We start from the raw sequence: 67,589 nt of genomic DNA, 5'->3' as shown, positions 1-67,589 counted from the left end.
TAGGCGTACTACGGCGTGTACCGGACAGCGTTGGCGTGCCGCTCTGCTAGCAGCGGAGAGCCAGATGACATGCCCGTGGTAAGTACTCGTTCTGCCTCCGGCTGAACGGAAAGATTCTCATGTTGAGGGTTCCTGGGCTTGTCTGTGTGATTAGCATTACTTTTTTTTTTTTTTTTTTTTTTTTTTTAATATGAAACAGGGTCAGATAAGTGTTGATGAGTGGACTTTGCGTACTCCTTTAGGTAGTTTTTCGTACTGAACCTTAGATCGGTTACAAAACTTAATCTTTGTGCAGTTTACACGTTTTGTAGCAACTACAAAGACATTTATCCTGTAGGTAAGCTGAAAATAAAAATGCGGTTTCTCACCTGATTTTTCTTTCGGAGGAACGCTCGCCCCCAGCGGCTGGTTTTTTTTGCTAGTGTTGTCGGGGGGAAGGAACGGCGGCGCTTGCCTGGTTTTCTTCCCCTAGCCAGGGACCTGAAACTTTGTTTTCCTCAGCTGTTTCACTAGAAATTTACAAGTGTCGTGGTCAACAGTGGCAGAGAATTGGGTGGCGTTTTCAATTTCAAAGGGAAGGAACGTGTTGATGTTAATTCTGTTACCAAAAGCGAAGTACCAGCTGCTTCCTCTTTCTAGATCTTCTCTCCTTTCGCCGTCCTCCCCGAGGGGTAACGTGGCCACGCCGTATACCTTTTCTGCTCTGGTACCGTTCGTTTGGTACGCAGGAGCGCTGTGAAATAAATAGAAGGGCTACGGACAGACATCTGCCATCGTTGCGGCTGCCTTAAATCGTGTATTTGTCCCTTTAGCCCGTCATTTCCTTTCCGCTCAGTTGAGTTACGTGCAGCGTTAGGTTCCAGTCGAGAGCGGTGCCGCCGAACAACGCTCTCGGAGCGTGCGCGAGGAGGGCGGCCGAGATGGCGAGAGGTCTCCGAGGCGAGACTTAGGGGGAGCGGCTGAGGTCACTTGGTTTGTTCAGCTTGGAGAAGGGAAGGCCGAGGGGTGACCTCATCGCAGTCTACACCTTCCTCGAGGGGGACGGCGGAGGGGGAGGCGCTGACCTCCGCTCTCTCCGGTGACCGGCACTAGGACCCGAGAAACGGGACGAAGCTGCGTCAGGAAGTTCAGACCGGACGTTGGGAAAAGGCTTTTCACTGAGAGGGCGGTCGGTCAGTCACGGAACAGGCTCCCCAGGGAAGCGGTCGCAGCCACCGAGCCTGTCAGGAGTTCAAGGAGCGTCTGAACGATGCTCTTAGTCGCACGGTTTAGTTTTAGGTAGTCCCGCGTGGAGCGGGGGCTTGGTCTCGGCGATCCGTATGGGTCCCTTCCAACTTGAGATACTCTATGATTCTGTGAAATCTTCTGGGTTAGAAACGACCTTATTGTAATAGAGAATTCGCTGAACGTGGCTTTGTGCAAGGACTGTCGTCTTAGAATATCTTTTTTTTTTTCCCCCCCCCCCCCCCCCCCCCCCCGATATGAGAAAAGCTCTGTCCAGAGATATGGAGACGAAATCAGTTGTACCTCACCCTGTGACACCGGAAGACATTGAGTAACTGTAAGCTGTGATGCTCAGTGAAATTACTAAGAGCGTGAAGTTTCCCGTGCCTTTGCTTTCACTCTCCCATTCTCTTGTCTTGCGGCACGTCGCATTTTTTGAGGCCGTGGAAGCGACACCGGGAGCGATGGGTTGTCAGAACCAGGTCCTCCTGCCTGTCGCTGGTTTTGCTTACCTTCGCCGTCTCTGTGTACCAGCCTGCATCTCTCTCTCTGTTCCTCAATCCCTGTCCTCTCTTCTCTGTTCTGCTTTGTTTCACTGCGTATGTCCCGTTCCCTGTCCCACCTTTATGCTTCCTTCCTTCTTCCTCGCCTTTTTCTTGTCCTTTTGTCCTGCTCCCCGACCCTGTTTCTCGCTCCATCTGACCGTCCTTTTCCTGGCACCTTTGTGTCTCTGCTCCTTGCCCCCGTCTTTCTCTCCCCTCTGCCCAGGTCCTCGTCTCCCTCTTTTGTCTCTCTGTCCCTCTGTCCTCCTTCTGCCTCTGCCCCTCTGTCCTGCTCCCTGCCCCTCTTTTTCTCACTCTGCCCCAGCGTCCCGCTCCCCGGTCCTCTTCCCCTCTGTTGCTCTCTCCTTTTATCTCTCCTTCTCCCTGCTCCCCAGCCCGGTTCTCTCACGCTCCCGCTTCCTTTTTTTATTCTCTGTTGCTCTGTCCTGCTCCCCGTGCCGCTGTCCCTCGCCGTACCTCTCGGTCCGGCTCCCTGCCCTTATTCTCTTTTCCTCCCTCGCCGTGGCGCTGCCCGCCCAGGGTCGTTTCTGCCTCTCTGTCCCGCTCCCCGTCCTGGTTTGTCAGTCGCCGTCCCGCTGCCTCTCTTCCTGCCGCTTCTTCCTGCCTCTCTGTCAGGCTCCCTGTCCCCGTCCTTCACTCGCCGTCCCTTTCCTTGCCTCGTGCTTTCTCGCTCGCCGCCGCCGCCGCCCCCCCATCCAGCTGGCTGCCCCTTTTCTCCTCTCTTCTAGCGTCCTGCAGCCGGCTCCTCGGTTTTGGCGGCAGCCTGCACGTAGCAGCCCAGCTCTCCAGCAGCCTGACGGACCGACCGTGTGTCTGTTCCACGCCGGACTGGCGAGCGTGGCTCTGGGTAGGACAGCCGAGGTGCCCCAGGGCCGGGCCCCGAGCCCCGGTGCGGAGTCTCTCCCGGAACCGGCTCTGTGTGTGACTGAATAAACGCTTGCGGTCTCTTTTTGCCGTGCCGGCTGCGTTGGCGCTTCCTTTGCGGGGGGGGGGGGCGAGGGGCCGTGATGGAGGGCAGGGGAGGAGGTGTGTGTGGGGGTATTAACGTATTCAACAAGGTCACATTGCTCGCATCCTCGGGATCCAAAAGTGATGCTTCTTGGCTCCGCCCCTGACCCACGCCAAACGCCGCCCCTGACCCACGCCAAACGCCGCCCCCCACGCCAAACGCCGCCCCCCACGCCAAACGCCGCCCCCCACGCAAACTCCGCCCCCCACGCAAACTCCGCCCCCGACCCACGCCAAAACGCACGCCAAGCCCTGCCCCCATGCAAACTCCGCCCCCGACCCACGCCAAACCCCGCCCCCGACCCACGCCAAACGCCGCCCCCGACCCACGCCAAACGCCGCCCCCCACCCACGCCAAACGCCGCCCCCCGACGCAAACTCCGCCCCTCATGCAAAATCCGCCCCCGATGCATGCCAAACCCCGCCCCTCACGCAAACTCCGCCCCCATGCAAACTCCGCCCCCGATGCAAGCCAAGCCCCGCCCCTCACGCAAACTCCGCCCCCCACGCAAACTCCGCCCCGATGCAAAATCCGCCCCGATGCATGCCAAGCCCCGCCCCTCACGCAAACTCCGCCCTGACGCACGCCATGCCCCCCTCATGCAAACTCCGCCCCTCACGCAAACTCCGCCCCCCGACGCACGCCAAGCCCCGCCCCGCCCCTCACGCAAACTCCGCCCCCCACGCAAGCCAAGCCCCGCCCCTCACGCAAGCTCCGCCCCTCACGGAAACTCCGCCCCTCACGCAAACTCCGCCCCCCCACTCACGCCAAGCCCCGCCCCCCACGCAAACTCCGCCCCTCACACAAACTCCGCCCCCGACGCACGCCAAGCCCCGCCCCTGACGCAAACTCCGCCCCCGAGGCAAACTCCGCCCGCGACGCACGCCAAGCCCCGCCCCTCACGCAAACTCCGCCCGCGACGCACGCCAAGCCCCGCCCCTCACGCAGCGCACAGCGCATGCTCGCTCGGTGCTGCCGCCTAGCGACCAAATTTCGGTACTGCGGCGGCAGCGCCGCGCATGCGCAGTGCAGCGCCACGCCCCCTCCCCGGAACCGGCTGCCGGCAGCCGGTGTGCAGGGGCTGCTGTGAGCCGAGGGAGGAGCGGAGGCGTCGCCGGGCTGCGGCTGCACGGAGGGAGAAGGTGAGCGGGGCAGCGGGACGGACCGGCGGGTCCCGGGGAAAGCCCCGAGGAGGGCGGCGGCAGCGGTGCCGCCTCCGAGGAGAGGCGGGGGGGCGGCGGGGCGGCGGGGTCCGTGTCACAGAGGGGAGGGGGGCTGCCCGGAGCCGTGCGGCGGGTGGGGGGGGTGCGCGCCGTGTCGGAACCGGGCGGGGAGACCGTCCGGAGCCGCGCGGCGGGGGCTGCCCGGAGCCGGCGGGCGTCCGCGCCTTTCGGAGGTGGCTGAGGGGAGGCGGGGGGGGGGGGGCGCCAGCCCGGAGCCGCGCTGCGGAGCTCGGGGCTGCCGTCGCGGCTCGGCGGGGCTTTCGGGTGAGTCGGCTTTGGGGTGAGGGCACGGGACGGTGTCCCCGCAGGGTCAGGAAGCGTGGAAGGCTGCCTCCCGCGGCACGCCGGGAGTTGCAGTCTTGGGGCACGCGGCTGCTGGTCGGCCATATTGGCTCCCCGGAGCACGCCGGGAAGTGTAGTCTTACGGCACTCTAATGGCTGCCACGCGGCGCTTGCCAGTGCGTGCCGGGAGGCGTGGTTTTCGCGGACGTGGCTGCCGGACAGCCCGACTTGCTCTCGCAGGAGCGCGAGGTTGGGGTTTTTTTGCCGGTTTCGAGTGGTTTTCTGCAGGCTTCCAGCCACTCCCGAGCAGCGGTGCGGCCGTGCTACGAGAGCGCGCGCGCGCGGTGAGGCGTTGCCCGGTGTCCCGAGACGAGCGCTACCGGTCGGACTCTCCGGAAGCCTGTCCGGCAGCCCCAGGCCGCCCCCGAGCCCTGGCGTGAAGGCGGCAAGCTGGCCCTCGCCTGTGCCGCTTTCTTCCTGAACGGGGGTGCTGGCGGCGGCGGCAGCGGCAGCAGCGCAGGGAAAGAGCGGCGTCTCCGGAAGCCCCTGCAGAAGGAGGAGGGTCTCCGGCCAGGGCCGACCTCCGGTAGTAACGGCCACTGCTTTTTCTTTCCCTCTCCCAGGCCGCGCTGAGGACGTGGTTGCCCGTCCCTCCCTTGGGGATGCCGTCGACTGCACCCGCCTCGCCTGTGCCTGGCCTGGCTCGCCTCGTGGCGTGGGGGCGAAAAGGGACAGGCGGCGGAGCGCTTACCGGCCGTGGACAGGAGCTGCCCTAAGGGAAGCTGGAATGGCCAGAGAAAGGTGAAGAAGAAGAAGAAGAAGAAGAGATGGAAGGCTCTCCGGCCGGCAGCTGCCTCCCGCTGCAGGCAAGAGAGCGCCTGCCTCGCCGCGTGAGGAAAGATCCCTCGTTGCGCTCCGCGGCAGGTCAGGCTGCCGACGGGCACCGCAGGGTCGCCACGCGTAATCCAAAGCACGGTGCGGCCGCGTACCGAGGGAGGGAGGCAGGGAGGCAGGCTACTCATCTAGGCAGACTCGTCTCCTCGGAGCTGTAAGACACCCGTGTATTCTCTTAGGCGGAGGACAGCCGAGCGACCGGAGTGACAGCAAAGGAAAGGCGGAGAGCAGGAGAAAGAAGCGTCTGCGCTGGCAAGCTCTCCCGGCAGCGCCGAGAGCCAGAGCTGCGGTGAGTCCTGGGCCCGCGGGGCCCCATCGCCTCTCCTCTGCGTCGCGGGCCCTCCTCTGCCCCCCTCGCTTTCCCACCCCGCTGTGGGGTTTTTTGGTTTGCTTTCTGCTCCCCGCTATGTTCTTTTTCCATCTCGCTCTGACGGGCTGCCTGTCCCCACCTTTTTTAGGTCCTCGCTCTCTCTGCCCCGTAGCCCGTGGCTATTGTTTCCTTCTCTCTCTCCCTGTCTCTCTGTCCGGCCCCCAGCCACTGTTTCTGCATTCCTCCCCCTCGGTCCTGTAGCCCGTCGGTATTTCTGCCGTCTCTGGCTCTCTCTGTGCGGCTCCTCGTTCCTGTTGTTCGAGGTCTTCCTTCTCGGCTCCGTAGCGAGTCGTCGTGAGTCTCTCTCTTTCTCCGTCCCTCTTGAGCCTCTTCCCTGCCCCTCGTTTTGAAGGCCCGCCTCTCTGTCCCGGCACCCGTCGCTACGGTTCCTTTTTTCGGTCTGGCTCCGTCTCGCTCCCCGTCCCTGTTTTTCTAAAGTCTCCCCTCTCTGCCTCCTAGCCCGTCGGTACCTTTTTCTTTCCCCGTCGCGGTTCGTCTGGCTCCCTGTCCCTCTTTCTTTCTTCCTTCCTTCCTCCCTGTCTGCCCCGCAGCCCGTCCCTTCGTTCCTTTCTCCTTCCCTCTCTGTCCCTCTCCCGGTCCCCGGCATTAAACTCTGCTTCTCTGCCCGGTAGCTCGCCACCGTCTTACCTTTCCCCGTCTCTCTCTCTGTCCAGCTCCCTCTCTCGAATCTTCAATTCCTCCCTGTCGCTGCAGCAGCCTGTCGGGACTTTTTCCCCTGCCCGGCTTGCCTCTCCCTGTCTCGCGATTCCTCCCTCTCTGCCCTCTTAGCCGCGACCGTTTTTATATTCTCCGTCTCTCCCTCGGTCCGCCTCGAGATCCCGATTGTTTTTTAAAGCGACCGAATCGTCGAGGTTGGCAGAGACCTTTACGATTATCGGGTGGAACCGCAAACCTGGCGCTGGCAAGTCCCCCTCTGCCCCGCAGCCCGTCCCTTCCCTTCCGACGGCCTCTTTCTCCACCTCCCTCTGTCCGGCTCCCGGCCCCTCTTTTCCACTTCCGCCCTCTGTACCCTGTGGCTTTCCCCCTCTTCTTTCTCTCTCTGTCTCTGTTTGAGGAGGAGCAGCTGCCGCCCCAGCGTTCGCACCCCGTTCACGGTGTCGCGCGCACGCTTCTTCTCGGGCGCGCTTCCTCCTCCTCCTCCTCCTCCGGGCTCGACCCGAGGCTTCCGGCAGCAGTCTCCGGGTGTCGGATTTTGTAAAATAATTAACGTAACTGAAAGGTGCAGCAGCGGGATCGGCCCGGGCGGGGCGCCTCCAGAGAGAGGGACCCCGAACAAAGAAATCCCGGGGCCGTTCCACGCTTGGGTCCCGGACACCCGCCCCTCGCGCGCTGTCCGCGCGTCCCTTAGTCCCGCGGTGACTTTTGGTCTGGGGTCTTCTACCGTCGTCTCGGATTCTTCTTCTGTATAGCTGTGGGCGGTGCGTTATTCCACAGGTGCTGCTGCGCCGATGCTCCGTACGTTCGCAGTAACGGGTAGAGCGGAAGGCTCCGTGGCCAGGGAAGAGCGGCACGGACACGTTCCTGCTCGCTCCGTTGCACCGGAATTTCGACGGCTGGGTTCGGCCGCTAAATTGATGGCGCTACCGGAAGAAATTTCAGAAAAGTGAGTACTGTGCTTGTCTTTAATCTTTTAAAGTAATTTTTCTACGGGCGCCCGGTCCGTGGCTTAGATATTTGGTTTGCGGCGAAACAGACCCGGAACGTGGCTCCAAGTAGCGTTCCGATTCGCTGAAATTCCCCGTAGTCAGAGAGCAAGAATCGTGAATGTTGCTTGGCGGTTTGAAATCTCAGGCTTTCTCTGAAAGCTGACCTGCCAGAATGAGCCGAAAGCAGACCGAACGCCAATAGGGATGCCGCAGAAAAGGTCCTCCTCTTGACAGGAGAAGAGCTTGGCGAAACGTCAGCGCCGTTTCCCGTAGGGCCTCCGACGTACCGGTTCGGCAAGCGTGGGCTTTGTGCGATTCCCTCGGGGACGATGGCGAACAAACGTTGTACGGCAGAGAGTATCTTAGCTTACTTTCCATCTCCTGCTCGGTTACTTGCAGAATATTTAATTTGGCGTCGCACGGACCCAGAGGGACGGGTCCCCAACTCATGCTGGTAGGGCAACCCCAGTACCAGCCGGTAAAATCGGAAAAGAGTACGACGTTTTGAAACGTTTGCCTTGCGAGGAGAAGGGCCGTCTCTCGTTAGGCAACTGAATTCTGCGACCGATTTCCACGCCTCACGCGCGTGCGTGCGCGCACACGCGCCCCCCCCACCCCCCCCCCCCCACAGGCAGGCTTTGAAGGAGGCAGTCCCTAAGGCAACGCGATCTAAAACGTGGAAGTTTTTTTTTCTATTTTTAATAGTTTCTTACGGATAGGAGGCTCGTGTGAGCATTTAGCCTGTCCTGTCCTTAATTCTGAACCCACTGGCTGGTGCAGAAGGACGGTCGTGTGACAAAAACAGCATGAAATTTGTCCCTGTGCCGGCTGCGTCCCGTGGTAAAGGAGTACATCTGTTATTCCTGCGTGAAAGATGTTTGATGAGCGTACCGCATCGTCAGAGCTGCTCTTGGTCTGCCTGCAAGTCGTGGGTTATGATTTAGAAATACGTTCGCCTACCGTTCCTTAACTGTGTGGTTTTGGTTTTTATTTTTTCAAAGAAAGGGTGGCTTTTTCGTCGATCTCTTTGTGAGAGTATCAAATCAGGCGGCGGTAAATACGTAGAAGCAACTAGGCGTACTACGGCGTGTACCGGACAGCGTTGGCGTGCCGCTCTGCTAGCAGCGGAGAGCCAGATGAGGATGCCCGTGGTAAGTACTCGTTCTGCCTCCGGCTGAACGGAAAGATCCTCATGTTGAGGGTTCCTGGGCTTGTCTGTGTGATTAGCATTACTTTTTTTTTTTTTTTTTTTTTTTTATATGAAACAGGGTCAGATAAGTGTTGATGAGTGGGACTTTGCGTACTCCTTTAGGTAGTTTTTCGTACTGAACCTTAGATCGGTTACAAAACTTAATCTTTGTGCAGTTTACACGTTTTGTAGCAACTACAAAGACATTTATCCTGTAGGTAAGCTGAAAATAAAAATGCGGTTTCTCACCTGATTTTTCTTTCGGAGGAACGCTCGCCCCCAGCGGCTGGTTTTTTTTGCTAGTGTTGTCGGGGGGAAGGAACGGCGGCGCTTGCCTGGTTTCTTCCCCTAGCCAGGGACCTGAAACTTTGTTTTCCTCAGCTGTTTCACTAGAAATTTACAAGTGTCGGTGGTCAACAGTGGCAGAGAATTGGGTGGCGTTTTCAATTTCAAAGGGAAGGAACGTGTTGATGTTAATTCTGTTACCAAAAGCGAAGTACCAGCTGCTTCCTCTTTCTAGATCTTCTCTCCTTTCGCCGTCCTCCCCGAGGGGTAACGTGGCCACGCCGTATACCTTTTCTGCTCTGGTACCGTTCGTTTGGTACGCAGGAGCGCTGTGAAATAAATAGAAGGGCTACGGACAGACATCTGCCATCGTTGCGGCTGCCTTAAATCGTGTATTTGTCCCTTTAGCCCGTCATTTCCTTTCCGCTCAGTTGAGTTACGTGCAGCGTTAGGTTCCAGTCGAGAGCGGTGCCGCCGAACAACGCTCTCGGAGCGTGCGCGGAGGAGGGCGGCCGAGATGGCGAGAGGTCTCCGAGGCGAGACTTAGGGGGAGCGGCTGAGGTCACTTGGTTTGTTCAGCTTGGAGAAGGGAAGGCCGAGGGGTGACCTCATCGCAGTCTACACCTTCCTCGAGGGGGACGGCGGAGGGGGAGGCGCTGACCTCCGCTCTCTCCGGTGACCGGCACTAGGACCCGAGGAAACGGGACGAAGCTGCGTCAGGGCAAGTTCAGACCGGACGTTGGGAAAAGGCTTTTCACTGAGAGGGCGGTCGCTCAGTCACGGAACAGGCTCCCCAGGGAAGCGGTCGCAGCCACCGAGCCTGTCAGGAGTTCAAGGAGCGTCTGAACGATGCTCTTAGTCGCACGGTTTAGTTTTAGGTAGTCCCGCGTGGAGCGGGGGCTTGGTCTCGGCGATCCGTATGGGTCCCTTCCAACTTGAGATACTCTATGATTCTGTGAAATCTTCTGGGTTAGAAACGACCTTATTGTAATAGAGAATTCGCTGAACGTGGCTTTGTGCAAGGACTGTCGTCTTAGAATATCTTTTTTTTTTTTATTCCCCCCCCCCCCCCCCCCGATATGAGAAAAGCTCTGTCCAGAGATATGGAGACGAAATCAGTTGTACCTCACCCTGTGACACCGGAAGACATTGAGTAACTGTAAGCTGTGATGCTCAGTGAAATTACTAAGAGCGTGAAGTTTCCCGTGCCTTTGCTTTCACTCTCCCATTCTCTTGTCTTGCGGCACGTCGCATTTTTTGAGGCCGTGGAAGCGACACCGGGAGCGATGGGTTGTCAGAACCAGGTCCTCCTGCCTGTCGCTGGTTTTGCTTACCTTCGCCGTCTCTGTGTACCAGCCTGCATCTCTCTCTCTGTTCCTCAATCCCTGTCCTCTCTTCTCTGTTCTGCTTTGTTTCGCTGCGTATGTCCCGTTCCCTGTCCCACCTTTATGCTTCCTTCCTTCTTCCTCGCCTTTTTCTTTGTCCTTTTGTCCTGCTCCCCGACCCTGTTTCTCGCTCCATCTGACCGTCCTTTTCCTGGCACCTTTGTGTCTCTGCTCCTTGCCCCCGTCTTTCTCTCCCCTCTGCCCAGTCCTCGTCTCCCTCTTTTGTCTCTCTGTCCCTCTGTCCTCCTTCTGCCTCTGCCCCTCTGTCCTGCTCCCTGCCCCTCTTTTTCTCACTCTGCCCCAGCGTCCCGCTCCCCGGTCCTCTTCCCCTCTGTTGCTCTCTCCTTTTATCTCTCCTTCTCCCTGCTCCCCAGCCCGGTTCTCTCACGCTCCCGCTTCCTTTTTTTATTCTCTGTTGCTCTGTCCTGCTCCCCGTGCCGCTGTCCCTCGCCGTACCTCTCGGTCCGGCTCCCTGCCCTTATTCTCTTTTCCTCCCTCGCCGTGGCGCTGCCCGCCCAGGGTCGTTTCTGCCTCTCTGTCCCGCTCCCCGTCCTGGTTTGTCGGTCGCCGTCCCGCTGCCTCTCTTCCTGCCGCTTCTTCCTGCCTCTCTGTCAGGCTCCCTGTCCCCGTCCTTCACTCGCCGTCCCTTTCCTTGCCTCGTGCTTTCTCGCTCGCCGCCGCCGCCGCCCCCCCCCATCCAGCTGGCTGCCCCTTTTCTCCTCTCTTCTAGCGTCCTGCAGCCGGCTCCTCGGTTTTGGCGGCAGCCTGCACGTAGCAGCCCAGCTCTCCAGCAGCCTGACGGACCGACCGTGTGTCTGTTCCACGCCGGACTGGCGAGCGTGGCTCTGGGTAGGACAGCCGAGGTGCCCCAGGGCCGGGCCCCGAGCCCCGGTGCGGAGTCTCTCCCGGAACCGGCTCTGTGTGTGACTGAATAAACGCTTGCGGTCTCTTTTGCCGTGCCGGCTGCGTTGGCGCTTCCTTTGCGGGGGGGGGGGCGAGGGGCCGTGATGGAGGGCAGGGGAGGAGGTGTGTGTGGGGGTATTAACGTATTCAACAAGGTCACATTGCTCGCATCCTCGGGATCCAAAAGTGATGCTTCTTGGCTCCGCCCCTGACCCACGCCAAACGCCGCCCCTGACCCACGCCAAACGCCGCCCCTGACCCACGCCAAACGCCGCCCCTGACCCACGCCAAACGCCGCCCCCCACGCCAAACGCCGCCCCCCACGCAAACTCCGCCCCCCACGCAAACTCCGCCCCCACACGCAAACTCCGCCCCCACGCCAAACTCCGCCCCTCACGCAAACTCCGCCCCCGACGCAAACTCCGCCCCTCATGCAAACTCCGCCCTGATGCAAGCCAAGCCCCGCCCCTCACGCAAACTCCGCCCCTCACGCCAAGCCCCGCCCCAATGCAAACTCCGCCCCTCACGCAAACTCCGCCCCCGATGCACGCCAAACCCCGCCCCTCACGCAAACTCCGCCCCCGGTGCAAACTCCGCCCCGATGCACGCCAAACCCCGCCCCTCACGCAAACTCCGCCCCTCATGCAAACTCCGCCCCTGATGCAAACTCCGCCCCGATGCATGCCAAGCCCCGCCCCTCACGCAAACTCCGCCCTGATGCAAACTCCGCCCCTCACGCAAACTCCGCCCATCACGCAAACTCCGCCCCCGACGCACGCCAAGCCCTGCCCCTCACGCAAACTCCGCCCCCGACGCTAAGCCCGACCCTCACGCAAACTCCGCCCCCGACGCACGCCAAGCCCCGCCCCCGACGCAAACCCCGCCCCTCACGCAAACTCCGCCCCGACGCAAGCCAAGCCCCGCCCCTGACGCAAACTCCGCCCCACACGCAAACTCCGCCCCCGACGCAAGCCAAGCCCCGCCCCTGACGCAAACTCCGCCCCCCGACGCAAACTCCGCCCCTCACGCAAACTCCGCCCCCGACGCACGCCAAGCCCCGCCCCTGACGCAAACTCCGCCCCCGACGCAAACTCCGCCCGCGACGCACGCCAAGCCCCGCCCCTCACGCAAACTCCGCCCCCGACGCACGCCAAGCCCCGCCCCTCACGCAGCGCACAGCGCATGCTCGCTCGGTGCTGCCGCCTAGCGACCAAATTTCGGTACTGCGGCGGCAGCGCCGCGCATGCGCAGTGCAGCGCCACGCCCCCTCCCCGGAACCGGCTGCCGGCAGCCGGTGTGCAGGGGCTGCTGTGAGCCGAGGGAGGAGCGGAGGCGTCGCCGGGCTGCGGCTGCACGGAGGGAGAAGGTGAGCGGGGCAGCGGGACGGACCGGCGGGTCCCGGGGAAAGCCCCGAGGAGGGCGGCGGCAGCGGTGCCGCCTCCGAGGAGAGGCGGGGGGGCGGGGGGGCGGCGGGGTCCGTGTCACAGAGGGGAGGGGGGCTGCCCGGAGCCGTGCGGCGGGTGGGGGGGGGTGCGCGCCGTGTCGGAACCGGGCGGGGAGACCGTCCGGAGCCGCGCGGCGGGGGCTGCCCGGAGCCGGCGGGCGTCCGCGCCTTTCGGAGGTGGCTGAGGGGAGGCGGCGGGGGGGGCGCCAGCCCGGAGCCGCGCTGCGGAGCTCGGGGCTGCCGTCGCGGCTCGGCGGGGCTTTCGGGTGAGTCGGCTTTGGGGTGAGGGCACGGGACGGTGTCCCCGCAGGGTCAGGAAGCGTGGAAGGCTGCCTCCCGCGGCACGCCGGGAGTTGCAGTCTTGGGGCACGCGGCTGCTGGTCGGCCATATTGGCTCCCCGGAGCACGCCGGGAAGTGTAGTCTTACGGCACTCTAATGGCTGCCACGCGGCGCTTGCCAGTGCGTGCCGGGAGGCGTGGTTTTCGCGGACGTGGCTGCCGGACAGCCCGACTTGCTCTCGCAGGAGCGCGAGGTTGGGGTTTTTTTGCCGGTTTCGAGTGGTTTTCTGCAGGCTTCCAGCCACTCCCGAGCAGCGGTGCGGCCGTGCTACGAGAGCGCGCGCGCGGTGAGGCGTTGCCCGGTGTCCCGAGACGAGCGCTACCGGTCGGACTCTCCGGAAGCCTGTCCGGCAGCCCCAGGCCGCCCCCGAGCCCTGGCGTGAAGGCGGCAAGCTGGCCCTCGCCTGTGCCGCTTTCTTCCTGAACGGGGGTGCTGGCGGCGGCGGCAGCGGCAGCAGCGCAGGGAAAGAGCGGCGTCTCCGGAAGCCCCTGCAGAAGGAGGAGGGTCTCCGGCCAGGGCCGACCTCCGGTAGTAACGGCCACTGCTTTTTCTTTCCCTCTCCCAGGCCGCGCTGAGGACGTGGTTGCCCGTCCCTCCCTTGGGGATGCCGTCGACTGCACCCGCCTCGCCTGTGCCTGGCCTGGCTCGCCTCGTGGCGTGGGGGCGAAAAGGGACAGGTGGCGGAGCGCTTACCGGCCGTGGACAGGAGCTGCCCTAAGGGAAGCTGGAATGGCCAGAGAAAGGTGAAGAAGAAGAAGAAGAAGAAGAGATGGAAGGCTCTCCGGCCGGCAGCTGCCTCCCGCTGCAGGCAAGAGAGCGCCTGCCTCGCCGCGTGAGGAAAGATCCCTCGTTGCGCTCCGCGGCAGGTCAGGCTGCCGACGGGCACCGCAGGGTCGCCACGCGTAATCCAAAGCACGGTGCGGCCGCGTACCGAGGGAGGGAGGCAGGGAGGCAGGCTACTCATCTAGGCAGACTCGTCTCCTCGGAGCTGTAAGACACCCGTGTATTCTCTTAGGCGGAGGACAGCCGAGCGACCGGAGTGACAGCAAAGGAAAGGCGGAGAGCAGGAGAAAGAAGCGTCTGCGCTGGCAAGCTCTCCCGGCAGCGCCGAGAGCCAGAGCTGCGGTGAGTCCTGGGCCCGCGGGGCCCCATCGCCTCTCCTCTGCGTCGCGGGCCCTCCTCTGCCCCCCTCGCTTTCCCACCCCGCTGTGGGGTTTTTTGGTTTGCTTTCTGCTCCCCGCTATGTTCTTTTTCCATCTCGCTCTGACGGGCTGCCTGTCCCCACCTTTTTTAGGTCCTCGCTCTCTCTGCCCCGTAGCCCGTGGCTATTGTTTCCTTCTCTCTCTCCCTGTCTCTCTGTCCGGCCCCCAGCCACTGTTTCTGCATTCCTCCCCCTCGGTCCTGTAGCCCGTCGGTATTTCTGCCGTCTCTGGCTCTCTCTGTGCGGCTCCTCGTTCCTGTTGTTCGAGGTCTTCCTTCTCGGCTCCGTAGCGAGTCGTCGTGAGTCTCTCTCTTTCTCCGTCCCTCTTGAGCCTCTTCCCTGCCCCTCGTTTTGAAGGCCCGCCTCTCTGTCCCAGCACCCGTCGCTACGGTTCCTTTTTTCGGTCTCGCTCCCCGTCCCTGTTTTTCTAAAGTCTCCCCTCTCTGCCTCCTAGCCCGTCGGTACCTTTTTCTTTCCCCGTCGCGGTTCGTCTGGCTCCCTGTCCCTCTTTCTTCCTTCCTTCCTTCCTCCCTGTCTGCCCCGCAGCCCGTCCCTTCGTTCCTTTCTCCTTCCCTCTCTGTCCCTCTCCCGGTCCCCGGCTTTAAACTCTGCTTCTCTGCCCGGTAGCTCGCCACCGTCTTACCTTTCCCCGTCTCTCTCTCTGTCCAGCTCCCTCTCTCGAATCTTCAATTCCTCCCTGTCGCTGCAGAAGCCTGTCGGGACTTTTTCCCCTGCCCGGCTTGCCTCTCCCTGTCTCGCGATTCCTCCCTCTCTGCCCTCTTAGCCGCGACCGTTTTTATATTCTCCGTCTCTCCCTCGGTCCGCCTCGAGATCCCGATTGTTTTTTAAAGCGACCGAATCGTCGAGGTTGGCAGAGACCTTTACGATTATCGGGTGGAACCGCGAACCTGGCGCTGGCAAGTCCCCCTCTGCCCCGCAGCCCGTCCCTTCCCTTCCGACGGCCTCTTTCTCCACCTCCCTCTGTCCGGCTCCCGGCCCCTCTTTTCCACTTCCGCCCTCTGTACCCTGTGGCTTTCCCCCTCTTCTTTCTCTCTCTGTCTCTGTTTGAGGAGGAGCAGCTGCCGCCCCAGCGTTCGCACCCCGTTCACGGTGTCGCGCGCACGCTTCTTCTCGGGCGCGCTTCCTCCTCCTCCTCCTCCTCCGGGCTCGACCCGAGGCTTCCGGCAGCAGTCTCCGGGTGTCGGATTTTGTAAAATAATTAACGTAACTGAAAGGTGCAGCAGCGGGATCGGCCCGGGCGGGGCGCCTCCAGAGAGAGGGACCCCGAACAAAGAAATCCCGGGGCCGTTCCACGCTTGGGTCCCGGACACCCGCCCCTCGCGCGCTGTCCGCGCGTCCCTTAGTCCCGCGGTGACTTTTGGTCTGGGGTCTTCTACCGTCGTCTCGGGTTCTTCTTCTGTATAGCTGTGGGCGGTGCGTTATTCCACAGGTGCTGCTGCGCCGATGCTCCGTACGTTCGCAGTAACGGGTAGAGCGGAAGGCTCCGTGGCCAGGGAAGAGCGGCACGGAGACGTTCCTGCTCGCTCCGTTGCACCGGAATTTCGACGGCTGGGTTCGGCCGCTAAATTGATGGCGCTACCGGAAGAAATTTCAGAAAAGTGAGTACTGTGCTTGTCTTTAATCTTTTAAAGTAATTTTTCTACGGGCGCCCGGTCCGTGGCTTAGATATTTGGTTTGCGGCGAAACAGACCCGGAACGTGGCTCCAAGTAGCGTTCCGATTCGCTGAAATTCCCCGTAGTCAGAGAGCAAGAATCGTGAATGTTGCTTGGCGGTTTGAAATCTCAGGCTTTCTCTGAAAGCTGACCTGCCAGAATGAGCCGAAAGCAGACCGAACGCCAATAGGGATGCCGCAGAAAAGGTCCTCTTCTTGACAGGAGAAGAGCTTGGCGAAACGTCAGCGCCGTTTCCCGTAGGGCCTCCGACGTACCGGTTCGGCAAGCGTGGGCTTTGTGCGATTCCCTCGGGGACGATGGCGAACAAACGTTGTACGGCAGAGAGTATCTTAGCTTACTTTCCATCTCCTGCTCGGTTACTTGCAGAATATTTAATTTGGCGTCGCACGGACCCAGAGGGACGGGTCCCCAACTCATGCTGGTAGGGCAACCCCAGTACCAGCCGGTAAAATCGGAAAAGAGTACGACGTTTTGAAACGTTTGCCTTGCGAGGAGAAGGGCCGTCTCTCGTTAGGCAACTGAATTCTGCGACCGATTTCCACGCCTCACGCGCGTGCGTGCGCGCACACGCGCCCCCCCACCCCCCCCCCCAACAGGCAGGCTTTGAAGGAGGCAGTCCCTAAGGCAACGCGATCTAAAACGTGGAAGTTTTTTTTTCTATTTTTAATAGTTTCTTACGGATAGGAGGCTCGTGTGAGCATTTAGCCTGTCCTGTCCTTAATTCTGAACCCACTGGCTGGTGCAGAAGGACGGTCGTGTGACAAAAACAGCATGAAATTTGTCCCTGTGCCGGCTGCGTCCCGTGGTAAAGGAGTACATCTGTTATTCCTGCGTGAAAGATGTTTGATGAGCGTACCGCATCGTCAGAGCTGCTCTTGGTCTGCCTGCAAGTCGTGGGTTATGATTTAGAAATACGTTCGCCTACCGTTCCTTAACTGTGTGGTTTTGGTTTTTATTTTTTCAAAGAAAGGGTGGCTTTTTCGTCGATCTCTTTGTGAGAGTATCAAATCAGGCGGCGGTAAATACGTAGAAGCAACTAGGCGTACTACGGCGTGTACCGGACAGCGTTGGCGTGCCGCTCTGCTAGCAGCGGAGAGCCAGATGAGGATGCCCGTGGTAAGTACTCGTTCTGCCTCCGGCTGAACGGAAAGATTCTCATGTTGAGGGTTCCTGGGCTTGTCTGTGTGATTAGCATTACTTTTTTTTTTTTTTTTTTTTTTTTTATATGAAACAGGGTCAGATAAGTGTTGATGAGTGGGACTTTGCGTACTCCTTTAGGTAGTTTTTCGTACTGAACCTTAGATCGGTTACAAAACTTAATCTTTGTGCAGTTTACACGTTTTGTAGCAACTACAAAGACATTTATCCTGTAGGTAAGCTGAAAATAAAAATGCGGTTTCTCACCTGATTTTTCTTTCGGAGGAACGCTCGCCCCCAGCGGCTGGTTTTTTTTGCTAGTGTTGTCGGGGGGGAAGGAACGGCGGCGCTTGCCTGGTTTCTTCCCCTAGCCAGGGACCTGAAACTTTGTTTTCCTCAGCTGTTTCACTAGAAATTTACAAGTGTCGGTGGTCAACAGTGGCAGAGAATTGGGTGGCGTTTTCAATTTCAAAGGGAAGGAACGTGTTGATGTTAATTCTGTTACCAAAAGCGAAGTACCAGCTGCTTCCTCTTTCTAGATCTTCTCTCCTTTCGCCGTCCTCCCCGAGGGGTAACGTGGCCACGCCGTATACCTTTTCTGCTCTGGTACCGTTCGTTTGGTACGCAGGAGCGCTGTGAAATAAATAGAAGGGCTACGGACAGACATCTGCCATCGTTGCGGCTGCCTTAAATCGTGTATTTGTCCCTTTAGCCCGTCATTTCCTTTCCGCTCAGTTGAGTTACGTGCAGCGTTAGGTTCCAGTCGAGAGCGGTGCCGCCGAACAACGCTCTCGGAGCGTGCGCGGAGGAGGGCGGCCGAGATGGCGAGAGGTCTCCGAGGCGAGACTTAGGGGGAGCGGCTGAGGTCACTTGGTTTGTTCAGCTTGGAGAAGGGAAGGCCGAGGGGTGACCTCATCGCAGTCTACACCTTCCTCGAGGGGGACGGCGGAGGGGGAGGCGCTGACCTCCGCTCTCTCCGGTGACCGGCACTAGGACCCGAGGAAACGGGACGAAGCTGCGTCAGGGCAAGTTCAGACCGGACGTTGGGAAAAGGCTTTTCACTGAGAGGGCGGTCGCTCAGTCACGGAACAGGCTCCCCAGGGAAGCGGTCGCAGCCACCGAGCCTGTCAGGAGTTCAAGGAGCGTCTGAACGATGCTCTTAGTCGCACGGTTTAGTTTTAGGTAGTCCCGCGTGGAGCGGGGGCTTGGTCTCGGCGATCCGTATGGGTCCCTTCCAACTTGAGATACTCTATGATTCTGTGAAATCTTCTGGGTTAGAAACGACCTTATTGTAATAGAGAATTCGCTGAACGTGGCTTTGTGCAAGGACTGTCGTCTTAGAATATCTTTTTTTTTTTTCTTCCCCCCCCCACCCCCCCCCCCCCCCCAGATATGAGAAAAGCTCTGTCCAGAGATATGGAGACGAAATCAGTTGTACCTCACCCTGTGACACCGGAAGACATTGAGTAACTGTAAGCTGTGATGCTCAGTGAAATTACTAAGAGCGTGAAGTTTCCCGTGCCTTTGCTTTCACTCTCCCATTCTCTTGTCTTGCGGCACGTCGCATTTTTTGAGGCCGTGGAAGCGACACCGGGAGCGATGGGTTGTCAGAACCAGGTCCTCCTGCCTGTCGCTGGTTTTGCTTACCTTCGCCGTCTCTGTGTACCAGCCTGCATCTCTCTCTCTGTTCCTCAATCCCTGTCCTCTCTTCTCTGTTCTGCTTTGTTTCGCTGCGTATGTCCCGTTCCCTGTCCCACCTTTATCCTTCCTTCCTTCTTCCTCGCCTTTTTCTTTGTCCTTTTGTCCTGCTCCCCGACCCTGTTTCTCGCTCCATCTGACCGTCCTTTTCCTGGCACCTTTGTGTCTCTGCTCCTTGCCCCCGTCTTTCTCTCCCCTCTGCCCAGTCCTCGTCTCCCTCTTTTGTCTCTCTGTCCCTCTGTCCTCCTTCTGCCTCTGCCCCTCTGTCCTGCTCCCTGCCCCTCTTTTTCTCACTCTGCCCCAGCGTCCCGCTCCCCGGTCCTCTTCCCTCTGTTGCTCTCTCCTTTTATCTCTCCTTCTCCCTGCTCCCCAGCCCGGTTCTCTCACGCTCCCACTTCCTTTTTTTATTCTCTGTTGCTCTGTCCTGCTCCCCGTGCCGCTGTCCCTCGCCGTACCTCTCGGTCCGGCTCCCTGCCCTTATTCTCTTTTCCTCCCTCGCCGTGGCGCTGCCCGCCCAGGGTCGTTTCTGCCTCTCTGTCCCGCTCCCCGTCCTGGTTTGTCGGTCGCCGTCCCGCTGCCTCTCTTCCTGCCGCTTCTTCCTGCCTCTCTGTCAGGCTCCCTGTCCCCGTCCTTCACTCGCCGTCCCTTTCCTTGCCTCGTGCTTTCTCGCTCGCCGCCGCCGCCGCCCCCCCCCATCCAGCTGGCTGCCCCTTTTCTCCTCTCTTCTAGCGTCCTGCAGCCGGCTCCTCGGTTTTGGCGGCAGCCTGCACGTAGCAGCCCAGCTCTCCAGCAGCCTGACGGACCGACCGTGTGTCTGTTCCACGCCGGACTGGCGAGCGTGGCTCTGGGTAGGACAGCCGAGGTGCCCCAGGGCCGGGCCCCGAGCCCCGGTGCGGAGTCTCTCCCGGAACCGGCTCTGTGTGTGACTGAATAAACGCTTGCGGTCTCTTTTGCCGTGCCGGCTGCGTTGGCGCTTCCTTTGCGGGGGGGGGGCGAGGGGCCGTGATGGAGGGCAGGGGAGGAGGTGTGTGTGGGGGTATTAACGTATTCAACAAGGTCACATTGCTCGCATCCTCGGGATCCAAAAGTGATGCTTCTTGGCTCCGCCCCTGACCCACGCCAAACGCCGCCCCCCACGCCAAACGCCGCCCCCCACGCCAAACGCCGCCCCCCACGCCAAACGCCGCCCCCCACGCAAACGCCGCCCCCCACGCAAACGCCGCCCCCCACGCAAACTCCGCCCATGACTCACACCAAGCCCTGCCCCCATGCTAACTCCACCCCCACTCATGCCAAGCCCCGCCCCTCACGGAAACTCCGCCCCTCACGCAAACTCCGCCCCCCACTCACGCCAAGCCCCGCCCCCGGTGCAAACTCCGCCCCTCATGCAAACTCCGCCCCCGATGCACGCCAAACCCCGCCCGTGACGCAAACTCCGCCCCCGGTGCAAACTCCGCCCCGATGCAAGCCAAGCCCCGCCCCTCACGCAAACTCCGCCCCGATGCAAACTCCGCCCCGATGCAAAATCCGCCCCGATGCATGCCAAGCCCCACCCCTCACGCAAACTCCGCCCCGACGCAAACTCCGCCCCTCACGCAAACTCCGCCCATCACGCAAACTCCGCCCGCGACGCAAGCCAAGCCCCGCCCCTCACGCAAACTCCGCCCCGACGCAAGCCAAGCCCCGCCCCTGACGCAAACTCCGCCCCTCACGCAAACTCCGCCCCTCACGCAAACTCCGCCCCCGACGCAAGCCAAGCCCCGCCCCTGACGCAAACTCCGCCCCCGACGCAAACTCCGCCCCTCACGCAAACTCCGCCCCTCACGCAAACTCCGCCCCCGACGCACGCCAAGCCCCGCCCCTGACGCAAACTCCGCCCCCGACGCAAACTCCGCCCGCGACGCACGCCAAGCCCCGCCCCTCACGCAAACTCCGCCCCCGACGCACGCCAAGCCCCGCCCCTCACGCAGCGCACAGCGCATGCTCGCTCGGTGCTGCCGCCTAGCGACCAAATTTCGGTACTGCGGCGGCAGCGCCGCGCATGCCCAGTGCAGCGCCACGCCCCCTCCCCGGAACCGGCTGCCGGCAGCCGGTGTGCAGGGGCTGCTGTGAGCCGAGGGAGGAGCGGAGGCGTCGCCGGGCTGCGGCTGCACGGAGGGAGAAGGTGAGCGGGGCAGCGGGACGGACCGGCGGGTCCCGGGGAAAGCCCCGAGGAGGGCGGCGGCAGCGGTGCCGCCTCCGAGGAGAGGCGGGGGGGCGGGGGGGCGGCGGGATCCGTGTCACAGAGGGGAGGGGGGCTGCCCGGAGCCGTGCGGCGGGTGGGGGGGGTGCGCGCCGTGTCGGAACCGGGCGGGGAGACTGTCCGGAGCCGCGCGGCGGGGGCTGCCCGGAGCCGGCGGGCGTCCGCGCCTTTCGGAGGTGGCTGAGGGGAGGCGGCGGGGGGGGGGGCGCCAGCCCGGAGCCGCGCTGCGGAGCTCGGGGCTGCCGTCGCGGCTCGGCGGGGCTTTCGGGTGAGTCGGCTTTCGGGTGAGGGCACGGGACGGTGTCCTCGCAGGGTCAGGAAGCGTGGAAGGCTGCCTCCCGCGGCACGCCGGGAGTTGCAGTCTTGGGGCACGCGGCTGCTGGTCGGCCATATTGGCTCCCCGGAGCACGCCGGGAAGTGTAGTCTTACGGCACTCTAATGGCTGCCACGCGGCGCTTGCCAGTGCGTGCCGGGAGGCGTGGTTTTCGCGGACGTGGCTGCCGGACAGCCCGACTTGCTCTCGCAGGAGCGCGAGGTTGGGGTTTTTTTGCCGGTTTCGAGTGGTTTTCTGCAGGCTTCCAGCCACTCCCGAGCAGCGGTGCGGCCGTGCTACGAGAGCGCGCGCGCGCGGTGAGGCGTTGCCCGGTGTCCCGAGACGAGCGCTACCGGTCGGACTCTCCGGAAGCCTGTCCGTCAGCCCCAGGCCGCCCCCGAGCCCTGGCGTGAAGGCGGCAAGCTGGCCCTCGCCTGTGCCGCTTTCTTCCTGAACGGGGGTGCTGGCGGCGGCGGCAGCGGCAGCAGCGCAGGGAAAGAGCGGCGTCTCCGGAAGCCCCTGCAGAAGGAGGAGGGTCTCCGGCCAGGGCCGACCTCCGGTAGTAACGGCCACTGCTTTTTCTTTCCCTCTCCCAGGCCGCGCTGAGGACGTGGTTGCCCGTCCCTCCCTTGGGGATGCCGTCGACTGCACCCGCCTCGCCTGTGCCTGGCCTGGCTCGCCTCGTGGCGTGGGGGCGAAAAGGGACAGGCGGCGGAGCGCTTACCGGCCGTGGACAGGAGCTGCCCTAAGGGAAGCTGGAATGGCCAGAGAAAGGTGAAGAAGAAGAAGAAGAAGAAGAGATGGAAGGCTCTCCGGCCGGCAGCTGCCTCCCGCTGCAGGCAAGAGAGCGCCTGCCTCGCCGCGTGAGGAAAGATCCCTCGTTGCGCTCCGCGGCAGGTCAGGCTGCCGACGGGCACCGCAGGGTCGCCACGCGTAATCCAAAGCACGGTGCGGCCGCGTACCGAGGGAGGGAGGCAGGGAGGCAGGCTACTCATCTAGGCAGACTCGTCTCCTCGGAGCTGTAAGACACCCGTGTATTCTCTTAGGCGGAGGACAGCCGAGCGACCGGAGTGACAGCAAAGGAAAGGCGGAGAGCAGGAGAAAGAAGCGTCTGCGCTGGCAAGCTCTCCCGGCAGCGCCGAGAGCCAGAGCTGCGGTGAGTCCTGGGCCCGCGGGGCCCCATCGCCTCTCCTCTGCGTCGCGGGCCCTCCTCTGCCCCCCTCGCTTTCCCACCCCGCTGTGGGGTTTTTTGGTTTGCTTTCTGCTCCCCGCTATGTTCTTTTTCCATCTCGCTCTGACGGGCTGCCTGTCCCCACCTTTTTTAGGTCCTCGCTCTCTCTGCCCCATAGCCCGTGGCTATTGTTTCCTTCTCTCTCTCCCTGTCTCTCTGTCCGGCCCCCAGCCACTGTTTCTGCATTCCTCCCCCTCGGTCCTGTAGCCCGTCGGTATTTCTGCCGTCTCTGGCTCTCTCTGTGCGGCTCCTCGTTCCTGTTGTTCGAGGTCTTCCTTCTCGGCTCCGTAGCGAGTCGTCGTGAGTCTCTCTCTTTCTCCGTCCCTCTTGAGCCTCTTCCCTGCCCCTCGTTTTGAAGGCCCGCCTCTCTGTCCCAGCACCCGTCGCTACGGTTCCTTTTTTCGGTCTGGCTCCGTCTCGCTCCCCGTCCCTGTTTTTCTAAAGTCTCCCCTCTCTGCCTCCTAGCCCGTCGGTACCTTTTTCTTTCCCCGTCGCGGTTCGTCTGGCTCCCTGTCCCTCTTTCTTCCTTCCTTCCTTCCTTCCTCCCTGTCTGCCCCGCAGCCCGGCCCTTCGTTCCTTTCTCCTTCCCTCTCTGTCCCTCTCCCGGTCCCCGGCTTTAAACTCTGCTTCTCTGCCCGGTAGCTCGCCACCGTCTTACCTTTCCCCGTCTCTCTCTCTGTCCAGCTCCCTCTCTCGAATCTTCAATTCCTCCCTGTCGCTGCAGAAGCCTGTCGGGACTTTTTCCCCTGCCCGGCTTGCCTCTCCCTGTCTCGCGATTCCTCCCTCTCTGCCCTCTTAGCCGCGACCGTTTTTATATTCTCCGTCTCTCCCTCGGTCCGCCTCGAGATCCCGATTGTTTTTTAAAGCGACCGAATCGTCGAGGTTGGCAGAGACCTTTACGATTATCGGGTGGAACCGCAAACCTGGCGCTGGCAAGTCCCCCTCTGCCCCGCAGCCCGTCCCTTCCCTTCCGACGGCCTCTTTCTCCACCTCCCTCTGTCCGGCTCCCGGCCCCTCTTTTCCACTTCCGCCCTCTGTACCCTGTGGCTTTCCCCCTCTTCTTTCTCTCTCTGTCTCTGTTTGAGGAGGAGCAGCTGCCGCCCCAGCGTTCGCACCCCGTTCACGGTGTCGCGCGCACGCTTCTTCTCGGGCGCGCTTCCTCCTCCTCCTCCTCCGGGCTCGACCCGAGGCTTCCGGCAGCAGTCTCCGGGTGTCGGATTTTGTAAAATAATTAACGTAACTGAAAGGTGCAGCAGCGGGATCGGCCCGGGCGGGGCGCCTCCAGAGAGAGGGACCCCGAACAAAGAAATCCCGGGGCCGTTCCACGCTTGGGTCCCGGACACCCGCCCCTCGCGCGCTGTCCGCGCGTCCCTTAGTCCCGCGGTGACTTTTGGTCTGGGGTCTTCTACCGTCGTCTCGGATTCTTCTTCTGTATAGCTGTGGGCGGTGCGTTATTCCACAGGTGCTGCTGCGCCGATGCTCCGTACGTTCGCAGTAACGGGTAGAGCGGAAGGCTCCGTGGCCAGGGAAGAGCGGCACGGACACGTTCCTGCTCGCTCCGTTGCACCGGAATTTCGACGGCTGGGTTCGGCCGCTAAATTGATGGCGCTACCGGAAGAAATTTCAGAGAAGTGAGTACTGTGCTTGTCTTTAATCTTTTAAAGTAATTTTTCTACGGGCGCCCGGTCCGTGGCTTAGATATTTGGTTTGCGGCGAAACAGACCTGGAACGTGGCTCCAAGTAGCGTTCCGATTCGCTGAAATTCCCCGTAGTCAGAGAGCAAGAATCGTGAATGTTGCTTGGCGGTTTGAAATCTCAGGCTTTCTCTGAAAGCTGACCTGCCAGAATGAGCCGAAAGCAGACCGAACGCCAATAGGGATGCCGCAGAAAAGGTCCTCTTCTTGACAGGAGAAGAGCTTGGCGAAACGTCAGCGCCGTTTCCCGTAGGGCCTCCGACGTACCGGTTCGGCAAGCGTGGGCTTTGTGCGATTCCCTCGGGGACGATGGCGAACAAACGTTGTACGGCAGAGAGTATCTTAGCTTACTTTCCATCTCCTGCTCGGTTACTTGCAGAATATTTAATTTGGCGTCGCACGGACCCAGAGGGACGGGTCCCCAACTCATGCTGGTAGGGCAACCCCAGTACCAGCCGGTAAAATCGGAAAAGAGTACGACGTTTTGAAACGTTTGCCTTGCGAGGAGAAGGGCCGTCTCTCGTTAGGCAACTGAATTCTGCGACCGATTTCCACGCCTCACGCGCGTGCGTGCGCGCACACGCGCCCCCCCACCCCCCCCCCCCAACAGGCAGGCTTTGAAGGAGGCAGTCCCTAAGGCAACGCGATCTAAAACGTGGAAGTTTTTTTTTCTATTTTTAATAGTTTCTTACGGATAGGAGGCTCGTGTGAGCATTTAGCCTGTCCTGTCCTTAATTCTGAACCCACTGGCTGGTGCAGAAGGACGGTCGTGTGACAAAAACAGCATGAAATTTGTCCCTGTGCCGGCTGCGTCCCGTGGTAAAGGAGTACATCTGTTATTCCTGCGTGAAAGATGTTTGATGAGCGTACCGCATCGTCAGAGCTGCTCTTGGTCTGCCTGCAAGTCGTGGGTTATGATTTAGAAATACGTTCGCCTACCGTTCCTTAACTGTGTGGTTTTGGTTTTTATTTTTTCAAAGAAAGGGTGGCTTTTTCGTCGATCTCTTTGTGAGAGTATCAAATCAGGCGGCGGTAAATACGTAGAAGCAACTAGGCGTACTACGGCGTGTACCGGACAGCGTTGGCGTGCCGCTCTGCTAGCAGCGGAGAGCCAGATGAGGATGCCCGTGGTAAGTACTCGTTCTGCCTCCGGCTGAACGGAAAGATTCTCATGTTGAGGGTTCCTGGGCTTGTCTGTGTGATTAGCATTACTTTTTTTTTTTTTTTTTTTTTTTTTTTTATATGAAACAGGGTCAGATAAGTGTTGATGAGTGGGACTTTGCGTACTCCTTTAGGTAGTTTTTCGTACTGAACCTTAGATCGGTTACAAAACTTAATCTTTGTGCAGTTTACACGTTTTGTAGCAACTACAAAGACATTTATCCTGTAGGTAAGCTGAAAATAAAAATGCGGTTTCTCACCTGATTTTTCTTTCGGAGGAACGCTCGCCCCCAGCGGCTGGTTTTTTTTGCTAGTGTTGTCGGGGGGAAGGAACGGCGGCGCTTGCCTGGTTTCTTCCCCTAGCCAGGGACCTGAAACTTTGTTTTCCTCAGCTGTTTCACTAGAAATTTACAAGTGTCGGTGGTCAACAGTGGCAGAGAATTGGGTGGCGTTTTCAATTTCAAAGGGAAGGAACGTGTTGATGTTAATTCTGTTACCAAAAGCGAAGTACCAGCTGCTTCCTCTTTCTAGATCTTCTCTCCTTTCGCCGTCCTCCCCGAGGGGTAACGTGGCCACGCCGTATACCTTTTCTGCTCTGGTACCGTTCGTTTGGTACGCAGGAGCGCTGTGAAATAAATAGAAGGGCTACGGACAGACATCTGCCATCGTTGCGGCTGCCTTAAATCGTGTATTTGTCCCTTTAGCCCGTCATTTCCTTTCCGCTCAGTTGAGTTACGTGCAGCGTTAGGTTCCAGTCGAGAGCGGTGCCGCCGAACAACGCTCTCGGAGCGTGCGCGGAGGAGGGCGGCCGAGATGGCGAGAGGTCTCCGAGGCGAGACTTAGGGGGAGCGGCTGAGGTCACTTGGTTTGTTCAGCTTGGAGAAGGGAAGGCCGAGGGGTGACCTCATCGCAGTCTACACCTTCCTCGAGGGGGACGGCGGAGGGGGAGGCGCTGACCTCCGCTCTCTCCGGTGACCGGCACTAGGACCCGAGGAAACGGGACGAAGCTGCGTCAGGGCAAGTTCAGACCGGACGTTGGGAAAAGGCTTTTCACTGAGAGGGCGGTCGCTCAGTCACGGAACAGGCTCCCCAGGGAAGCGGTCGCAGCCACCGAGCCTGTCAGGAGTTCAAGGAGCGTCTGAACGATGCTCTTAGTCGCACGGTTTAGTTTTAGGTAGTCCCGCGTGGAGCGGGGGCTTGGTCTCGGCGATCCGTATGGGTCCCTTCCAACTTGAGATACTCTATGATTCTGTGAAATCTTCTGGGTTAGAAACGACCTTATTGTAATAGAGAATTCGCTGAACGTGGCTTTGTGCAAGGACTGTCGTCTTATAATATCTTTTTTTTTTTTCTTCCCCCCCCCCCCCCCCCCCGATATGAGAAAAGCTCTGTCCAGAGATATGGAGACGAAATCAGTTGTACCTCACCCTGTGACACCGGAAGACATTGAGTAACTGTAAGCTGTGATGCTCAGTGAAATTACTAAGAGCGTTAAGTTTCCCGTGCCTTTGCTTTCACTCTCCCATTCTCTTGTCTTGCGGCACGTCGCATTTTTTGAGGCCGTGGAAGCGACACCGGGAGCGATGGGTTGTCAGAACCAGGTCCTCCTGCCTGTCGCTGGTTTTGCTTACCTTCGCCGTCTCTGTGTACCAGCCTGCATCTCTCTCTCTGTTCCTCAATCCCTGTCCTCTCTTCTCTGTTCTGCTTTGTTTCGCTGCGTATGTCCCGTTCCCTGTCCCACCTTTATCCTTCCTTCCTTCTTCCTCGCCTTTTTCTTTGTCCTTTTGTCCTGCTCCCCGACCCTGTTTCTCGCTCCATCTGACCGTCCTTTTCCTGGCACCTTTGTGTCTCTGCTCCTTGCCCCCGTCTTTCTCTCCCCTCTGCCCAGTCCTCGTCTCCCTCTTTTGTCTCTCTGTCCCTCTGTCCTCCTTCTGCCTCTGCCCCTCTGTCCTGCTCCCTGCCCCTCTTTTTCTCACTCTGCCCCAGCGTCCCGCTCCCCAGTCCTCTTTCCCTCTGTTGCTCTCTCCTTTTATCTCTCCTTCTCCCTGCTCCCCAGCCCGGTTCTCTCACGCTCCCGCTTCCTTTTTTTATTCTCTGTTGCTCTGTCCTGCTCCCCGTGCCGCTGTCCCTCGCCGTACCTCTCGGTCCGGCTCCCTGCCCTTATTCTCTTTTCCTCCCTCGCCGTGGCGCTGCCCGCCCAGGATCGTTTCTGCCTCTCTGTCCCGCTCCCCGTCCTGGTTTGTCGGTCGCCGTCCCGCTGCCTCTCTTCCTGCCGCTTCTTCCTGCCTCTCTGTCAGGCTCCCTGTCCCCGTCCTTCACTCGCCGTCCCTTTCCTTGCCTCGTGCTTTCTCGCTCGCCGCCGCCGCCGCCCCCCCCATCCAGCTGGCTGCCCCTTTTCTCCTCTCTTCTAGCGTCCTGCAGCCGGCTCCTCGGTTTTGGCGGCAGCCTGCACGTAGCAGCCCAGCTCTCCAGCAGCCTGACGGACCGACCGTGTCTCTGGGTAGGACAGCCGAGGTGCCCCAGGGCCGGGCCCCGAGCCCCGGTGCGGAGTCTCTCCCGGAACCGGCTCTGTGTGTGACTGAATAAACGCTTGCGGTCTCTTTTGCCGTGCCGGCTGCGTTGGCGCTTCCTTTGCGGGGGGGGCGAGGGGCCGTGATGGAGGGCAGGGGAGGAGGTGTGTGTGGGGGTATTAACGTATTCAACAAGGTCACATTGCTCGCATCCTCGGGATCCAAAAGTGATGCTTCTTGGCTCCGCCCCTGACCAACGCCAAACGCCGCCCCCCACGCCAAACGCCGCCCCCCACGCCAAACGCCGCCCCCCACGCCAAACGCCGCCCCCCCACGCCAAACGCCGCCCCCCACGCCAAACGCCGCCCCCCACGCCAAACGCCGCCCCCCACGCCAAACGCCGCCCCCCACGCAAACGCCGCCGCCCACGACTCACACCAAGCCCTGCCCCCATGCTAACTCCACCCCCACTCACGCCAAGCCCCGCCCCTCATGGAAACTCCGCCCCTCACGCAAACTCCGCCCCCCACTCACGCCAAGCCCCGCCCCCCGTGCAAACTCCGCCCCTCACGCAAACTCCGCCCCCGATGCACGCCAAACCCCGCCCCTGACGCAAACTCCGCCCCCGGTGCAAACTCCGCCCCGATGCAAGCCAAGCCCCGCCCCTCACGCAAACTCCGCCCCCATGCAAACTCCGCCCCGATGCAAAATCCGCCCCGATGCATGCCAAGCCCCACCCCTCACGCAAACTCCGCCCCGACGCAAACTCCGCCCCTCACGCAAACTCCGCCCATCACGCAAACTCCGCCCCCGACGCACGCCAAGCCCCGCCCCTCACGAAAACTCCGCCCCCGACGCTAACCCCGACCCTCACGCAAACTCCGCCCCCGACGCACGCCAAGCCCCGCCCCCGACGCAAACCCCGCCCCTCACGCAAACTCCGCCCCGACGCAAACTCCACCCCTCACGCAGACTCCGCCCCCGACGCACGCCAAGCCCTGCCCCTCACGCAAACGCCGCCCCCGAGGCAAACTCCGCCCGTGATGCACGCCAAGCCCCGCCCCTCACGCAAACTCCGCCTCTGACGCCCGCCAAGCACCGCCCCTCACGCAAACTCCGCCCCCGACGCAAACTCCGCCCCGACGCAAGCCAAGCCCTGCCCCTCACGCAAACTCCGCCCCTGATGCACGCCAAGCCCCGCCCCTCACGCAAACTCCGCCCCCGACGCAAACTCCGCCCCTCACGCAAACTCCGCCCCTCACGCAAACTCCGCCCCCGACGCAAGCCAAGCCCCGCCCCTGACGCAAACTCCGCCCCCGACGCAAACTCCGCCCGCGACGCACGCCAAGCCCCGCCCCTCACGCAAACTCCGCCCCTCACGCAAACTCCGCCCCCACTCACGCCAAGCCCCGCCCCTGACGCAAACTCCGCCCCTCACGCAAACTCCGCCCCTCACGCAAACTCCGCCCCCGACGCAAGCCAAGCCCCGCCCCTGACGCAAACTCCGCCCCCGACGCAAACTCCGCCCCTCACGCAAACTCCGCCCCTCACGCAAACTCCGCCCCCGACGCACGCCAAGCCCCGCCCCTGACGCAAACTCCGCCCCCGACGCAAACTACGCCCGCGACGCACGCCAAGCCCCGCCCCTCACGCAAACTCCGCCCCCGACGCACGCCAAGCCCCGCCCCTCACGCAGCGCACAGCGCATGCTCGCTCGGTGCTGCCGCCTAGCGACCAAATTTCGGTACTGCGGCGGCAGCGCCGCGCATGCCCAGTGCAGCGCCACGCCCCCTCCCCGGAACCGGCTGCCGGCAGCCGGTGTGCAGGGGCTGCTGTGAGCCGAGGGAGGAGCGGAGGCGTCGCCGGGCTGCGGCTGCACGGAGGGAGAAGGTGAGCGGGGCAGCGGGACGGACCGGCGGGTCCCGGGGAAAGCCCCGAGGAGGGCGGCGGCAGCGGTGCCGCCTCCGAGGAGAGGCGGGGGGGCGGCGGGGTCCGTGTCACAGAGGGGAGGGGGGCTGCCCGGAGCCGTGCGGCGGGTGGGGGGGGTGCGCGCCGTGTCGGAACCGGGCGGGGAGACCGTCCGGAGCCGCGCGGCGGGGGCTGCCCGGAGCCGGCGGGCGTCCGCGCCTTTCGGAGGTGGCTGAGGGGAGGCGGGGGGGGGGGCGCCAGCCCGGAGCCGCGCTGCGGAGCTCGGGGCTGCCGTCGCGGCTCGGCGGGGCTTTCGGGTGAGTCGGCTTTCGGGTGAGGGCACGGGACGGTGTCCTCGCAGGGTCAGGAAGCGTGGAAGGCTGCCTCCCGCGGCACGCCGGCAGTTGCAGTCTTGGGGCACGCGGCTGCTGGTCGGCCATATTGGCTCCCCGGAGCACGCAAGTGTAGTCTTACGGCACTCTAATGGCTGCCACGCGGCGCTTGCCAGTGCGTGCCGGGAGGCGTGGTTTTCGCGGACGTGGCTGCCGGACAGCCCGACTTGCTCTCGCAGGAGCGCGAGGTTGGGGTTTTTTTGCCGGTTTCGAGTGGTTTTCTGCAGGCTTCCAGCCACTCCCGAGCAGCGGTGCGGCCATGCTACGAGAGCGCGCGCGCGCGGTGAGGCGTTGCCCGGTGTCCCGAGACGAGCGCTACCGGTCGGACTCTCCGGAAGCCTGTCCGTCAGCCCCAGGCCGCCCCCGAGCCCTGGCGTGAAGGCGGCAAGCTGGCCCTCGCCTGTGCCGCTTTCTTCCTGAACGGGGGTGCTGGCGGCGGCGGCAGCGGCAGCAGCGCAGGGAAAGAGCGGCGTCTCCGGAAGCCCCTGCAGAAGGAGGAGGGTCTCCGGCCAGGGCCGACCTCCGGTAGTAACGGCCACTGCTTTTTCTTTCCCTCTCCCAGGCCGCGCTGAGGACGTGGTTGCCCGTCCCTCCCTTGGGGATGCCGTCGACTGCACCCGCCTCGCCTGTGCCTGGCCTGGCTCGCCTCGTGGCGTGGGGGCGAAAAGGGACAGGCGGCGGAGCGCTTACCGGCCGTGGACAGGAGCTGCCCTAAGGGAAGCTGGAATGGCCAGAGAAAGGTGAAGAAGAAGAAGAAGAAGAAGAGATGGAAGGCTCTCCGGCCGGCAGCTGCCTCCCGCTGCAGGCAAGAGAGCGCCTGCCTCGCCGCGTGAGGAAAGATCCCTCGTTGCGCTCCGCGGCAGGTCAGGCTGCCGACGGGCACCGCAGGGTCGCCACGCGTAATCCAAAGCACGGTGCGGCCGCGTACCGAGGGAGGGAGGCAGGGAGGCAGGCTACTCATCTAGGCAGACTCGTCTCCTCGGAGCTGTAAGACACCCGTGTATTCTCTTAGGCGGAGGACAGCCGAGCGACCGGAGTGACAGCAAAGGAAAGGCGGAGAGCAGGAGAAAGAAGCGTCTGCGCTGGCAAGCTCTCCCGGCAGCGCCGAGAGCCAGAGCTGCGGTGAGTCCTGGGCCCGCGGGGCCCCATCGCCTCTCCTCTGCGTCGCGGGCCCTCCTCTGCCCCCCTCGCTTTCCCACCCCGCTGTGGGGTTTTTTGGTTTGCTTTCTGCTCCCCGCTATGTTCTTTTTCCATCTCGCTCTGACGGGCTGCCTGTCCCCACCTTTTTTAGGTCCTCGCTCTCTCTGCCCCGTAGCCCGTGGCTATTGTTTCCTTCTCTCTCTCCCTGTCTCTCTGTCCGGCCCCCAGCCACTGTTTCTGCATTCCTCCCCCTCGGTCCTGTAGCCCGTCGGTATTTCTGCCGTCTCTGGCTCTCTCTGTGCGGCTCCTCGTTCCTGTTGTTCGAGGTCTTCCTTCTCGGCTCCGTAGCGAGTCGTCGTGAGTCTCTCTCTTTCTCCGTCCCTCTTGAGCCTCTTCCCTGCCCCTCGTTTTGAAGGCCCGCCTCTCTGTCCCAGCACCCGTCGCTACGGTTCCTTTTTTCGGTCTGGCTCCGTCTCGCTCCCCGTCCCTGTTTTTCTAAAGTCTCCCCTCTCTGCCTCCTAGCCCGTCGGTACCTTTTTCTTTCCCCGTCGCGGTTCGTCTGGCTCCCTGTCCCTCTTTCTTCCTTCCTTCCTTCCTCCCTGTCTGCCCCGCAGCCCGGCCCTTCGTTCCTTTCTCCTTCCCTCTCTGTCCCTCTCCCGGTCCCCGGCTTTAAACTCTGCTTCTCTGCCCGGTAGCTCGCCACCGTCTTACCTTTCCCCGTCTCTCTCTCTGTCCAGCTCCCTCTCTCGAATCTTCAATTCCTCCCTGTCGCTGCAGAAGCCTGTCGGGACTTTTTCCCCTGCCCGGCTTGCCTCTCCCTGTCTCGCGATTCCTCCCTCTCTGCCCTCTTAGCCGCGACCGTTTTTATATTCTCCGTCTCTCCCTCGGTCCGCCTCGAGATCCCGATTGTTTTTTAAAGCGACCGAATCGTCGAGGTTGGCAGAGACCTTTACGATTATCGGGTGGAACCGCAAACCTGGCGCTGGCAAGTCCCCCTCTGCCCCGCAGCCCGTCCCTTCCCTTCCGACGGCCTCTTTCTCCACCTCCCTCTGTCCGGCTCCCGGCCCCTCTTTTCCACTTCCGCCCTCTGTACCCTGTGGCTTTCCCCCTCTTCTTTCTCTCTCTGTCTCTGTTTGAGGAGGAGCAGCTGCCGCCCCAGCGTTCGCACCCCGTTCACGGTGTCGCGCGCACGCTTCTTCTCGGGCGCGCTTCCTCCTCCTCCTCCTCCGGGCTCGACCCGAGGCTTCCGGCAGCAGTCTCCGGGTGTCGGATTTTGTAAAATAATTAACGTAACTGAAAGGTGCAGCAGCGGGATCGGCCCGGGCGGGGCGCCTCCAGAGAGAGGGACCCCGAACAAAGAAATCCCGGGGCCGTTCCACGCTTGGGTCCCGGACACCCGCCCCTCGCGCGCTGTCCGCGCGTCCCTTAGTCCCGCGGTGACTTTTGGTCTGGGGTCTTCTACCGTCGTCTCGGATTCTTCTTCTGTATAGCTGTGGGCGGTGCGTTATTCCACAGGTGCTGCTGCGCCGATGCTCCGTACGTTCGCAGTAACGGGTAGAGCGGAAGGCTCCGTGGCCAGGGAAGAGCGGCACGGACACGTTCCTGCTCGCTCCGTTGCACCGGAATTTCGACGGCTGGGTTCGGCCGCTAAATTGATGGCGCTACCGGAAGAAATTTCAGAAAAGTGAGTACTGTGCTTGTCTTTAATCTTTTAAAGTAATTTTTCTACGGGCGCCCGGTCCGTGGCTTAGATATTTGGTTTGCGGCGAAACAGACCCGGAACGTGGCTCCAAGTAGCGTTCCGATTCGCTGAAATTCCCCGTAGTCAGAGAGCAAGAATGGTGAATGTTGCTTGGCGGTTTGAAATCTCAGGCTTTCTCTGAAAGCTGACCTGCCAGAATGAGCCGAAAGCAGACCGAACGCCAATAGGGATGCCGCAGAAAAGGTCCTCTTCTTGACAGGAGAAGAGCTTGGCGAAACGTCAGCGCCGTTTCCCGTAGGGCCTCCGACGTACCGGTTCGGCAAGCGTGGGCTTTGTGCGATTCCCTCGGGGACGATGGCGAACAAACGTTGTACGGCAGAGAGTATCTTAGCTTACTTTCCATCTCCTGCTCGGTTACTTGCAGAATATTTAATTTGGCGTCGCACGGACCCAGAGGGACGGGTCCCCAACTCATGCTGGTAGGGCAACCCCAGTACCAGCCGGTAAAATCGGAAAAGAGTACGACGTTTTGAAACGTTTGCCTTGCGAGGAGAAGGGCCGTCTCTCGTTAGGCAACTGAATTCTGCGACCGATTTCCACGCCTCACGCGCGTGCGTGCGCGCACACGCGCCCCCCCCCCCCCCCCCCAACAGGCAGGCTTTGAAGGAGGCAGTCCCTAAGGCAACGCGATCTAAAACGTGGAAGTTTTTTTTTCTATTTTTAATAGTTTCTTACGGATAGGAGGCTCGTGTGAGCATTTAGCCTGTCCTGTCCTTAATTCTGAACCCACTGGCTGGTGCAGAAGGACGGTCGTGTGACAAAAACAGCATGAAATTTGTCCCTGTGCCGGCTGCGTCCCGTGGTAAAGGAGTACATCTGTTATTCCTGCGTGAAAGATGTTTGATGAGCGTACCGCATCGTCAGAGCTGCTCTTGGTCTGCCTGCAAGCCGTGGGTTATGATTTAGAAATACGTTCGCCTACCGTTCCTTAACTGTGTGGTTTTGGTTTTTATTTTTTCAAAGAAAGGGTGGCTTTTTCGTCGATCTCTTTGTGAGAGTATCAAATCAGGCGGCGGTAAATACGTAGAAGCAACTAGGCGTACTACGGCGTGTACCGGACAGCGTTGGCGTGCCGCTCTGCTAGCAGCGGAGAGCCAGATGAGGATGCCCGTGGTAAGTACTCGTTCTGCCTCCGGCTGAACGGAAAGATTCTCATGTTGAGGGTTCCTGGGCTTGTCTGTGTGATTAGCATTACTTTTTTTTTTTTTTTTTTTTTTTTTTATATGAAACAGGGTCAGATAAGTGTTGATGAGTGGGACTTTGCGTACTCCTTTAGGTAGTTTTTCGTACTGAACCTTAGATCGGTTACAAAACTTAATCTTTGTGCAGTTTACACATTTTGTAGCAACTACAAAGACATTTATCCTGTAGGTAAGCTGAAAATAAAAATGCGGTTTCTCACCTGATTTTTCTTTCGGAGGAACGCTCGCCCCCAGCGGCTGGTTTTTTTTGCTAGTGTTGTCGGGGGGAAGGAACGGCGGCGCTTGCCTGGTTTCTTCCCCTAGCCAGGGACCTGAAACTTTGTTTTCCTCAGCTGTTTCACTAGAAATTTACAAGTGTCGGTGGTCAACAGTGGCAGAGAATTGGGTGGCGTTTTCAATTTCAAAGGGAAGGAACGTGTTGATGTTAATTCTGTTACCAAAAGCGAAGTACCAGCTGCTTCCTCTTTCTAGATCTTCTCTCCTTTCGCCGTCCTCCCCGAGGGGTAACGTGGCCACGCCGTATACCTTTTCTGCTCTGGTACCGTTCGTTTGGTACGCAGGAGCGCTGTGAAATAAATAGAAGGGCTACGGACAGACATCTGCCATCGTTGCGGCTGCCTTAAATCGTGTATTTGTCCCTTTAGCCCGTCATTTCCTTTCCGCTCAGTTGAGTTACGTGCAGCGTTAGGTTCCAGTCGAGAGCGGTGCCGCCGAACAACGCTCTCGGAGCGTGCGCGGAGGAGGGCGGCCGAGATGGCGAGAGGTCTCCGAGGCGAGACTTAGGGGGAGCGGCTGAGGTCACTTGGTTTGTTCAGCTTGGAGAAGGGAAGGCCGAGGGGTGACCTCATCGCAGTCTACACCTTCCTCGAGGGGGACGGCGGAGGGGGAGGCGCTGACCTCCGCTCTCTCCGGTGACCGGCACTAGGACCCGAGGAAACGGGACGAAGCTGCGTCAGGGCAAGTTCAGACCGGACGTTGGGAAAAGGCTTTTCACTGAGAGGGCGGTCGCTCAGTCGCGGAACAGGCTCCCCAGGGAAGCGGTCGCAGCCACCGAGCCTGTCAGGAGTTCAAGGAGCGTCTGAACGATGCTCTTAGTCGCACGGTTTAGTTTTAGGTAGTCCCGCGTGGAGCGGGGGCTTGGTCTCGGCGATCCGTATGGGTCCCTTCCAACTTGAGATACTCTATGATTCTGTGAAATCTTCTGGGTTAGAAACGACCTTATTGTAATAGAGAATTCGCTGAACGTGGCTTTGTGCAAGGACTGTCGTCTTAGAATATCTTTTTTTTTTTTCTTCCCCCCCCCCCCCCCAGATATGAGAAAAGCTCTGTCCAGAGATATGGAGACGAAATCAGTTGTACCTCACCCTGTGACACCGGAAGACATTGAGTAACTGTAAGCTGTGATGCTCAGTGAAATTACTAAGAGCGTTAAGTTTCCCGTGCCTTTGCTTTCACTCTCCCATTCTCTTGTCTTGCGGCACGTCGCATTTTTTGAGGCCGTGGAAGCGACACCGGGAGCGATGGGTTGTCAGAACCAGGTCCTCCTGCCCGTCGCTGGTTTTGCTTACCTTCGCCGTCTCTGTGTACCAGCCTGCATCTCTCTCTCTGTTCCTCAATCCCTGTCCTCTCTTCTCTGTTCTGCTTTGTTTCGCTGCGTATGTCCCGTTCCCTGTCCCACCTTTATCCTTCCTTCCTTCTTCCTCGCCTTTTTCTTTGTCCTTTTGTCCTGCTCCCCGACCCTGTTTCTCGCTCCATCTGACCGTCCTTTTCCTGGCACCTTTGTGTCTCTGCTCCTTGCCCCCGTCTTTCTCTCCCCTCTGCCCAGTCCTCGTCTCCCTCTTTTGTCTCTCTGTCCCTCTGTCCTCCTTCTGCCTCTGCCCCTCTGTCCTGCTCCCTGCCCCTCTTTTTCTCACTCTGCCCCAGCGTCCCGCTCCCCGGTCCTCTTTCCCTCTGTTGCTCTCTCCTTTTATCTCTCCTTCTCCCTGCTCCCCAGCCCGGTTCTCTCACGCTCCCACTTCCTTTTTTTATTCTCTGTTGCTCTGTCCTGCTCCCCGTGCCGCTGTCCCTCGCCGTACCTCTCGGTCCGGCTCCCTGCCCTTATTCTCTTTTCCTCCCTCGCCGTGGCGCTGCCCGCCCAGGGTCGTTTCTGCCTCTCTGTCCCGCTCCCCGTCCTGGTTTGTCGGTCGCCGTCCCGCTGCCTCTCTTCCTGCCGCTTCTTCCTGCCTCTCTGTCAGGCTCCCTGTCCCCGTCCTTCACTCGCCGTCCCTTTCCTTGCCTCGTGCTTTCTCGCTCGCCGCCGCCGCCCCCCCCATCCAGCTGGCTGCCCCTTTTCTCCTCTCTTCTAGCGTCCTGCAGCCGGCTCCTCGGTTTTGGCGGCAGCCTGCACGTAGCAGCCCAGCTCTCCAGCAGCCTGACGGACCGACCGTGTCTCTGGGTAGGACAGCCGAGGTGCCCCAGGGCCGGGCCCCGAGCCCCGGTGCGGAGTCTCTCCCGGAACCGGCTCTGTGTGTGACTGAATAAACGCTTGCGGTCTCTTTTGCCGTGCCGGCTGCGTTGGCGCTTCCTTTGCGGGGGGGGCGAGGGGCCGTGATGGAGGGCAGGGGAGGAGGTGTGTGTGGGGGTATTAACGTATTCAACAAGGTCACATTGCTCGCATCCTCGGGATCCAAAAGTGATGCTTCTTGGCTCCGCCCCTGACCAACGCCAAACGCCGCCCCCCACGCCAAACGCCGCCCCCCACGCCAAACGCCGCCCCCCACGCCAAACGCCGCCCCCCACGCAAACGCCGCCCCCCACGCAAACGCCGCCGCCCACGACTCACACCAAGCCCTGCCCCCATGCTAACTCCACCCCCACTCACGCCAAGCCCCGCCCCTCATGGAAACTCCGCCCCTCACGCAAACTCCGCCCCCACTCACGCCAAGCCCCGCCCCCCACGCAAACTCCGCCCCTCACGCAAACTCTGCCCCCGATGCACGCCAAACCCCGCCCCTGACGCAAACTCCGCCCCCGGTGCAAACTCTGCCCCGATGCAAGCCAAGCCCCGCCCCTCACGCAAACTCCGCCCCCACACAAACTCCGCCCCGATGCAAAATCCGCCCCGATGCATGCCAAGCCCCACCCCTCACGCAAACTCCGCCCCGACGCAAACTCCGCCCCTCACGCAAACTCCGCCCATCACGCAAACTCCGCCCCCGACGCACGCCAAGCCCCGCCCCTCACGAAAACTCCGCCCCCGACGCTAACCCCGACCCTCACGCAAACTCCGCCCCCGACGCACGCCAAGCCCCGCCCCCGACGCAAACCCCGCCCCTCACGCAAACTCCGCCCCGACGCAAACTCCACCCCTCACGCAGACTCCGCCCCCGACGCACGCCAAGCCCTGCCCCTCACGCAAACGCCGCCCCCGAGGCAAACTCCGCCCGTGATGCACGCCAAGCCCCGCCCCTCACGCAAACTCCGCCTCTGACGCCCGCCAAGCACCGCCCCTCACGCAAACTCCGCCCCCGACGCAAACTCCGCCCCGATGCAAGCCAAGCCCTGCCCCTCACGCAAACTCCGCCCCTGATGCACGCCAAGCCCCGCCCCTCACGCAAACTCCGCCCCCGACGCAAACTCCGCCCCTCACGCAAACTCCGCCCCTCACGCAAACTCCGCCCCCGACGCAAGCCAAGCCCCGCCCCTGACGCAAACTCCGCCCCTCACGCAAACTCCGCCCGCGACGCACGCCAAGCCCCGCCCCTCACGCAAACTCCGCCCCTCACGCAAACTCCGCCCCCACTCACGCCAAGCCCCGCCCCTGACGCAAACTCCGCCCCTCACGCAAACTCCGCCCCTCACGCAAACTCCGCCCCCGACGCAAGCCAAGCCCCGCCCCTGACGCAAACTCCGCCCCCGACGCAAACTCCGCCCCTCACGCAAACTCCGCCCCTCACGCAAACTCCGCCCCCGACGCACGCCAAGCCCCGCCCCTGACGCAAACTCCGCCCCCGACGCAAACTCCGCCCCCGACGCACGCCAAGCCCCGCCCCTCACGCAAACTCCGCCCCCGACGCACGCCAAGCCCCGCCCCTCACGCAGCGCACAGCGCATGCTCGCTCGGTGCTGCCGCCTAGCGACCAAATTTCGGTACTGCGGCGGCAGCGCCGCGCATGCCCAGTGCAGCGCCACGCCCCCTCCCCGGAACCGGCTGCCGGCAGCCGGTGTGCAGGGGCTGCTGTGAGCCGAGGGAGGAGCGGAGGCGTCGCCGGGCTGCGGCTGCACGGAGGGAGAAGGTGAGCGGGGCAGCGGGACGGACCGGCGGGTCCCGGGGAAAGCCCCGAGGAGGGCGGCGGCAGCGGTGCCGCCTCCGAGGAGAGGCGGGGGGGCGGCGGGATCCGTGTCACAGAGGGGAGGGGGGCTGCCCGGAGCCGTGCGGCGGGTGGGGGGGGTGCGCGCCGTGCCGGAACCGGGCGGGGAGACCGTCCGGAGCCGCGCGGCGGGGGCTGCCCGGAGCCGGCGGGCGTCCGCGCCTTTCGGAGGTGGCTGAGGGGAGGCGGGGGGGGGGGGGGGCGCCAGCCCGGAGCCGCGCTGCGGAGCTCGGGGCTGCCGTCGCGGCTCGGCGGGGCTTTCGGGTGAGTCGGCTTTCGGGTGAGGGCACGGGACGGTGTCCTCGCAGGGTCAGGAAGCGTGGAAGGCTGCCTCCCGCGGCACGCCGGGAGTTGCAGTCTTGGGGCACGCGGCTGCTGGTCGGCCATATTGGCTCCCCGGAGCACGCCGGGAAGTGTAGTCTTACGGCACTCTAATGGCTGCCACGCGGCGCTTGCCAGTGCGTGCCGGGAGGCGTGGTTTTCGCGGACGTGGCTGCCGGACAGCCCGACTTGCTCTCGCAGGAGCGCGAGGTTGGGGTTTTTTTGCCGGTTTCGAGTGGTTTTCTGCAGGCTTCCAGCCACTCCCGAGCAGCGGTGCGGCCATGCTACGAGAGCGCGCGCGCGCGGTGAGGCGTTGCCCGGTGTCCCGAGACGAGCGCTACCGGTCGGACTCTCCGGAAGCCTGTCCGTCAGCCCCAGGCCGCCCCCGAGCCCTGGCGTGAAGGCGGCAAGCTGGCCCTCGCCTGTGCCGCTTTCTTCCTGAACGGGGGTGCTGGCGGCGGCGGCAGCGGCAGCAGCGCAGGGAAAGAGCGGCGTCTCCGGAAGCCCCTGCAGAAGGAGGAGGGTCTCCGGCCAGGGCCGACCTCCGGTAGTAACGGCCACTGCTTTTTCTTTCCCTCTCCCAGGCCGCGCTGAGGACGTGGTTGCCCGTCCCTCCCTTGGGGATGCCGTCGACTGCACCCGCCTCGCCTGTGCCTGGCCTGGCTCGCCTCGTGGCGTGGGGGCGAAAAGGGACAGGCGGCGGAGCGCTTACCGGCCGTGGACAGGAGCTGCCCTAAGGGAAGCTGGAATGGCCAGAGAAAGGTGAAGAAGAAGAAGAAGAAGAAGAGATGGAAGGCTCTCCGGCCGGCAGCTGCCTCCCGCTGCAGGCAAGAGAGCGCCTGCCTCGCCGCGTGAGGAAAGATCCCTCGTTGCGCTCCGCGGCAGGTCAGGCTGCCGACGGGCACCGCAGGGTCGCCACGCGTAATCCAAAGCACGGTGCGGCCGCGTACCGAGGGAGGGAGGCAGGGAGGCAGGCTACTCATCTAGGCAGACTCGTCTCCTCGGAGCTGTAAGACACCCGTGTATTCTCTTAGGCGGAGGACAGCCGAGCGACCGGAGTGACAGCAAAGGAAAGGCGGAGAGCAGGAGAAAGAAGCGTCTGCGCTGGCAAGCTCTCCCGGCAGCGCCGAGAGCCAGAGCTGCGGTGAGTCCTGGGCCCGCGGGGCCCCATCGCCTCTCCTCTGCGTCGCGGGCCCTCCTCTGCCCCCCTCGCTTTCCCACCCCGCTGTGGGGTTTTTTGGTTTGCTTTCTGCTCCCCGCTATGTTCTTTTTCCATCTCGCTCTGACGGGCTGCCTGTCCCCACCTTTTTTAGGTCCTCGCTCTCTCTGCCCCGTAGCCCGTGGCTATTGTTTCCTTCTCTCTCTCCCTGTCTCTCTGTCCGGCCCCCAGCCACTGTTTCTGCATTCCTCCCCCTCGGTCCTGTAGCCCGTCGGTATTTCTGCCGTCTCTGGCTCTCTCTGTGCGGCTCCTCGTTCCTGTTGTTCGAGGTCTTCCTTCTCGGCTCCGTAGCGAGTCGTCGTGAGTCTCTCTCTTTCTCCGTCCCTCTTGAGCCTCTTCCCTGCCCCTCGTTTTGAAGGCCCGCCTCTCTGTCCCAGCACCCGTCGCTACGGTTCCTTTTTTCGGTCTGGCTCCGTCTCGCTCCCCGTCCCTGTTTTTCTAAAGTCTCCCCTCTCTGCCTCCTAGCCCGTCGGTACCTTTTTCTTTCCCCGTCGCGGTTCGTCTGGCTCCCTGTCCCTCTTTCTTCCTTCCTTCCTTCCTCCCTGTCTGCCCCGCAGCCCGGCCCTTCGTTCCTTTCTCCTTCCCTCTCTGTCCCTCTCCCGGTCCCCGGCTTTAAACTCTGCTTCTCTGCCCGGTAGCTCGCCACCGTCTTACCTTTCCCCGTCTCTCTCTCTGTCCAGCTCCCTCTCTCGAATCTTCAATTCCTCCCTGTCGCTGCAGAAGCCTGTCGGGACTTTTTCCCCTGCCCGGCTTGCCTCTCCCTGTCTCGCGATTCCTCCCTCTCTGCCCTCTTAGCCGCGACCGTTTTTATATTCTCCGTCTCTCCCTCGGTCCGCCTCGAGATCCCGATTGTTTTTTAAAGCGACCGAATCGTCGAGGTTGGCAGAGACCTTTACGATTATCGGGTGGAACCGCAAACCTGGCGCTGGCAAGTCCCCCTCTGCCCCGCAGCCCGTCCCTTCCCTTCCGACGGCCTCTTTCTCCACCTCCCTCTGTCCGGCTCCCGGCCCCTCTTTTCCACTTCCGCCCTCTGTACCCTGTGGCTTTCCCCCTCTTCTTTCTCTCTCTGTCTCTGTTTGAGGAGGAGCAGCTGCCGCCCCAGCGTTCGCACCCCGTTCACGGTGTCGCGCGCACGCTTCTTCTCGGGCGCGCTTCCTCCTCCTCCTCCTCCTTCGGGCTCGACCCGAGGCTTCCGGCAGCAGTCTCCGGGTGTCGGATTTTGTAAAATAATTAACGTAACTGAAAGGTGCAGCAGCGGGATCGGCCCGGGCGGGGCGCCTCCAAAGAGAGGGACCCCGAACAAAGAAATCCCGGGGCCGTTCCACGCTTGGGTCCCGGACACCCGCCCCTCGCGCGCTGTCCGCGCGTCCCTTAGTCCCGCGGTGACTTTTGGTCTGGGGTCTTCTACCGTCGTCTCGGATTCTTCTTCTGTATAGCTGTGGGCGGTGCGTTATTCCACAGGTGCCGCCGCGCCGATGCTCCGTACGTTCGCAGTAACGGGTAGAGCGGAAGGCTCCGTGGCCAGGGAAGAGCGGCACGGAGACGTTCCTGCTCGCTCCGTTGCACCGGAATTTCGACGGCTGGGTTCGGCCGCTAAATTGATGGCGCTACCGGAAGAAATTTCAGAAAAGTGAGTACTGTGCTTGTCTTTAATCTTTTAAAGTAATTTTTCTACGGGCGCCCGGTCCGTGGCTTAGATATTTGGTTTGCGGCGAAACAGACCCGGAACGTGGCTCCAAGTAGCGTTCCGATTCGCTGAAATTCCCCGTAGTCAGAGAGCAAGAATGGTGAATGTTGCTTGGCGGTTTGAAATCTCAGGCTTTCTCTGAAAGCTGACCTGCCAGAATGAGCCGAAAGCAGACCGAACGCCAATAGGGATGCCGCAGAAAAGGTCCTCTTCTTGACAGGAGAAGAGCTTGGCGAAACGTCAGCGCCGTTTCCCGTAGGGCCTCCGACGTACCGGTTCGGCAAGCGCGGGCTTTGTGCGATTCCCTCGGGGACGATGGCGAACAAACGTTGTACGGCAGAGAGTATCTTAGCTTACTTTCCATCTCCTGCTCGGTTACTTGCAGAATATTTAATTTGGCGTCGCACGGACCCAGAGGGACGGGTCCCCAACTCATGCTGGTAGGGCAACCCCAGTACCAGCCGGTAAAATCGGAAAAGAGTACGACGTTTTGAAACGTTTGCCTTGCGAGGAGAAGGGCCGTCTCTCGTTAGGCAACTGAATTCTGCGACCGATTTCCACGCCTCACGCGCGTGCGCGCACGCACACGCGCCCCCCCCCCCCCCCCCAACAGGCAGGCTTTGAAGGAGGCAGTCCCTAAGGCAACGCGATCTAAAACGTGGAAGTTTTTTTTTCTTCTATTTTTAATAGTTTCTTACGGATAGGAGGCTCGTGTGAGCGTTTAGCCTGTCCTGTCCTTAATTCTGAACCCACTGGCTGGTGCAGAAGGACGGTCGTGTGACAAAAACAGCATGAAATTTGTCCCTGTGCCGGCTGCGTCCCGTGGTAAAGGAGTACATCTGTTATTCCTGCGTGAAAGATGTTTGATGAGCGTACCGCATCGTCAGAGCTGCTCTTGGTCTGCCTGCAAGCCGTGGGTTATGATTTAGAAATACGTTCGCCTACCGTTCCTTAACTGTGTGGTTTTGGTTTTTATTTTTTCAAAGAAAGGGTGGCTTTTTCGTCGATCTCTTTGTGAGAGTATCAAATCAGGCGGCGGTAAATACGTAGAAGCAACTAGGCGTACTACGGCGTGTACCGGACAGCGTTGGCGTGCCGCTCTGCTAGCAGCGGAGAGCCAGATGAGGATGCCCGTGGTAAGTACTCGTTCTGCCTCCGGCTGAACGGAAAGATTCTCATGTTGAGGGTTCCTGGGCTTGTCTGTGTGATTAGCATTACTTTTTTTTTTTTTTTTTTTTTTTAATATGAAACAGGGTCAGATAAGTGTTGATGAGTGGGACTTTGCGTACTCCTTTAGGTAGTTTTTCGTACTGAACCTTAGATCGGTTACAAAACTTAATCTTTGTGCAGTTTACACGTTTTGTAGCAACTACAAAGACATTTATCCTGTAGGTAAGCTGAAAATAAAAATGCGGTTTCTCACCTGATTTTTCTTTCGGAGGAACGCTCGCCCCCAGCGGCTGGTTTTTTTTGCTAGTGTTGTCGGGGGGGAAGGAACGGCGGCGCTTGCCTGGTTTCTTCCCCTAGCCAGGGACCTGAAACTTTGTTTTCCTCAGCTGTTTCACTAGAAATTTACAAGTGTCGGTGGTCAACAGTGGCAGAGAATTGGGTGGCGTTTTCAATTTCAAAGGGAAGGAACGTGTTGATGTTAATTCTGTTACCAAAAGCGAAGTACCAGCTGCTTCCTCTTTCTAGATCTTCTCTCCTTTCGCCGTCCTCCCCGAGGGGTAACGTGGCCACGCCGTATACCTTTTCTGCTCTGGTACCGTTCGTTTGGTACGCAGGAGCGCTGTGAAATAAATAGAAGGGCTACGGACAGACATCTGCCATCGTTGCGGCTGCCTTAAATCGTGTATTTGTCCCTTTAGCCCGTCATTTCCTTTCCGCTCAGTTGAGTTACGTGCAGCGTTAGGTTCCAGTCGAGAGCGGTGCCGCCGAACAACGCTCTCGGAGCGTGCGCGGAGGAGGGCGGCCGAGATGGCGAGAGGTCTCCGAGGCGAGACTTAGGGGGAGCGGCTGAGGTCACTTGGTTTGTTCAGCTTGGAGAAGGGAAGGCCGAGGGGTGACCTCATCGCAGTCTACACCTTCCTCGAGGGGGACGGCGGAGGGGGAGGCGCTGACCTCCGCTCTCTCCGGTGACCGGCACTAGGACCCGAGGAAACGGGACGAAGCTGCGTCAGGGCAAGTTCAGACCGGACGTTGGGAAAAGGCTTTTCACTGAGAGGGCGGTCGCTCAGTCGCGGAACAGGCTCCCCAGGGAAGCGGTCGCAGCCACCGAGCCTGTCAGGAGTTCAAGGAGCGTCTGAACGATGCTCTTAGTCGCACGGTTTAGTTTTAGGTAGTCCCGCGTGGAGCGGGGGCTTGGTCTCGGCGATCCGTATGGGTCCCTTCCAACTTGAGATACTCTATGATTCTGTGAAATCTTCTGGGTTAGAAACGACCTTATTGTAATAGAGAATTCGCTGAACGTGGCTTTGTGCAAGGACTGTCGTCTTAGAATATCTTTTTTTTTTTTTTTCTTCCCCCCCCACACAGATATGAGAAAAGCTCTGTCCAGAGATATGGAGACGAAATCAGTTGTACCTCACCCTGTGACACTGGAAGACATTGAGTAACTGTAAGCTGTGATGCTCAGTGAAATTACTAAGAGCGTTAAGTTTCCCGTGCCTTTGCTTTCACTCTCCCATTCTTTGAGGCCGTGGAAGCGACACCGGGAGCGATGGGTTGTCAGAACCAGGTCCTCCTGCCCGTCGCTGGTTTTGCTTACCTTCGCCGTCTCTGTGTACCAGCCTGCATCTCTCTCTCTGTTCCTCAATCCCTGTCCTCTCTTCTCTGTTCTACTTTGTTTCGCTGCGTATGTCCCGTTCCCTGTCCCACCTTTATCCTTCCTTCCTTCTTCCTCGCCTTTTTCTTTGTCCTTTTGTCCTGCTCCCCGACCCTGTTTCTCGCTCCATCTGACCGTCCTTTTCCTGGCACCTTTGTGTCTCTGCTCCTTGCCCCCGTCTTTCTCTCCCCTCTGCCCAGTCCTCGTCTCCCTCTTTTGTCTCTCTGTCCCTCTGTCCTCCTTCTGCCTCTGCCCCTCTGTCTTGCTCCCTGCCCCTCTTTTTCTCACTCTGCCCCAGCGTCCCGCTCCCCGGTCCTCTTTCCCTCTGTTGCTCTCTCCTTCTCCCTGCTCCCCAGCCCGGTTCTCTCACGCTCCCGCTTCCTTTTTTTATTCTCTGTTGCTCTGTCCTGCTCCCCGTGCCACTGTCCCTCGCCGTACCTCTCGGTCCGGCTCCCTGCCCTTATTCTCTTTTCCTCCCTCGCCGTGGCGCTGCCCGCCCAGGGTCGTTCTGCCTCTCTGTCCCGCTCCCCGTCCTTGTTTGTCGGTCACCGTCCCGCTGCCTCTCTTCCTGCCGCTTCTTCCTCCCTCTCTGTCAGGCTCCCTGTCCCCGTCCTTCACTCGCCGTCCCTTTCCTTGCCTCGTGCTTTCTCGCTCGCCGCCGCCGCCCCCCCCTCCAGCTGGCTGCCCCTTTTCTCCTCTCTTCTAGCGTCCTGCAGCTGGCTCCTCTGTTTTGGCGGCAGCCTGCACGTAGCAGCCCAGCTCTCCAGCAGCCTGACGGACCGACCGTGTCTCTGGGTAGGACAGCCGAGGTGCCCCAGGGCCGGGCCCCGAGCCCCGGTGCGGAGTCTCTCCCGGAACCGGCTCTGTGTGTGACTGAATAAACGCTTGCGGTCTCTTTTGCCGTGCCGGCTGCGTTGGCGCTTCCTTTGCGGGGGGGCGAGGGGCCGTGATGGAGGGCAGGGGAGGAGGTGTGTGTGGGGGTATTAACGTATTCAACAAGGTCACATTGCTCGCATCCTCGGGATCCAAAAGTGATGCTTCTTGGCTCCGCCCCTGACCCATGCCAAACTCCCCCCCCCGCGCCCCCCCGCAAACTCCGCCCCCCCACACCAAACTCCGCCCCTCCATGCCAAACGCCGCCCCTCATGCAAACTCCGCCCTGATGCACGCCAAGCCCCCCCCACGCAAACTCCGCCCCCACACAAACTCCGCCCCCTGCACGCCAAGCCCCGCCCCAGCAAACTCCGCCCCTCATGCAAACTCCGCCCCCGATGCAAGCCAAGCCCCGCCCCTCATGCAAACCCCGCCCCTCACGCAAACCCCGCCCCTCACACAAACTCCGCCCCCGGTGCAAACTCCGCCCCGATGCAAGCCAAGCCCCGCCCCTCACACAAAACAAACCGCCCCTCATGCCAAACTCCGCCCCTCACGATACCTCCGCCCCTCACACAAACTCCGCCCCTGACGCACGCCAAGCCCTGCCCCTCACGCAAACTCCGCCCCTCACGCAAACTCCGCCCCTGACGCACGCCAAGCCCCGCCCCTCACGCAAACTCCGCCCCCGGCGCACACTCCGCCCCTCACGCAAACTCCGCCCCTCACGCAAACTCCGCCCCGATGCACGCCAAGCCCCGCCCCTCACGCAAACTCCGCCCCTCACGCAAACTCCGCCCCCGACGCACGCCAAGCCCCGCCCCTCACGCAAACTCCGCCCCGACGCAAGCCAAGCCCCGCCCCCGACGCAAACTCCGCCCCTCACGCAAACTCCGCCCCCGACGCACGCCAAGCCCCGCCCCTCACGCAAACTCCGCCCCCGACGCACGCCAAGCCCCGCCCCTCACGCAAACTCCGCCCCTCACGCAAACTCCGCCCCCGACGCACGCCAAGCCCCGCCCCCGACGCAAACTCCGCCCCTCACGCAAACTCCGCCCCGACGCAAGCCAAGCCCCGCCCCTCACGCAAACTCCGCCCCCGGCGCAAACTCCGCCCCGACGCACGCCAAGCCCCGCCCCCGACGCAAACTCCGCCCCTCACGCAAACTCCGCCCCTCACGCAAACTCCGCCCCCGACGCACGCCAAACTCCGCCCCTCACGCAAACTCCGCCCCTCACGCAAACTCCGCCCCCGACGCAAACGCCAAGCCCCGCCCCTCACGCAAACTCCGCCCCCGACGCAAACTCCGCCCCTCACGCAAACTCCGCCCCCGACGCACGCCAAGCCCCGCCCCTCACGCAAACTCCGCCCCCGACGCAAACTCCGCCCGCGACGCACGCAAGCCCGCCCCTCACGCAAACTCCGCCCCCGACGCACGCCAAGCCCGCCCCTCACGCAAACTCCGCCCCCGACGCACGCCAAGCCCCGCCCCTCACGCAAACTCCGCCCCCGACGCAAACTCCGCCCGCGACGCACGCCAAGCCCCGCCCCTCACGCAAACTCCGCCCCCGACGCACGCCAAGCCCCGCCCCTCACGCAGCGCACAGCGCATGCTCGCTCGGTGCTGCCGCCTAGTGACCAAATTTCGGTACTGCAGCGGCAGCGCCGCGCATGCGCAGTGCAGCGCCACGCCCCCTCCCCGGAACCGGCTGCCGGCAGCCGGTGTGCAGGGGCTGCTGTGAGCCGAGGGAGGAGCGGAGGCGTCGCCGGGCTGCGGCTGCACGGAGGGAGAAGGTGAGCGGGGCAGCGGGACGGACCGGCGGGTCCCGGGGAAAGCCCCGAGGAGGGCGGCGGCAGCGGTGCCGCCTCCGAGGAGAGGCGGGGGGGCGGCGGGGTCCGTGTCACAGAGGGGAGGGGGGCTGCCCGGAGCCGTGCGGCGGGTGGGGGGGTGCGCGCCGTGTCGGAACCGGGCGGGGAGACCGTCCGGAGCCGCGCGGCGGGGGCTGCCCGGAGCCGGCGGGCGTCCGCGCCTTTCGGAGGTGGCTGAGGGGAGGCGGGGGGGGGGGCGCCAGCCCGGAGCCGCGCTGCGGAGCTCGGGGCTGCCGTCGCGGCTCGGCGGGGCTTTCGGGTGAGTCGGCTTTGGGGTGAGGGCACGGGACGGTGTCCCCGCAGGGTCAGGAAGCGTGGAAGGCTGCCTCCCGCGGCACGCCGGGAGTTGCAGTCTTGGGGCACGCGGCTGCTGGTCGGCCATATTGGCTCCCCGGAGCACGCCGGGAAGTGTAGTCTTACGGCACTCTAATGGCTGCCACGCGGCGCTTGCCAGTGCGTGCCGGGAGGCGTCGTTTTCGCGGACGTGGCTGCCGGACAGCCCGACTTGCTCTCGCAGGAGCGCGAGGTTGGGGTTTTTTTGCCGGTTTCGAGTGGTTTTCTGCAGGCTTCCAGCCGCTCCCGAGCAGCGGTGCGGCCGTGCTACGAGAGCGCGCGCGCGCGCGGTGAGGCGTTGCCCGGTGTCCCGAGACGAGCGCTACCGGTCGGACTCTCCGGAAGCCTGTCCGGCAGCCCCAGGCCGCCCCCGAGCCCTGGCGTGAAGGCGGCAAGCTGGCCCTCGCCTGTGCCGCTTTCTTCCTGAACAGGGGTGCTGGCGGCGGCGGCAGCGGCAGCAGCGCGGGGAAAGAGCGGCGTCTCCGGAAGCCCCTGCAGAAGGAGGAGGGTCTCCGGCCAGGGCCGACCTCCGGTAGTAACGGCCACTGCTTTTTCTTTCCCTCTCCCAGGCCGCGCTGAGGACGTGGTTGCCCGTCCCTCCCTTGGGGATGCCGTCGACTGCACCCGCCTCGCCTGTGCCTGGCCTGGCTCGCCTCGTGGCGTGGGGGCGAAAAGGGACAGGCGGCGGAGCGCTTACCGGCCGTGGACAGGAGCTGCCCTAAGGGAAGCTGGAATGGCCAGAGAAAGGTGAAGAAGAAGAAGAAGAAGAAGAGATGGAAGGCTCTCCGGCCGGCAGCTGCCTCCCGCTGCAGGCAAGAGAGCGCCTGCCTTGCCGCGTGAGGAAAGATCCCTCGTTGCGCTCCGCGGCAGGTCAGGCTGCCGACGGGCACCGCAGGGTCGCCACGCGTAATCCAAAGCACGGTGCGGCCGCGTACCGAGGGAGGGAGGGAGGGAGGCAGGCTACTCATCTAGGCAGACTCGTCTCCTCGGAGCTGTAAGACACCCGTGTATTCTCTTAGGCGGAGGACAGCCGAGCGACCGGAGTGACAGCAAAGGAAAGGCGGAGAGCGGGAGAAAGAAGCGTCTGCGCTGGCAAGCTCTCCCGGCAGCGCCGAGAGCCAGAGCTGCGGTGAGTCCTGGGCCCGCGGGGCCCCATCGCCTCTCCTCTGCGTCGCGGGCCCTCCTCTGCCCCCCTCGCTTTCCCACCCCGCTGTGGGGTTTTTTGGTTTGCTTTCTGCTCCCCGCTATGTTCTTTTTCCATCTCGCTCTGACGGGCTGCCTGTCCCCACCTTTTTTAGGTCCTCGCTCTCTCTGCCCCGTAGCCCGTGGCTATTGTTTCCTTCTCTCTCTCCCTGTCTCTCTGTCCGGCCCCCAGCCACTGTTTCTGCATTCCTCCCCCTCGGTCCTGTAGCCCGTCGGTATTTCTGCCATCTCTGGCTCTCTCTGTGCGGCTCCTCGTTCCTGTTGTGCGAGGTCTTCCTTCTCGGCTCCGTAGCGAGTCGTCGTGAGTCTCTCTCTTTCTCCGTCCCTCTTGAGCCTCTTCCCTGCCCCTCGTTTTGAAGGCCCGCCTCTCTGTCCCGGCACCCGTCGCTATGGTTCCTTTTTTCGGTCTGGCTCCGTCTCGCTCCCCGTCCCTGTTTTTCTAAAGTCTCCCCTCTCTGCCTCCTAGCCCGTCGGTACCTTTTTCTTTCCCCGTCGCGGTTCGTCTGGCTCCCTGTCCCTCTTTCTTTCTTCCTTCCTTCCTTCCTCCCTGTCTGCCCCGCAGCCCGTCCCTTCGTTCCTTTCTCCTTCCCTCTCTGTCCCTCTCCCGGTCCCCGGCATTAAACTCTGCTTCTCTGCCCGGTAGCTCGCCACCGTCTTACCTTTCCCCGTCTCTCTCTCTGTCCAGCTCCCTCTCTCGAATCTTCAATTCCTCCCTGTCGCTGCAGAAGCCTGTCGGGACTTTTTCCCCTGCCCGGCTTGCCTCTCCCTGTCTCGCGATTCCTCCCTCTCTGCCCTCTTAGCCGCGACCGTTTTTATATTCTCCGTCTCTCCCTCGGTCCGCCTCGAGATCCCGATTGTTTTTTAAAGCGACCGAATCGTCGAGGTTGGCAGAGACCTTTACGATTATCGGGTGGAACCGCGAACCTGGCGCTGGCAAGTCCCCCTCTGCCCCGCAGCCCGTCCCTTCCCTTCCGACGGCCTCTTTCTCCACCTCCCTCTGTCCGGCTCCCGGCCCCTCTTTTCCACTTCCGCCCTCTGTACCCTGTGGCTTTCCCCCTCTTCTTTCTCTCTCTGTCTCTGTTTGAGGAGGAGCAGCTGCCGCCCCAGCGTTCGCACCCCGTTCACGGTGTCGCGCGCACGCTTCTTCTCGGGCGCGCTTCCTCCTCCTCCTCCGGGCTCGACCCGAGGCTTCCGGCAGCAGTCTCCGGGTGTCGGATTTTGTAAAATAATTAACGTAACTGAAAGGTGCAGCAGCGGGATCGGCCCGGGCGGGGCGCCTCCAAAGAGAGGGACCCCGAACAAAGAAATCCCGGGGCCGTTCCACGCTTGGGTCCCGGACACCCGCCCCTCGCGCGCTGTCCGCGCGTCCCTTAGTCCCGCGGTGACTTTTGGTCTGGGGTCTTCTACCGTCGTCTCGGATTCTTCTTCTGTATAGCTGTGGGCGGTGCGTTATTCCACAGGTGCTGCTGCGCCGATGCTCCGTACGTTCGCAGTAACGGGTAGAGCGGAAGGCTCCGTGGCCAGGGAAGAGCGGCACGGACACGTTCCTGCTCGCTCCGTTGCACCGGAATTTCGACGGCTGGGTTCGGCCGCTAAATTGATGGCGCTACCGGAAGAAATTTCAGAAAAGTGAGTACTGTGCTTGTCTTTAATCTTTTAAAGTAATTTTTCTACGGGCGCCCGGTCCGTGGCTTAGATATTTGGTTTGCGGCGAAACAGACCCGGAACGTGGCTCCAAGTAGCGTTCCGATTCGCTGAAATTCCCCGTAGTCAGAGAGCAAGAATGGTGAATGTTGCTTGGCGGTTTGAAATCTCAGGCTTTCTCTGAAAGCTGACCTGCCAGAATGAGCCGAAAGCAGGCCGAACGCCAATAGGGATGCCGCAGAAAAGGTCCTCTTCTTGACAGGAGAAGAGCTTGGCGAAACGTCAGCGCCGTTTCCCGTAGGGCCTCCGACGTACCGGTTCGGCAAGCGTGGGCTTTGTGCGATTCCCTCGGGGACGATGGCGAACAAACCTTGTACGGCAGAGAGCATCTTAGCTTACTTTCCATCTCCTGCTCGGTTACTTGCAGAATATTTAATTTGGCGTCGCACGGACCCAGAGGGACGGGTCCCCAACTCATGCTGGTAGGGCAACCCCAGTACCAGCCGGTAAAATCGGAAAAGAGTACGACGTTTTGAAACGTTTGCCTTGCGAGGAGAAGGGCCGTCTCTCGTTAGGCAACTGAATTCTGCGACCGATTTCCACGCCTCACGCGCGTGCGTGCGCGCACACGCGCCCCCCCCCCCCCCCCCCCCCCAACAGGCAGGCTTTGAAGGAGGCAGTCCCTAAGGCAACGCGATCTAAAACGTGGAAGTTTTTTTTTCTATTTTTAATAGTTTCTTACGGATAGGAGGCTCGTGTGAGCGTTTAGCCTGTCCTGTCCTTAATTCTGAACCCACTGGCTGGTGCAGAAGGACGGTCGTGTGACAAAAACAGCATGAAATTTGTCCCTGTGCCGGCTGCGTCCCGTGGTAAAGGAGTACATCTGTTATTCCTGCGTGAAAGATGTTTGATGAGCGTACCGCATCGTCAGAGCTGCTCTTGGTCTGCCTGCAAGCCGTGGGTTATGATTTAGAAATACGTTCGCCTACCGTTCCTTAACTGTGTGGTTTTGGTTTTTATTTTTTCAAAGAAAGGGTGGCTTTTTCGTCGATCTCTTTGTGAGAGTATCAAATCAGGCGGCGGTAAATACGTAGAAGCAACTAGGCGTACTACGGCGTGTACCGGACAGCGTTGGCGTGCCGCTCTGCTAGCAGCGGAGAGCCAGATGAGGATGCCCGTGGTAAGTACTCGTTCTGCCTCCGGCTGAACGGAAAGATTCTCATGTTGAGGGTTCCTGGGCTTGTCTGTGTGATTAGCATTACTTTTTTTTTTTTTTTTTTTTTTAATATGAAACAGGGTCAGATAATTGTTGATGAGTGGGACTTTGCGTACTCCTTTAGGTAGTTTTTCGTACTGAACCTTAGATCGGTTACAAAACTTAATCTTTGTGCAGTTTACACGTTTTGTAGCAACTACAAAGACATTTATCCTGTAGGTAAGCTGAAAATAAAAATGCGGTTTCTCACCTGATTTTTCTTTCGGAGGAACGCTCGCCCCCAGCGGCTGGTTTTTTTTGCTAGTGTTGTCGGGGGAAGGAACGGCGGCGCTTGCCTGGTTTCTTCCCCTAGCCAGGGACCTGAAACTTTGTTTTCCTCAGCTGTTTCACTAGAAATTTACAAGTGTCGGTGGTCAACAGTGGCAGAGAATTGGGTGGCGTTTTCAATTTCAAAGGGAAGGAACGTGTTGATGTTAATTCTGTTACCAAAAGCGAAGTACCAGCTGCTTCCTCTTTCTAGATCTTCTCTCCTTTCGCCGTCCTCCCCGAGGGGTAACGTGGCCACGCCGTATACCTTTTCTGCTCTGGTACCGTTCGTTTGATACGCAGGAGCGCTGTGAAATAAATAGAAGGGCTACGGACAGACATCTGCCATCGTTGCGGCTGCCTTAAATCGTGTATTTGTCCCTTTAGCCCGTCATTTCCTTTCCGCTCAGTTGAGTTACGTGCAGCGTTAGGTTCCAGTCGAGAGCGGTGCCGCCGAACAACGCTCTGGGAGCGTGCGCGGAGGAGGGCGACCGAGATGGCGAGAGGTCTCCGAGGCGAGACTTAGGGGGAGCGGCTGAGGTCACTTGGTTTGTTCAGCTTGGAGAAGGGAAGGCCGAGGGGTGACCTCATCGCAGTCTACACCTTCCTCGAGGGGGACGGCGGAGGGGGAGGCGCTGACCTCCGCTCTCTCCGGTGACCGGCACTAGGACCCGAGGAAACGGGACGAAGCTGCGTCAGGGCAAGTTCAGACCGGACGTTGGGAAAAGGCTTTTCACTGAGAGGGCGGTCGGTCAGTCACGGAACAGGCTCCCCAGGGAAGCGGTCGCAGCCACCGAGCCTGTCAGGAGTTCAAGGAGCGTCTGAACGATGCTCTTAGTCGCACGGTTTAGTTTTAGGTAGTCCCGCGTGGAGCGGGGGCTTGGTCTCGGTGATCCGTATGGGTCCCTTCCAACTTGAGATACTCTATGATTCTGTGAAATCTTCTGGGTTAGAAACGACCTTATTGTAATAGAGAATTCGCTGAACGTGGCTTTGTGCAAGGACTGTCGTCTTAGAATATCTTTTTTTTTTTTCTTCCCCCCCCCCCTAGATATGAGAAAAGCTCTGTCCAGAGATATGGAGACGAAATCAGTTGTACCTCACCCTGTGACACCGGAAGACATTGAGTAACTGTAAGCTGTGATGCTCAGTGAAATTACTAAGAGCGTTAAGTTTCCCGTGCCTTTGCTTTCACTCTCCCATTCTCTTGTCTTGCGGCACGTCGCATTTTTTGAGGCCGTGGAAGCGACACCGGGAGCGATGGGTTGTCAGAACCAGGTCCTCCTGCCTGTCGCTGGTTTTGCTTACCTTCGCCGTCTCTGTGTACCAGCCTGCATCTCTCTCTCTGTTCCTCAATCCCTGTCCTCTCTTCTCTGTTCTGCTTTGTTTCGCTGCGTATGTCCCGTTCCCTGTCCCACCTTTATCCTTCCTTCCTTCTTCCTCGCCTTTTTCTTTGTCCTTTTGTCCTGCTCCCCGACCCTGTTTCTCGCTCCATCTGACCGTCCTTTTCCTGGCACCTTTGTGTCTCTGCTCCTTGCCCCCGTCTTTCTCTCCCCTCTGCCCAGTCCTCGTCTCCCTCTTTTGTCTCTCTGTCCCTCTGTCCTCCTTCTGCCTCTGCCCCTCTGTCCTGCTCCCTGCCCCTCTTGTTCTCACTCTGCCCCAGCGTCCCGCTCCCCGGTCCTCTTTCCCTCTGTTGCTCTCTCCTTTTATCTCTCCTTCTCCCTGCTCCCCAGCCCGGTTCTCTCACGCTCCCGCTTCCTTTTTTTATTCTCTGTTGCTCTGTCCTGCTCCCCGTGCCGCTGTCCCTCGCCGTACCTCTCGGTCCGGCTCCCTGCCCTTATTCTCTTTTCCTCCCTCGCCGTGGCGCTGCCCGCCCAGGGTCGTTTCTGCCTCTCTGTCCCGCTCCCCGTCCTGGTTTGTCGGTCGCCGTCCCGCTGCCTCTCTTCCTGCCGCTTCTTCCTCCCTCTCTGTCAGGCTCCCTGTCCCCGTCCTTCACTCGCCGTCCCTTTCCTTGCCTCGTGCTTTCTCGCTCGCCGCCGCCGCCCCCCCCATCCAGCTGGCTGCCCCTTTTCTCCTCTCTTCTAGCGTCCTGCAGCTGGCTCCTCGGTTTTGGCGGCAGCCTGCACATAGCAGCCCAGCTCTCCAGCAGCCTGACGGACCGACCGTGTGTCTGTTCCACGCCGGACTGGCGAGCGTGGCTCCGGGTAGGACAGCCGAGGTGCCCCAGGGCCGGGCCCCGAGCCCCGGTGCGGAGTCTCTCCCGGAACCGGCTCTGTGTGTGACTGAATAAACGCTTGCGGTCTCTTTTGCCGTGCCGGCTGCGTTGGCGCTTCCTTTGCGGGGGGGGGGGGGCCGTGATGGAGGGCAGGGGAGGAGGTGTGTGGGGGTATTAACGTATTCAACAAGGTCACATTGCTCGCATCCTCGGGATCCAAAAGTGATGCTTCTTGGCTCCGCCCCTGACCCATGCCAAACTCCGCCCCCCCCCCCCCCGCAAACTCCGCCCCCCACGCAAACTCCGCCCCTCACGCCCGCCAAGCCCCCCCCCCTCATGCAAACCGCCGCCCCAGCACAAACTCCGCCCTGATGCACGCCAAGCCCCGCCCCTCAGGCAAACTCCGCCCTCACGCAAACTCCGCCCTGACGCAACCCGCCAAGCCCCCCCCGCAATGCAAACTCCGCCCCCACACAACCCAAGACAACAAACTCCGCCCTGTGCAACGCCCCCCGCCCGATGCCAAGCCCGCCCCTCACGCAAACTCCGCCCCGATGCAAGCCAAACTCCGCCCCTACGCAAACCCCGCCCTCACGCAAACCCCGCCCCCTCACGCAAGCCCCGCCCCCTCACGCAAACTCCGCCCCTCACGCAAACTCCGCCCCGACGCACGCCAAGCCCCGCCCCTCACGCAAACTCCGCCCCCGATGCAAACTCCGCCCCTCACGCAAACTCCGCCCCCGACGCACGCCAAGCCGCCCCTCACGCAAACTCCGCCCCTCACGCAAACTCCGCCCCCACGCAAACTCCGCCCCTCACGCAAACTCCGCCCCGACGCAAGCCAAGCCCCGCCCCCGACGCAAACTCCGCCCCTCACGCAAACTCCGCCCCGACGCACGCCAAGCCCCCGCCCCTCACGCAAACTCCGCCCCCGGCGCAAACTCCCCCGCCCCTAACCAAACTCCGCCCCCGACGCAAACTCCGCCCCACGCACAAAGCTCCCGCGCCCTCACGCAAACTCCGCCCCGACGCAAGCCAAGCCCGCCCCTGACGAAACTCCGCCCCCGCGCAAACTCCGCCCCGACGCACGCCAAGCCCCGCCCCTCACGCAAACTCCGCCCCCGACGCAAACTCCGCCCCTCACGCAAACTCCGCCCCCGACGCACGCCAAGCCCCGCCCCCCGACGCAAACTCCGCCCCTCACGCAAACTCCGCCCCCGACGCAAACCCGCCCCCGCAAGCAAGCCCGCCCCCCACGCAAACTCCGCCCTCACGCAAACTCCGCCCCGACGCACGCCAAGCCCCGCCCCTCACGCAAACTCCGCCCCCGACGCACCCGCCCGCGACGCAGCACAAGCCCCGCCCCCTCACGCAAACTCCGCCCCCGACGCACGCCAAGCCCCGCCCCTCACGCAAACTCCGCCCCCGACGCACGCCAAGCCCCGCCCCTCACGCAAACTCCGCCCCCACGCAAACTCCGCCCGCGACGCACGCCAAGCCCCGCCCCTCACGCAAACTCCGCCCCCGACGCACGCCAAGCCCCGCCCCTCACGCATCGCACAGCGCATGCTCGCTCGGTGCTGCCGCCTAGCGACCAAATTTCGGTACTGCAGCGGCAGCGCCGCGCATGCGCAGTGCAGCGCCACGCCCCCTCCCCGGAACCGGCTGCCGGCAGCCGGTGTGCAGGGGCTGCTGTGAGCCGAGGGAGGAGCGGAGGCGTCGCCGGGCTGCGGCTGCACGGAGGGAGAAGGTGAGCGGGGCAGCGGGACGGACCGGCGGGTCCCGGGGAAAGCCCCGAGGAGGGCGGCGGCAGCGGTGCCGCCTCCGAGGAGAGGCGGGGGGGGGGGGGGGGGGGGTCCGTGTCACAGAGGGGTGGGGGGCTGCCCGGAGCCGTGCGGCGGGTGGGGGGGGTGCGCGCCGTGTCGGAACCGGGCGGGGAGACCGTCCGGAGCCGCGCGGCGGGGGCTGCCCGGAGCCGGCGGGCGTCCGCGCCTTTCGGAGGTGGCTGAGGGGAGGCGGGGGGGGGGGGGGCGCCAGCCCGGAGCCGCGCTGCGGAGCTCGGGGCTGCCGTCGCGGCTCGGCGGGGCTTTCGGGTGAGTCGGCTTTGGGGTGAGGGCACGGGACGGTGTCCCCGCAGGGTCAGGAAGCGTGGAAGGCTGCCTCCCGCGGCACGCCGGGAGTTGCAGTCTTGGGGCACGCGGCTGCTGGTCGGCCATATTGGCTCCCCGGAGCACGCCGGGAAGTGTAGTCTTACGGCACTCTAATGGCTGCCACGCGGCGCTTGCCAGTGCGTGCCGGGAGGCGTCGTTTTCGCGGACGTGGCTGCCGGACAGCCCGACTTGCTCTCGCAGGAGCGCGAGGTTGGGGTTTTTTTGCCGGTTTCGAGTGGTTTTCTGCAGGCTTCCAGCCACTCCCGAGCAGCGGTGCGGCCGTGCTACGAGAGCGCGCGCGCGCGCGGTGAGGCGTTGCCCGGTGTCCCGAGACGAGCGCTACCGGTCGGACTCTCCGGAAGCCTGTCCGGCAGCCCCAGGCCGCCCCCGAGCCCTGGCGTGAAGGCGGCAAGCTGGCCCTCGCCTGTGCCGCTTTCTTCCTGAACAGGGGTGCTGGCGGCGGCGGCAGCGGCAGCAGCGCGGGGAAAGAGCGGCGTCTCCGGAAGCCCCTGCAGAAGGAGGAGGGTCTCCGGCCAGGGCCGACCTCCGGTAGTAACGGCCGCTGCTTTTTCTTTCCCTCTCCCAGGCCGCGCTGAGGACGTGGTTGCCCGTCCCTCCCTTGGGGATGCCGTCGACTGCACCCGCCTCGCCTGTGCCTGGCCTGGCTCGCCTCGTGGCGTGGGGGCGAAAAGGGACAGGCGGCGGAGCGCTTACCGGCCGTGGACAGGAGCTGCCCTAAGGGAAGCTGGAATGGCCAGAGAAAGGTGAAGAAGAAGAAGAAGAAGAAGAGATGGAAGGCTCTCCGGCCGGCAGCTGCCTCCCGCTGCAGGCAAGAGAGCGCCTGCCTCGCCGGGTGAGGAAAGATCCCTCGTTGCGCTCCGCGGCAGGTCAGGCTGCCGACGGGCACCGCAGGGTCGCCACGCGTAATCCAAAGCACGGTGCGGCCGCGTACCGAGGGAGGCAGGGAGGGAGGCAGGCTACTCATCTAGGCAGACTCGTCTCCTCGGAGCTGTAAGACACCCGTGTATTCTCTTAGGCGGAGGACAGCCGAGCGACCGGAGTGACAGCAAAGGAAAGGCGGAGAGCGGGAGAAAGAAGCGTCTGCGCTGGCAAGCTCTCCCGGCAGCGCCGAGAGCCAGAGCTGCGGTGAGTCCTGGGCCCGCGGGGCCCCATCGCCTCTCCTCTGCGTCGCGGGCCCTCCTCTGCCCCCCTCGCTTTCCCACCCCGCTGTGGGGTTTTTTGGTTTGCTTTCTGCTCCCCGCTATGTTCTTTTTCCATCTCGCTCTGACGGGCTGCCTGTCCCCACCTTTTTTAGGTCCTCGCTCTCTCTGCCCCGTAGCCCGTGGCTATTGTTTCCTTCTCTCTCTCCCTGTCTCTCTGTCCGGCCCCCAGCCACTGTTTCTGCATTCCTCCCCCTCGGTCCTGTAGCCCGTCGGTATTTCTGGCTCTCTCTGTGCGGCTCCTCGTTCCTGTTGTTCGAGGTCTTCCTTCTCGGCTCCGTAGCGGGTCGTCGTGAGTCTCTCTCTTTCTCCGTCCCTCTTGAGCCTCTTCCCTGCCCCTCGTTTTGAAGGCCCGCCTCTCTGTCCCGGCACCCGTCGCTATGGTTCCTTTTTTCGGTCTGGCTCCGTCTCGCTCCCCGTCCCTGTTTTTCTAAAGTCTCCCCTCTCTGCCTCCTAGCCCGTCGGTACCTTTTTCTTTCCCCGTCGCGGTTCGTCTGGCTCCCTGTCCCTCTTTCTTTCCTTCCTTCCTTCCTCCCTGTCTGCCCCGCAGCCCGTCCCTTCGTTCCTTTCTCCTTCCCTCTCTGTCCCTCTCCCGGTCCCCGGCATTAAACTCTGCTTCTCTGCCCGGTAGCTCGCCACCGTCTTACCTTTCCCCGTCTCTCTCTCTGTCCAGCTCCCTCTCTCGAATCTTCAATTCCTCCCTGTCGCTGCAGCAGCCTGTCGGGACTTTTTCCCCTGCCCGGCTTGCCTCTCCCTGTCTCGCGATTCCTCCCTCTCTGCCCTCTTAGCCGCGACCGTTTTTATATTCTCCGTCTCTCCCTCGGTCCGCCTCGAGATCCCGATTGTTTTTTAAAGCGACCGAATCGTCGAGGTTGGCAGAGACCTTTACGATTATCGGGTGGAACCGCGAACCTGGCGCTGGCAAGTCCCCCTCTGCCCCGCAGCCCGTCCCTTCCCTTCCGACGGCCTCTTTCTCCACCTCCCTCTGTCCGGCTCCCGGCCCCTCTTTTCCACTTCCGCCCTCTGTACCCTGTGGCTTTCCCCCTCTTCTTTCTCTCTCTGTCTCTGTTTGAGGAGGAGCAGCTGCCGCCCCAGCGTTCGCACCCCGTTCACGGTGTCGCGCGCACGCTTCTTCTCGGGCGCGCTTCCTCCTCCTCCTCCGGGCTCGACCCGAGGCTTCCGGCAGCAGTCTCCGGGTGTCGGATTTTGTAAAATAATTAACGTAACTGAAAGGTGCAGCAGCGGGATCGGCCCGGGCGGGGCGCCTCCAAAGAGAGGGACCCCGAACAAAGAAATCCCGGGGCCGTTCCACGCTTGGGTCCCGGACACCCGCCCCTCGCGCGCTGTCCGCGCGTCCCTTAGTCCCGCGGTGACTTTTGGTCTGGGGTCTTCTACCGTCGTCTCGGATTCTTCTTCTGTATAGCTGTGGGCGGTGCGTTATTCCACAGGTGCTGCTGCGCCGATGCTCCGTACGTTCGCAGTAACGGGTAGAGCGGAAGGCTCCGTGGCCAGGGAAGAGCGGCACGGACACGTTCCTGCTCGCTCCGTTGCACCGGAATTTCGACGGCTGGGTTCGGCCGCTAAATTGATGGCGCTACCGGAAGAAATTTCAGAAAAGTGAGTACTGTGCTTGTCTTTAATCTTTTAAAGTAATTTTTCTACGGGCGCCCGGTCCGTGGCTTAGATATTTGGTTTGCGGCGAAACAGACCCGGAACGTGGCTCCAAGTAGCGTTCCGATTCGCTGAAATTCCCCGTAGTCAGAGAGCAAGAATGGTGAATGTTGCTTGGCGGTTTGAAATCTCAGGCTTTCTCTGAAAGCTGACCTGCCAGAATGAGCCGAAAGCAGGCCGAACGCCAATAGGGATGCCGCAGAAAAGGTCCTCTTCTTGACAGGAGAAGAGCTTGGCGAAACGTCAGCGCCGTTTCCCGTAGGGCCTCCGACGTACCGGTTCGGCAAGCGTGGGCTTTGTGCGATTCCCTCGGGGACGATGGCGAACAAACCTTGTACGGCAGAGAGCATCTTAGCTTACTTTCCATCTCCTGCTCGGTTACTTGCAGAATATTTAATTTGGCGTCGCACGGACCCAGAGGGACGGGTCCCCAACTCATGCTGGTAGGGCAACCCCAGTACCAGCCGGTAAAATCGGAAAAGAGTACGACGTTTTGAAACGTTTGCCTTGCGAGGAGAAGGGCCGTCTCTCGTTAGGCAACTGAATTCTGCGACCGATTTCCACGCCTCACGCGCGTGCGTGCGCGCACACGCGCCCCCCCCCCCCCCCCCCAAACAGGCAGGCTTTGAAGGAGGCAGTCCCTAAGGCAACGCGATCTAAAACGTGGAAGTTTTTTTTTCTATTTTTAATAGTTTCTTACGGATAGGAGGCTCGTGTGAGCGTTTAGCCTGTCCTGTCCTTAATTCTGAACCCACTGGCTGGTGCAGAAGGACGGTCGTGTGACAAAAACAGCATGAAATTTGTCCCTGTGCCGGCTGCGTCCCGTGGTAAAGGAGTACATCTGTTATTCCTGCGTGAAAGATGTTTGATGAGCGTACCGCATCGTCAGAGCTGCTCTTGGTCTGCCTGCAAGCCGTGGGTTATGATTTAGAAATACGTTCGCCTACCGTTCCTTAACTGTGTGGTTTTGGTTTTTATTTTTTCAAAGAAAGGGTGGCTTTTTCGTCGATCTCTTTGTGAGAGTATCAAATCAGGCGGCGGTAAATACGTAGAAGCAACTAGGCGTACTACGGTGTGTACCGGACAGCGTTGGCGTGCCGCTCTGCTAGCAGCGGAGAGCCAGATGAGGATGCCCGTGGTAAGTACTCGTTCTGCCTCCGGCTGAACGGAAAGATTCTCATGTTGAGGGTTCCTGGGCTTGTCTGTGTGATTAGCATTACTTTTTTTTTTTTTTTTTTTTTTTAATATGAAACAGGGTCAGATAATTGTTGATGAGTGGGACTTTGCGTACTCCTTTAGGTAGTTTTTCGTACTGAACCTTAGATCGGTTACAAAACTTAATCTTTGTGCAGTTTACACGTTTTGTAGCAACTACAAAGACATTTATCCTGTAGGTAAGCTGAAAATAAAAATGCGGTTTCTCACCTGATTTTTCTTTCGGAGGAACGCTCGCCCCCAGCGGCTGTTTTTTTTTGCTAGTGTTGTCGGGGGGAAGGAACGGCGGCGCTTGCCTGGTTTCTTCCCCTAGCCAGGGACCTGAAACTTTGTTTTCCTCAGCTGTTTCACTAGAAATTTACAAGTGTCGGTGGTCAACAGTGGCAGAGAATTGGGTGGCGTTTTCAATTTCAAAGGGAAGGAACGTGTTGATGTTAATTCTGTTACCAAAAGCGAAGTACCAGCTGCTTCCTCTTTCTAGATCTTCTCTCCTTTCGCCGTCCTCCCCGAGGGGTAACGTGGCCACGCCGTATACCTTTTCTGCTCTGGTACCGTTCGTTTGATACGCAGGAGCGCTGTGAAATAACTAGAAGGGCTACGGACAGACATCTGCCATCGTTGCGGCTGCCTTAAATCGTGTATTTGTCCCTTTAGCCCGTCATTTCCTTTCCGCTCAGTTGAGTTACGTGCAGCGTTAGGTTCCAGTCGAGAGCGGTGCCGCCGAACAACGCTCTCGGAGCGTGCGCGGAGGAGGGCGACCGAGATGGCGAGAGGTCTCCGAGGCGAGACTTAGGGGAGCGGCTGAGGTCACTTGGTTTGTTCAGCTTGGAGAAGGGAAGGCCGAGGGGTGACCTCATCGCAGTCTACACCTTCCTCGAGGGGGACGGCGGAGGGGGAGGCGCTGACCTCCGCTCTCTCCGGTGACCGGCACTAGGACCCGAGGAAACGGGACGAAGCTGCGTCAGGGCAAGTTCAGACCGGACGTTGGGAAAAGGCTTTTCACTGAGAGGGCGGTCGGTCAGTCACGGAACAGGCTCCCCAGGGAAGCGGTCGCAGCCACCGAGCCTGTCAGGAGTTCAAGGAGCGTCTGAACGATGCTCTTAGTCGCACGGTTTAGTTTTAGGTAGTCCCGCGTGGAGCGGGGGCTTGGTCTCGGTGATCCGTATGGGTCCCTTCCAACTTGAGATACTCTATGATTCTGTGAAATCTTCTGGGTTAGAAACGACCTTATTGTAATAGAGAATTCGCTGAACGTGGCTTTGTGCAAGGACTGTCGTCTTAGAATATCTTTTTTTTTTTTCCCCCCCCCCCCCCCCCAGATATGAGAAAAGCTCTGTCCAGAGATATGGAGACGAAATCAGTTGTACCTCACCCTGTGACACCGGAAGACATTGAGTAACTGTAAGCTGTGATGCTCAGTGAAATTACTAAGAGCGTTAAGTTTCCCGTGCCTTTGCTTTCACTCTCCCATTCTCTTGTCTTGCGGCACGTCGCATTTTTTGAGGCCGTGGAAGCGACACCGGGAGCGATGGGTTGTCAGAACCAGGTCCTCCTGCCTGTCGCTGGTTTTGCTTACCTTCGCCGTCTCTGTGTACCAGCCTGCATCTCTCTCTCTCTGTTCCTCAATCCCTGTCCTCTCTTCTCTGTTCTGCTTTGTTTCGCTGCGTATGTCCCGTTCCCTGTCCCACCTTTATCCTTCCTTCCTTCTTCCTCGCCTTTTTCTTTGTCCTTTTGTCCTGCTCCCCGACCCTGTTTCTCGCTCCATCTGACCGTCCTTTTCCTGGCACCTTGTGTCTCTGCTCCTTGCCCCCGTCTTTCTCTCCCCTCTGCCCAGTCCTCGTCTCCCTCTTTTGTCTCTCTGTCCCTCTGTCCTCCTTCTGCCTCTGCCCCTCTGTCCTGCTCCCTGCCCCTCTTTTTCTCACTCTGCCCCAGCGTCCCGCTCCCCGGTCCTCTTTCCCTCTGTTGCTCTCTCCTTTTATCTCTCCTTCTCCCTGCTCCCCAGCCCGGTTCTCTCACGCTCCCGCTTCCTTTTTCTATTCTCTGTTGCTCTGTCCTGCTCCCCGTGCCGCTGTCCCTCGCCGTACCTCTCGGTCCGGCTCCCTGCCCTTATTCTCTTTTCCTCCCTCGCCGTGGCGCTGCCCGCCCAGGGTCGTTTCTGCCTCTCTGTCCCGCTCCCCGTCCTGGTTTGTCGGTCGCCGTCCCGCTGCCTCTCTTCCTGCCGCTTCTTCCTCCCTCTCTGTCAGGCTCCCTGTCCCCGTCCTTCACTCGCCGTCCCTTTCCTTGCCTCGTGCTTTCTCGCTCGCCGTCGCCGCCCCCCCATCCAGCTGGCTGCCCCTTTTCTCCTCTCTTCTAGCGTCCTGCAGCTGGCTCCTCGGTTTTGGCGGCAGCCTGCACATAGCAGCCCAGCTCTCCAGCAGCCTGACGGACCGACCGTGTGTCTGTTCCACGCCGGACTGGCGAGCGTGGCTCTGGGTAGGACAGCCGAGGTGCCCCAGGGCCGGGCCCCGAGCCCCGGTGCGGAGTCTCTCCCGGAACCGGCTCTGTGTGTGACTGAATAAACGCTTGCGGTCTCTTTTGCCGTGCCGGCTGCGTTGGCGCTTCCTTTGCGGGGGGGGCGAGGGGCCGTGATGGAGGGCAGGGGGGAGGAGGTGTGTGTGGGGGTATTAACGTATTCAACAAGGTCACATTGCTCGCATCCTCGGGATCCAAAAGTGATGCTTCTTGGCTCCGCCCCTGACCCATGCCAAACTCCGGCCCCCCCCCACCCCTGCAAACTCCGGCCCCCCACGCAAACTCCGCCCCTCACGCATGCCAAGCCCCGCCCCTCATGGAAACTCCGCCCCTCACGCAAACTCCGCCCTGATGCAAGCCAAGCCCCGCCCCTCAGGCAAACTCCGCCCTGACGCACGCCAAGCCCCCCCTCACGCAAACTCCGCCCCCACACAAACTCCGCCCCCGTGCACGCCAAGCCCCGCCCCATGCAAACTCCGCCCCTCATGCAAACTCCGCCCCCGATGCAAGCCAAGCCCCGCCCCTCACGTAAACTCCGCCCCCGGTGCAAACCCCGCCCCTCACGCAAACCCCGCCCCTCACACAAACCCCGCCCCCGGTGCAAACTCCTCCCCGATGCAAGCCAAGCCCCGCCCCTCACACAAACTCCGCCCCTGATGCATGCCAAACTCCGCCCCTCACGATACCTCCGCCCCTCACGCAAACTCCGCCCCGACGCATGCCAAGCCCCGCCCCTCACGCAAACTCCGCCCCTCACGCAAACTCCGCCCCTCACGCAAACTCCGCCCCGACGCACGCCAAGCCCCGCCCCCGACGCAAACTCCGCCCCTCACGCAAACTCCGCCCCCGACGCACGCCAAGCCCCGCCCCTCACGCAAACTCCGCCCCCTCACGCAAACTCCGCCCCCGACGCACGCCAAGCCCCGCCCCTCACGCAAACTCCGCCCCTCACGCAAACCCCGCCCCTCACGCAAACTCCGCCCCGATGCAAGCCAAGCCCCGCCCCTCAGGCAAACTCCGCCCTCACGCAAACTCCGCCCCCGACGCACGCCAAGCCCCGCCCCTCACGCAAACTCCGCCCCCACGCAACAGCCAAGCCCGGCCCCCTCACGCAAACTACTCCGCCCCTCACGCAAACTCCGCCCCCGACGCACGCCAAGCCCGCCCCGAACGCAAACTCCGCCCCTCACGCAAACTCCGCCCCCGACGCAAGCCAAGCCCCGCCCCTCACGCAAAACACCGCCCCCCGCGCAAACTCCGCCCCGACGCACGCAAGCCCCGCCCCCGACGCAAACTCCGCCCTCACGCAAACCCCGCCCCTCACGCAAACTCCGCCCCCGACGCACGCCAAACTCCGCCCCTCACGCAAACTCCGCCCCTCACGCAAACTCCGCCCCCGACGCACGCCAAGCCCCGCCCCTCACGCAAACTCCGCCCCCGACGCAAACTCCGCCCCTCACGCAAACTCCGCCCCCGACGCAAGCAAGCCCACGCCAAGCCCGCCCCCGACGCAAAAACCCCCGCCCCTCACGCAAACTCCGCCCCCGACGCAAACCCCGCCCCTCACGCAAACTCCGCCCCCGACGCAAACTCCGCCCCTCAAGCAAACTCCGCCCCCGACGCACGCCAAGCCCCGCCCCTCACGCAAACTCCGCCCCCGACGCAAACTCCGCCCGCGACGCACGCCAAGCCCCGCCCCCTCACGCAAACTCCGCCCCCGACGCACGCCAAGCCCCGCCCCTCACGCATCGCACAGCGCATGCTCGCTCGGTGCTGCCGCCTAGGGACCAAATTTCGGTACTGCAGCGGCAGCGCCGCGCATGCGCAGTGCAGCGCCACGCCCCCTCCCCGGAACCGGCTGCCGGCAGCCGGTGTGCAGGGGCTGCTGTGAGCCGAGGGAGGAGCGGAGGCGTCGCCGGGCTGCGGCTGCACGGAGGGAGAAGGTGAGCGGGGGCAGCGGGACGGACCGGCGGGTCCCGGGGAAAGCCCCGAGGAGGGCGGCGGCAGCGGTGCCGCCTCCGAGGAGAGGCGGGGGGGCGGGGGGGGGCGGCGGGGTCCGTGCCACAGAGGGGAGGGGGGCTGCCCGGAGCCGTGCGGCGGGTGGGGGGGTGCGCGCCGTGTCGGAACCGGGCGGGGAGACCGTCCGGAGCCGCGCGGCGGGGGGCTGCCCGGAGCCGGCGGGCGTCCGCGCCTTTCGGAGGTGGCTGAGGGGAGGCGGGGGGGGGGGCGCCAGCCCGGAGCCGCGCTGCGGAGCTCGGGGCTGCCGTCGCGGCTCGGCGGGGCTTTCGGGTGAGTCGGCTTTGGGGTGAGGGCACGGGACGGTGTCCCCCGCAGGGTCAGGAAGCGTGGAAGGCTGCCTCCCGCGGCACGCCGGGAGTTGCAGTCTTGGGGCACGCGGCTGCTGGTCGGCCATATTGGCTCCCCGGAGCACGCCGGGAAGTGTAGTCTTACGGCACTCTAATGGCTGCCACGCGGCGCTTGCCAGTGCGTGCCGGGAGGCGTGGTTTTCGCGGACGTGGCTGCCGGACAGCCCGACTTGCTCTCGCAGGAGCGCGAGGTTGGGGTTTTTTTTGCCGGTTTCGAGTGGTTTTCTGCAGGCTTCCAGCCGCTCCCGAGCAGCGGTGCGGCCGTGCTACGAGAGCGCGCGCGCGCGCGGTGAGGCGTTGCCCGGTGTCCCGAGACGAGCGCTACCGGTCGGACTCTCCGGAAGCCTGTCCGGCAGCCCCAGGCCGCCCCCGAGCCCTGGCGTGAAGGCGGCAAGCTGGCCCTCGCCTGTGCCGCTTTCTTCCTGAACAGGGGTGCTGGCGGCGGCGGCAGCGGCAGCAGCAGCGCGGGGAAAGAGCGGCGTCTCCGGAAGCCCCTGCAGAAGGAGGAGGGTCTCCGGCCAGGGCCGACCTCCGGTAGTAACGGCCACTGCTTTTTTCTTTCCCTCTCCCAGGCCGCGCTGAGGACGTGGTTGCCCGTCCCTCCCTTGGGGATGCCGTCGACTGCACCCGCCTCGCCTGTGCCTGGCCTGGCTCGCCTCGTGGCGTGGGGGCGAAAAGGGACAGGCGGCGGAGCGCTTACCGGCCGTGGACAGGAGCTGCCCTAAGGGAAGCTGGAATGGCCAGAGAAAGGTGAAGAAGAAGAAGAAGAAGAAGAAGAGATGGAAGGCTCTCCGGCCGGCAGCTGCCTCCCGCTGCAGGCAAGAGAGCGCCTGCCTCGCCGGGTGAGGAAAGATCCCTCGTTGCGCTCCGCGGCAGGTCAGGCTGCCGACGGGCACCGCAGGGTCGCCACGCGTAATCCAAAGCACGGTGCGGCCGCGTACCGAGGGAGGCCGGGAGGGAGGCAGGCTACTCATCTAGGCAGGCTCGTCTCCTCGGAGCTGTAAGACACCCGTGTATTCTCTTAGGCGGAGGACAGCCGAGCGACCGGAGTGACAGCAAAGGAAAGGCGGAGAGCGGGAGAAAGAAGCGTCTGCGCTGGCAAGCTCTCCCGGCAGCGCCGAGAGCCAGAGCTGCGGTGAGTCCTGGGCCCGCGGGGCCCCATCGCCTCTCCTCTGCGTCGCGGGCCCTCCTCTGCCCCCTCGCTTTCCCACCCCGCTGTGGGGTTTTTTGGTTTGCTTTCTGCTCCCCGCTATGTTCTTTTTCCATCTCGCTCTGACGGGCTGCCTGTCCCCACCTTTTTTAGGTCCTCGCTCTCTCTGCCCCGTAGCCCGTGGCTATTGTTTCCTTCTCTCTCTCCCTGTCTCTCTGTCCGGCCCCCAGCCACTGTTTCTGCATTCCTCCCCCCTCGGTCCTGTAGCCCGTCGGTATTTCGGCTCTCTCTGTGCGGCTCCTCGTTCCTGTTGTTCGAGGTCTTCCTTCTCGGCTCCGTAGCGAGTCGTCGTGAGTCTCTCTCTTTCTCCGTCCCTCTTGAGCCTCTTCCCTGCCCCTCGTTTTGAAGGCCCGCCTCTCTGTCCCGGCACCCGTCGCTATGGTTCCTTTTTTCGGTCTGGCTCCGTCTCGCTCCCCGTCCCTGTTTTTCTAAAGTCTCCCCTCTCTGCCTCCTAGCCCGTCGGTACCTTTTGCTTTCCCCGTCGCGGTTCGTCTGGCTCCCTGTCCCTCTTTCTTCCTTCCTTCCTTCCTCCCTGTCTGCCCCGCAGCCCGTCCCTTCGTTCCTTTCTCCTTCCCTCTCTGTCCCTCTCCCGGTCCCCGGCATTAAACTCTGCTTCTCTGCCCGGTAGCTCGCCACCGTCTTACCTTTCCCCGTCTTTCTCTCTGTCCAGCTCCCTCTCTCGAATCTTCAATTCCTCCCTGTCGCTGCAGAAGCCTGTCGGGACTTTTTCCCCTGCCCGGCTTGCCTCTCCTGTCTCGCGATTCCTCCCTCTCTGCCTCTTAGCCGCGACCGTTTTTTATATTCTCCGTCTCTCCCTCGGTCCGCCTCGAGATCCCGATTGTTTTTTAAAGCGACCGAATCGTCGAGGTTGGCAGAGACCTTTACGATTATCGGGTGGAACCGCGAACCTGGCGCGGCAAGTCCCCCTCTGCCCCGCAGCCCGTCCCTTCCCTTCCGACGGCCTCTTTCTCCACCTCCCTCTGTCCGGCTCCCGCCCCTCTTTTCCACTTCCGCCCTCTGTACCCTGTGGCTTTCCCCCCCTCTTCTTTCTCTCTCTGTCTCTGTTTGAGGAGGAGCAGCTGCCGCCCCAGCGTTCGCACCCCGTTCACGGTGTCGCGCGCCA

At 61.7% G+C, this 67,589-nt stretch overlaps 1 protein-coding gene and 1 long non-coding RNA gene across 6 annotated transcripts; both read left to right on the top strand.

Annotated features, from left to right (window-relative positions):
* The first annotated feature begins 12,237 nt into the window (after positions 1-12,237).
* Positions 12,238-15,799, top strand: LOC129205247 (uncharacterized). The gene is made up of 4 exons (XR_008576672.1): positions 12,238-12,360; positions 13,344-13,610; positions 13,794-13,903; positions 15,430-15,799. It is a non-coding gene; the product is annotated as an uncharacterized LOC129205247 (long non-coding RNA).
* Positions 15,800-30,972: 15,173 nt separating this feature from the next.
* Positions 30,973-55,839, top strand: LOC129205099 (uncharacterized). Of its 5 annotated transcripts, XM_054822177.1 has the most exons (6): positions 30,973-31,082; positions 32,616-32,784; positions 39,319-39,585; positions 39,769-39,878; positions 50,203-50,371; positions 52,960-54,187. In XM_054822177.1, exon 6 carries the CDS (start codon positions 53,052-53,054, stop codon positions 53,991-53,993), a length of 942 nt encoding a protein of 313 aa, XP_054678152.1. In that variant the 5' UTR covers positions 30,973-31,082; positions 32,616-32,784; positions 39,319-39,585; positions 39,769-39,878; positions 50,203-50,371; positions 52,960-53,051; the 3' UTR covers positions 53,994-54,187. The 5 variants fall into 5 exon arrangements, 4 of the variants coding, with proteins under 4 accessions (XP_054678152.1, XP_054678151.1, XP_054678149.1 ...); XR_008576609.1 differs by lacking the exons at positions 30,973-31,082; positions 32,616-32,784; positions 39,319-39,585; positions 39,769-39,878; positions 50,203-50,371 and adding exons at positions 52,276-52,608; positions 55,737-55,839 and having other exon boundaries at positions 52,960-54,112; XM_054822176.1 differs by lacking the exons at positions 30,973-31,082; positions 32,616-32,784; positions 39,319-39,585; positions 39,769-39,878 and having other exon boundaries at positions 49,283-50,371.
* Positions 55,840-67,589: the final 11,750 nt, after the last annotated feature.

This window comes from Grus americana, chromosome 3, assembly GCF_028858705.1.
Source record: "Grus americana isolate bGruAme1 chromosome 3, bGruAme1.mat, whole genome shotgun sequence".
In the NCBI taxonomy this organism is placed as follows: domain Eukaryota; kingdom Metazoa; phylum Chordata; class Aves; order Gruiformes; family Gruidae; genus Grus; species Grus americana.
This window is presented reverse-complemented; position numbering and strand designations above follow the sequence as displayed.

Excerpts from the sequence above, each read along its gene's own strand:
- LOC129205099 (XM_054822177.1), top strand. The coding sequence starts at position 53,052 with ATGCTCAGTGAAATTACTAAGAGCGTTAAGTTTCCCGTGCCTTTGCTT.